Source organism: Sturnira hondurensis, unplaced genomic scaffold, assembly GCF_014824575.4.
Source record: "Sturnira hondurensis isolate 20B ecotype Veracruz unplaced genomic scaffold, ASM1482457v3 Scaffold0003420, whole genome shotgun sequence".
Taxonomy (NCBI): Eukaryota; Metazoa; Chordata; class Mammalia; order Chiroptera; family Phyllostomidae; genus Sturnira; species Sturnira hondurensis.
This window is the reverse complement of record NW_028076051.1, coordinates 1051199-1123287: the sequence shown is the minus strand read 5'-3', so window position 1 is coordinate 1123287 and position 72089 is coordinate 1051199. Positions and strand designations below refer to the sequence as shown.

The 72089-nt window shown below is 37.0% G+C and overlaps 1 protein-coding gene across 6 annotated transcripts; it reads left to right on the top strand.

Annotated features, from left to right (window-relative positions):
* Positions 1-14001: 14001 nt before the first annotated feature.
* Positions 14002-68713, top strand: ACSL4 (acyl-CoA synthetase long chain family member 4). 6 transcript variants are annotated; one of them, XM_037041954.1, is made up of 15 exons: positions 14002-14070; positions 30730-30969; positions 31213-31390; positions 33275-33384; positions 33504-33642; positions 38723-38873; positions 39033-39156; positions 42217-42288; positions 45961-46100; positions 46912-47084; positions 49857-49931; positions 51492-51683; positions 52875-52989; positions 57001-57158; positions 65859-68713. In XM_037041954.1, the coding sequence occupies exons 2-15, from the start codon at positions 30742-30744 to the stop codon at positions 66014-66016; spliced, it is 2013 nt and encodes a 670-aa protein (XP_036897849.1). In that variant the 5' UTR covers positions 14002-14070; positions 30730-30741; the 3' UTR covers positions 66017-68713. The 6 variants fall into 6 exon arrangements, with proteins under 6 accessions (XP_036897849.1, XP_036897850.1, XP_036897845.1 ...); XM_037041955.1 differs by having other exon boundaries at positions 14006-14070; positions 30733-30969; XM_037041950.1 differs by having other exon boundaries at positions 14052-14070; positions 30687-30969.
* The last annotated feature ends 3376 nt before the right edge of the window (positions 68714-72089 follow it).

The following is a 72089-nucleotide window of genomic DNA, read 5'->3' as shown; positions in this document are numbered from 1 at the left end:
TGACATAGGTGACCATAAGGAAACAGCATTTTAGTTACAGTAAGAAAAAAAAACCTTAATTTTATTTAGCTTCATAGATTATAGTAATGTACAAAAAAAGTTTATTTTCCTTAGAGTTTAAAAACAGAGGTGTTCAATCTTTTTCTGTAGCATTTAAAGTCAACTTGTAGCTCCTTTTACAGTGTCACTTTGCCACTTGAGTAGGCCACACAGCCATATTCATTGTCACTTATCAGCATATGCAGACACATACTACAATTAGTTAAAAGACTGGTACTATATTTTCTATTATTTATTAAATGGTAAAAGTAATTTATTCACTAGAGAAGTGTTAGAAAATTTAAGGAAAACATAAGGCTAAAATAAAAAATCAGCTGTAATTCTGTAACCCACAGATAAACAGTTTGTCTTGTAGCCTGTGTATATTTAAAGAAGCTAATACTGTACTTTGTTTCATGTTAAACCAATTTCACTACATGTATTTTTTCATGTCCTTTAATATTCCTTGATAATGTTGCATTTGATGACTTCCATATTTAATCATGTGGATCATCATTACTTTACCAGTCTCCTTTAGGGTATTTGAAATTCTTTCTAGATTTTCTAATTTATGTTACAGTGGAGACTACTGCCTACATTTTTGTGCATGCATCTCTGATTAGTTCCTTAGGATATTCCTAGAAGTAGAAAGTGAAATAAATGACTAGGCTATGAAGTATAACTTAGGGCCTCTTGATGCATACTGCCAAAGTGCTTCCTATAAAGCTTGTACCAATTTACACTTCTCTCAACAGTATATAAAGTGCATTTTTATATATATTTGGCAGCACTGAGTAATTTCTTTATTCTTAGTTGACACAGTTTTTTAAAGTATATTTTATTGATTATGCTATTACATTTGTCTCAATTTTTCCCCTCTGTCTCCCTCTGCCTGGTACACCCCTTCCCTCCAGCAACCTCCCAACCTGCTTAGTTTATGTCCATGGGTTGTGCCTATAAGTTCTTTGGCTTCTCCATTTCCTATACAATTCTTAACTTCCCTGTTTATTTTATGCCTACCAATTATATTTCTTAATCCCTGTACCTTTTCCCCCATTCTCCCTCTTTCCCCTCATAGCTAATAACCCTCCAAATGATCTCCAGATTCATGATTCTGTTCCTGTTCTGGTTGTTTGCTTAGTTTGTTTTTTAGATTTAGTTGTTGATAATTGTGAATTTGTTGCCATTTTAATGTTCATAGTTTTCATCTTCTTTTTCTTATATTGTTCCTTTTAACATTTTGTATAATAATGGCTTGGTGATGATGAACTCCTTTAACTTGACCTTTTCTGGGAAGCACTTTATCTGCCCTTCCATTCTAAATGATAGCTTGGCTGGATAGAGTCATCTTAGGTGTAGGTCCTCGCCTTTCATGACTTTGAATACTTTTTGCCATTCCCTTCTTGCCTGCAAATTTTGAGAAATCAGCTGAGAGTGTTACAGGAACTCCTTTGTAGATAACAACACTCTGCTTTTCTCTTGCTACTTTGAAGATTCTGTTTATCTTTATCCTTTGGAATTTTAGTTATGATGTGTCTTGGTGTGTTCCTCTTTGGGTCCAACTTGTTTGGGACTCTCTGTGCTACCTGGACTTGTATATCTATTTCCTTCACCAAATTAGGGAAGTTGTATTCCATTATTTTTTTCAAATAAGTTTCCAATGACTTGCTCTTCCTCTTCTTCTTCTTCTGGCACCTCCAAGGATTCAGGTGTTTGTATGTTTGGAGATATCCCAGAGGTTTCTTAGCCTATCCTTGTTTTTTTGAATTCTTTTTTTCTTGCTGTTCTGATTAAATGTTTTTTTCTTATGTTCCAAATCATTGATTTGATTCTCGGCTTCATCCCTTCCACTGTTGGTTCCCTGTAGATTTTTCTTTATTTCCCTTAATGCAACCTTCATTTCTGCCTGTGTCTTTTTTTTATATGCTATTGCAAATGAGTTCTTTGAGCATCCTGATAACCAGTGTTTTGAACTCTGCATCTGATAGGTTGCTTATCTTCATTTGTTTAGTTCTTTTTCTGTAGTTTTGTTCTGTTTTTTTTTTTTTTTTTTCATTTGGGCCATATTTGTCTCCTCGTTTTGGCAGCCTTCCTGTTTTTGGTTCTGTGTTTTAGGTTTAGCTACTTTGATTCTCTGTCTCAGGACTGTGGCCTATTGTAGAAAAGTGCACCTGCCAATTGTGTGGGACAGAGCCTTAGGTAATCACCAGGGTGGTGTGACCCGCTTCACTGTTTTGTGGCTGTGTGTGGGGGAGGGCTCAGAGAGGGACAGTGCTGCTGCCTGGCTTCTGGAGGTTTGCCAGGGAGGAAGCTGTCCCTTGGCACTTGCCCTGTTCCTAGTCACTTCACTTTCTCCCCATAAGCCACTGTGCCCTTTCATCTGTTGCCCTGTGGCTGAATCCCAAGTTGGGAAGTGTGCATACGTCCTGAAACCTTTGTGGGCCCTTTAAGAGGAGTCTCCTGAGAATCCTGTGTTTTCTTCTGCCACCCCAGCCCCCACTGATTTTTACAGCCAGAAGTTACTGGGACTTAATCTTCCTGGTACTGGAACCCTGGGCTGGGTAGTCTAATCTGGGGCTGGGATCCTTTACTCCTGAGGTATCTCTCCCAATTTTTATCCACCACATATAAGTGTGGGACTGCCTGTTTTGCCTTCTCTCTGCACCACTCTGTCATCTCTGTGCCTCTCTGCCCTTCCTACCTGTCTGGATGAATGTGGCTTCTTTAAATCCTTGGTTGTCTGACTTCCATACAACTCGATTTTCTGATGAATCTGGGTGGTTTGTTTTGTAGTCTAGTTGTAATTTTTGCTATAGTTGTGTGAGGAGGTGAAATGTGTTTACCTATGCCTCAATCTTGACTGGAAGTTGGTACTTTTATATTTATACACACAATTTTTGTATATAAGTCCAGCCATTGGTAATATAACGAGGATGGTTTGCAGGACATTGATGTAACCTAGCAGGTGAGGAGAGTGGACTGGAATGCATATGCATGAACAACGATAACTTCAGTATAGTAGTCAGTGGGGGCAGAAGCAGTGTAGCAGTCCATGAAGTGGCCTAAGTCTTTGGCATTGGGTGAAAGAAAATGGCAGAAACCAAGCAGGGTGCTCGCAAATTCATGAGTGGAAAAGCTTCCTCCAAACAGCTGGCCACAAAAGCTGTTAGGGAAAGTGCACTGTCTACCGCAGGGTTTAAAAACCTCATCACTACAGACCAGAACCCTTGTGTTTCAAGAAATCCATCATTACAAGAAATCGACCAAGCTTCTGATCTGGAAGTTTCCTTTCCACGGGTTGATGAGGAAGATCACCTAGGATTTCAAAACTGAGGTTTCAGAGTGCTGCCATCAGTGCACTGCAGGGAGGCTAGCAAAGCGTATCTGGTGGGTTTATTTGAAGATACTAGTCTGTGTGCCATCCATACTGAGAGTCACCATCATGTCCAGAGACATCCAGTTGGCTTGCTAGATACAGGGAGAGAGCTTAAGTGAAGGCAGTTTTTATGGTGTCATAAATTCTGTAAAATACTTTGGTTTAATTTATGGCTTTTTATAAGATTATTTATAATATGTTGCATTGTACTTAAGTCATTCCATCTTTCACTCAGGATGAACAGAAAAAGTTATTGTTCACAGACCTTTGGTGATGTGGACATTGTTGACAACTTGCTGATATGCAGAAGGAATGGGTGATACTTCTTCCTTCTCTTGTTTCTGTATGTTAATGATTTGTTGGGTAGCTATTAAGGTACCAGAATTGATAAATGTGTACATGGACCTTTTGTAATAGAACTGGTTATGACTTGATCCAAGTGTTTAACAGTTAGGGCTGTATATCTGACCATACATCACCACGATAGAATGTGGGCTTTTTCAATGGTGAAGATACAAGTCTTAACCACTGTGTAAGTTAACAGTTTCCTTAAAAAATAAAAGTAACATGATAGCTATAGAATATACTATGTGCATTTATAATCACTATTTTATATATAGTACTGTTAGCATTGTTAAATTAAATGTTTTACATTCACTTGTGGGGATTCTTGTCATTAAGGTGTGTGTAATTTAGGGTATAGTTAGTTCTCTCCAAAGTAGACAGCACTTGTTTTCATAGTAGTAATATACTTTGCAAGTTATACCTTGCATTCTGCTCCGCATTCTACTACATTCTTAACCAACTCTCTCGCTGATAATGCAAACAGTTAATGGAGAATTTTATAAGGGCTCTCAAATTCAAGTTATTCACACCAACATCATCTGTTGATGATATTCTGAACTAGTTAGTGCAGCTTTTCTTTGTGTTGTGATTGGTCTCATAACTAGGAAGAGTTTTTCTCTACCAAGAGGAAACAATACCAAAGTTTTTTTTCCTTGTGGGGTTTGTATTATAATAACCCTTAGAGTAAACTTGCTGTGGGAGATGAGCATATAGCTTCTGCTTATTGAACATCTGCTAGTAAAGATGGCGTCCAGTTAGGTTACATCTGGTATATGGTCCTAGGAAGATCACTCTATAGCAGTAATTTTCAACCATTGTGCTGCAAGAATGTTTAAAACATGTAACACCTGACTATTTAGTCAGGGACACTGACCTCTTCTCTTTTCCCTTAGATTGTCAAATAAAAAACTGACAACAGCCAGCACAACAATAGCTGTCCAGTATGATTGAATCAAAATTATATCTATTTTTTGTTAAATCAGCAAAAAGTTTAATGCATTTTTTGGTGTGCCAGAGAATTTTAGTGACTGGTTTGTGTGCCATGAAGTGAAAAAGGTCAAAAATCTCTGCTTTATAGAGATGGTCTTCCAAGAGTTTTTAAAATTTATCCTTCTATTGAAGTTTTTAGGTTAGTTTTGTATGTTGACTAAATTTAACTTGTTTATCCAAAAAATGTAGCTTGAAAATTATTACAAAGAAATGAAGTGAAGGCTAATGTTAAATAGGAAAAAAATGACAAACTAGCCATATTCTCTGACAAGTGTTATTTATCTTACCCATTCCAACAAATATTTGATGCTATTTACAAGTTAAAGTGGAATCTAGTGACAGTAAGACACACTGCTTGCCTCAAATGTGCTTACAGTTTAGGTAACTGATTAAGATAAATTAAAAACAATACAAAGTAATTTAATTTTAGAGCTGTTAGGCAGGAGATTTAAAGAAGTTCAAAAGAAGATTAGACATTTTTGCTCAGTATTGTTGAAGGTATCCCAGAAAAGGTGATAAGCAATTTGTTTCAATTTTTAAGCAAAATTCTAGGCAGAAAGGAGAAATGAATAAAGTTTCTGAAGCAAGAGAACCTCAGAAAATGTGAATGACAGTTTTTGAAGATAAGTGGTTTATTGTGGGTGCAATACAGGTAGTAAGGTAGATACTTTTCCTATTAATTTAGTAGTTATTTCATGGTAAAATATTTAATGCTGATAGGAGCATAAATAGAGATGCAGCCATTGTAGAAAGTATTTTTGTAGTATATATTAAGAGCTTCCTGTCTTAGCCCCACCCTCCTGCATAACCCCCCAAAAACATCTATCTTAGACCTAGTAATCACATTTTTAGGAAATATGAGGGAATACTTTTTATAATATTGAAGTGGAAAAATGATCCAGAAGCTACAAAGGAGACTATTGATAGTATTTTATTACTTATAACTTAGAAATCAATATTTGCTCTCCAGTTATTATGCTAAGTGAAATAAGCCAGGCCATGAAAGAGAAATACCATATGATCTCACCCATAAGTGAAACCTAATCAACAAAACACACAAGCAAACAAAATAGAACCAGGGACATGGAAATAACAAATTGACGGTGACCAGAAGGGCAGGGGAGAGGGATAATGGGGGAAAACAGGGGAGGGGCCATCAAGGAACATGTATGAAGGACACATGGACAAAGCCAAAGAGGGTAGGTTCAAGGGTGGGAGGTGGGAATGGATTGGGTGGGGGGAAGGTTATAAGGGAAAAATGGAGACAACTGTACTTGAACAACAACAATAACAACAAAAAGGCAATCAATCTTTGGTCCAAAGCATCTCCCCCTGAAAAAAGTTCTGTTGGGAAAAGTATTTGTAATACATCAGGTAAAGGCTTCTTTCCTTAATAGACAAAGGGCTTTTATGAATCAATAAGGAAAAATTAATAACCAAGTTGAAAATGGGCAAGGGACTTAAGTCACTTATGTAAGAAATTCAGATATAGTTAAATATTTTTATGTGTTCATTGAAAATTAAAACACTTTTTGGTACTTGTCAAACAAAGTTCAGTCTAGTATTGAAGGGGATGTGAGGAAATAAACATTCCTGGCAGGAACATGAAATGGTATATTCTTTTTTAGATGTCATTAATTTTCTCTTTTGAAAATGAATTTCAGACATTTTTACAAAAGAGTTGCCAAAACAAAACACCATATGCATGGATCTTTCACATAACTCCCCCTAGTGTTAACATTTTGTACTATAACATAATTATGTAAGCTGTTGACGAAACTAACACATCAACATTGGTACAGCACTATTAATTAAACTATAGACTTTATTAAAATTTCATTATTGTTTTACATAACATCTTTTTCTGTCCTGGATCCAATCCAGGATCCCACATTATATTTAGTTGTCATGTCTCCCTAGTCTTCTCTAATCCATGACAGTTCCTTAGCCTTTGCCTTTCATGATCTTGACAACTTTAAAGATTAACTGGTTGGTTACTTTGTAGATTGTCCCTAATTTGGGTATATGTAATGTTTTTTCATGGTTAGATTGAGATTGTGCAATTTGGGTAAGAATACAACAGAAGCAAAGTTGTGTCATTTTTCAGTGTCGTGTACACACTAATAATCTTGATCACCTGGTTAGAGTGATGTCAACTGTGTTTTACTACATTAAAGTTATAATTTTTCTCTTTGCAATTAGTAAATAATAGCAATTATACTATGTTGTATTAATACATATTTGGGGGAGATGCTTTGAGAACATGAATATATCCAGTTCAGCTTCGAAGTTTTAGTCACCACTGTTTGCATCTATTGATGGATTTTGCCTGCAGCGGTTATAACTATGATGTATTAGTAGAGATTTTCTATTTCTTTTATTCCCTCCATCTGTGATGGAGGATGCTTTAATTAGAATTCTCTGTAGAATTGGCCCCTTCTCCCTTAATTATTTATTTATTCAGTGAATCATTTATTTGTATTAGTATTGGCTCATGGATATTTATTTTATTATTTGAGATATAATCTAATACTATCATTTATTTTGCTCAAGTTGTTCCAGCTTTTGACCATTGGAAGCTCCTTTTGGTTGGCCCCCGTGATCTTTTGACATGTCCCTACTTTTTAAAAAAGCATTTTCTTACTTTCTGGCACCAGAAGATACTAGGTTCAACTTGCATTTTTCCTGCCCTGCCTCTGGAATCAACTAGCTCTTCAAAGAACTTTGTTTTGTTTTTTTTTTTATATTGGAGAATGGTAATTGGAAACCTAAGATCTGGGTGCTGGGTATGATCATTGAAACTAGGGTAATTGCCCTGGCTGGTGTGGCTCAGTGTATTGAGCCAGTGGATTGAACCAAAAGGTTACCAGTTTGTTTCTTGGTTAGGGCACATGCCTGCGTTGTGGACCAGGCCCCCTATTGGGGGTGTGCAAGAGACAATCAATCCATGTATCTCTCGCACATTGATGTTTCTGTCGTCTCTTTCTTCCTTCCTTCTCTCTGTAAAAGTAAATAAATGAAAAGACTTTAAAAAAAAAAAAGAAAGAAAAGAAACTTGGGCAGGGGTGTCAAACTCATTTTCACTGGGGGCCACATCAGCCTTATGGTTGCCTTCAAAGGGCTGAATATAATTTTAGGTCTGTATAAATGTAACTATTTCTTAACAGTTAAGTGCGAGCTGGGTGCTGTCACCACCAGGTAGAAACAAAATGGAGGGCCAGATTCAGCCCACAGGCCTTGTGTTTGCCACCTCTGGACATAGGGTATCTCTGCTTCTAGACCTGGAGGGCAATTTTAATAGACTGAAATCTAAAATGGTCATACCCTTCTGACTCAGCCATTCTGTTAGAAATGTATTCTGTAGCAGCACTGGCATAATTATATTACTAAGAATATTCATTGCTGTATTTCTAATGAGAAATTAGAAAAATCCAGTATGTCCATCAATAGGGAAGGTAGGTTATAATTAATTTCAATATGATCATACAGTGGAATACCATAGAACTGTTAAAAATTACTAGGTAGATCTATGTGTTTGGACATGGAAAGATATGTAAGAGAAGCATTTTTTTCAGAGAGAAAGTTGCACATCTGTGTGTATGTAGTAAAATCTGCCTTCAAAAGTCTCTAAGGGTATTCCATCAAACTACTAAAAGCTGTTATTTGTAGATGATTGAATTAAAAGGTACTTTCACTTTGAATTTTATATTTTGTAATGTTTCAATTTGAATTAAAAGGTACTTTCACTTTGAATTTTTTATTTTGTAATGTTTCAATTTTTTAAACAGTTTTGTCGAGATATCATGCATGTTTTAAAAACACTTTTTATTTTAGGTTACCTAACTTTTCCATTCTAGCAACATAGATTAGAAGCAACATTCTAGTCTATGACAATATGGAATTATCTCCATATTCTTTACCCTGTACACAATAGATGTTGGGTTGTTTTACTTAGGTTATAACATTTCTTTAATATATTTTAATGTTTATGAAGCAGGTGTCTCACAATCTTATGACCATTTAAGGCTTCTGGACCACTTACACGCAATAGGTTCTTAAGGGGAAAAGAAAGGATTCTGCTCTATCATAAATTCAGAGCAGCAACCTCCAGTAGGTACTCTGACTGGCCTATGAAATTCCTGTAGGTCTGTTTGAAATGTCATTTTCTTGTTCCTTTGTGACTTTTAAATCAAACTTTAAGTAAACAATATTTATTTGTAGAAAATTTGGAAGATACTAAATCAGCACAAAGAATACAAAATAGAAAAGCATACCTGTAAGTTCTACTACACAAAAATAACTAGCATTAGTATTTGGTGGATATCTTGCTAATTTTTCTATGAATATGTACCTACTCAAGTATATGTATATATAATGGAGTCACACATGCTGTTTTTACCTATTTTATTTCTTGATTGCAACATTTCTAATCCTTGAACTATATTACAGAATGGCAGTTTTCATCTACTACTACTTGCCATCATATGACATATATATTTATGTAAAAGAAGACATATAGGGGTGGGAAACATACACCTACAGTGACAGATGATATGTTATGGAATTGTGCACCTGAAGCCTTTGTAATTTTGTTAATCAGTGTCATCCCAGTAAATTAAGAAGTCCTATAAAAGAACATTGCTTAGGGAAATGTTTTGTAAGGGATTCGCCAGAATTTTCTTTTAGATTTGAACACTAACTGCTTAGGCTTTGTCAATATTTTCTACTCTTTTCTGAAACATTTGTTTTTAAATTTACTAAGATTGACCTTTGACATTAAGTACAGAAGGAGGATGCGTCATGCTTGAAGTATTTCCAACAGATGCAATTAGAAGTTTATTAGTATTTACTTCTAGAAGAATGTTTTCAAGATACTGGTTAACAGACTAACTTATTTGAAGAGAGGGCAAAACCTAAGCACATTAATAATGATTTGTCTTTAACTTTGTCTCAAAATATGACGGTTGTCTGAAGTTGAGCAACACCACCTTGGATTTTTATCACTTTTTCCTTAATCACTCTGTTAGCTGCATGGATGCAGTTCTGTTCCCTGGGACTCATTCAGTGAACAAAGCTTTCTCAGTGAGTGCTGCCTCACTCCCTAATTGAAAGATGATAAACTCTAGATGCTGTGCTGTCTCTTTTTCCATACCACCAGGTGATCGTTAAGCAGAAGCAACCACATTATGTGCTTCAGTCTGTTAAAAATTTGCTATGCTAGAGATTTCAAGCTTTCTTATATTATAAAAACTGATGTATCTGTGAAAGTAAAAAGTTTGACTAAAATCTTCACTATAATTTTAGCAAGATTATGCCTCTTCTCCACAAACTGTAAGTAGAACCTGCATGCTGATAATCTGCTCAGTTCTTATATTAAGTTATTTCTTCAGTTTATTTGAGTACGTTGAGTAAAAGGTGGGTGCTATTTTGTAGGGGGCGGCTAGGAGAGAGGCAAGTGTAGGGTCAGATTTTCTCTTATGTAGAAAAACTTAATTGGGCTAGGGTAGAAAATATGTTTTTTTTCCCTTTTATCCACTTGGCAGCCAATACTTTCTTTCTCTCTTCTCTCTTTTTTTTTTTATGATGAAAGAAATGTCCTGCCCTGGCTGGTGTAGCTCAGTGGATTGAGCGCGGGCCTGCAAACCACATGATCACGGTTCGATTCCCAGTCAGGGCACATGCTTGGGTTGCAGGTCAGTTCCCAGCAGGGGACTCACAAGAGGCAACCATACATTGATATTTCTCTCCTTCTCTCCTTCCCTTCCCCTGTAAAGATAAATAAATACAATCTTAAAAAAATAAATGTCCTTTAAGGTTATAGGCACTGAGAAAAGTTGTGTATTTTTTTGTGTTAAAGAACCTCTGAGTTGCTTCATTCTTCCCAATTAATGAAAGCTATGAGACTGAAAATGAGAAGGTTGAAATGGGAACTCTCATCCAGCTGAGAGAATTCCCTGACACTTGATTATCCTCTTAAATTTCTGCATAGTACCAGTTACCAAGTGTTAACTATCCTTTGCAAATATTCACTAATGAAATTATTTTCCAAATTAAGCAAACTAGTGTATAATTTTGTAGCCCTACCCCCACCCTCTTCTCTACCACCTATACATCTTTAAATGATTTTATAGAAAGTTTGTTTATTGGTGTTTATCAGTTACCTGAATTAATCTGTGAGATGGGGAAAATACATACATTTTTATGTCGAAATATTAAGTTTTCTCCCCAACATTTTCTTTGTGAGTTCCTTAGACTTTATTTTAATATGTACAGTCATGTGCCGCTTAATTGCTCTTAGGCTACAAGCCTGTGCAGTATGTCACTGTAAAAAATAACATGAAATTAAATCAAGCACAAGAGAAAATAATGCAATCAAGTGATGCATAATCATGAGATATCTGAGGCTGCTGCCTACATAACACAGCATACTGTTTTACAGCAAACTTTATTTAAGTAGAAAGAGTACACTCTAAAATAATGATTAAATGTATAGTGTACTAAATACATAAACCAGTGATGTGGTCATTTATTATCAAGTATTACTGTATACAATTGCATGTGCTGTACTTTTATACAACTGGCAGTGCAGTAGGTTTGTTTGTTCACACTAGCATCACCACAAACATGACAGTAATGTGTTGTGCTGTGATGTCACGATGTTATATCACTGGGTAACAGGAATTTTTCAGCTCTACTACAGTCTTATTATTTTTTTTTACAAATCTATAATTTTTTAAAAGATTTTATTTATTTATTTTTAGAGAGAAGGGAAGGGAGGGAGAAAGAGAGGGAGAGAAACATCAATGTATGGCTGCCTCTCAAATATTCTCAGCTGAGAACCTGGCCTGCAACCCAGGCATGTGCCCTGACTAGGAATTGAACCTGTAACACTTTGGTTTGCAGCCCATGCTCAATCCACTGAGCTGCACCAGCCAGGGCAGCTCTACTATAGTCTTATAGGACCACCATTGTATATGTGGTCCATTGTTGACCAAGAATGTAGTTAAATGTAGCACACAACTGTAGATAAAGTTACCTCTTCTTTGTGTTAATAATAAATGTTAGCCCTCTGGGAGAAAAATAAAGTGTTAAATAGCATGCTTTCTGTTTATAAATAGTCTAAACCATTTGTATTCACACATATACTGATACTGTCACCAGCACCCCCTCCCCAAAAGTAGATTGTGGGTAGTAAGCTGGTGTCGGAAAGTAGTTCTTTTAAAGAAAAATAAAAGGCATACTCTGTTAGTAATAGACCTGGGTGTAAATCATCCTTTCCTTCACCTTTCTAATGGTAGGTAGGAAAGGAGAAAATTAACTGTTAATTACTACCAGCTATGACTTCAGTTGGACTGTATAGATTTTTAAAAATTGAAGCATTATTCTCATAATCATACAAGAGTAGTACAGAGTACTACTGAGTGAAAATAATAGCCTAGTTTTTCAGAATCACTTTATCATGCCCAGGACACCCCAGTGGGTTTGAAATATATAAATAACCAATATCAAATTACCAAAGGGCCTTATTTTACTTTTCTGAGTATTCAGGTGGTATTATAGTTTTCTCCTGCGTATTTCAAAACATGGTAATGCCTTAACTGTAAACTGACCCCTAAACCCTAGTATATATATTTTGAAGAACATCACAAATCTGATCTGTATATTCCTTGAGGGGGAATGAAAATGTCTCATCTTTTAAAAGATTTTACTTACTCATTTTTGGAGAGGGGGTAGGAGGGGAGAAAGAAAGGGAGAGAAACATCAGTGAGTGGTTGCCTCTTGTGCACCCCCTACTGGGGGCCCAGCCTGGAAGCCAGGCATGTGCCCTGACTGAGAATTGAACTGGAGACCTTTTGGTTCACAGGCTCAATCTACTGAGCCACACCAGCCAAGGCTCATTTTTCATTTTGTTGGGAAAATAGGTACCTGCAGGCATTTGTGGGTGAGAATATCTGATTAGTTTCCTGTGGTCAGCCTTCATCTCTGTCTCTAAAGTTGGCTCCTGTCCTCATTGTGGAGGACTAAGAGGTACAAATTTGTTAAGAACATGACTACAGCTTCTTGCATTTTCTTTCTGATTTTTATTGAGGTATAATTGACATACAACATTGTGTAAGTTTAATGTATACACTATGTTACTCTGTTACATTTGTATGTTGTAATATGATTACCACCATAACATTAGCTAACACCTTCATCATGTCGCATAACTATCATTTCTTTTTTGTGGTGAGGACATTTAAGATCCGGTCTTGTAGCAGTTTTGAAGAATGGAACATAGTATTGTTGACTATAATCACTATGCTATATATTAGATTGCCATAACTTATTTTCTAGTTGAAAATTTGTACCCTTTAACAAGATGTCCACATTTCCTCGTACATCCCAACCCCTAGTTACTGCTGTTTTACTGTTTCCATGTCTTCAGCTTTTTAAGGTTTCACATATAAGTGATATTGTACAATATTTGTCTTTCTCTGGCTTATCTCACTAAGTATAATGCCCTCAACATCCATCTATGTTGTCACAAATGGCAGAATTTCCTTCTTTCTTATTTTTGAATAATATTCCACTGTATATGTATACCACATCTTTATCTATTCATCTGTTGGCACACACTTAGGTTGTTTTGCTTTCTTAGCTATTTTGAATCATGCTGCAATGAGCACGGGGGTGCAGACATCTTTTTGATAGTCTGTTTTCATTTCTATTGGATATATACCCAGAAGTGGGGTTGCTGAATCATATAGTAGATCTATTTTTAGTATTTTGAGAAACCACCATTCTGTTTTTCCTAGTTGCTGCACCAATTCACATTCCCACGAACAGTACGCAATGGTTCCCATTTCTCCACATCCTAGCCTACCTTTATTATCTCTTGTCTCTTTGTTAACAGTTATTATAACAGGGGTGAGGTACTACCTTGTGGTTTTGATTTGCATTTTCCTGATGATTAGTGGTGTTGAGGATCCTTTTCATCTACCTATTAGCCATCTGTATGTCTTCTTGGGAAAATGTCTATTAGTTCCTATTTTTTAATCTTGCCATTTGTTCATAGAATTGAACTGCTGTTTCTTAGAGTCTGGCTCAGTTACTTTTACTTATTCTGAGATCCTAGTAGCACTAATTCTTATTAACTACTCATCTCTAGTCATTTTTTGTTTTTTCTTTGGTACATGGCTCATCATGAGCTGTTGTTCACAAATAGCACTTGAGGGGTTCTTTTTTTCTTGTCATTGTACCCATAAATGTTGTCTCTTATTGCAGATTGAAATCGTAAAAGATATACGTGTTCTTCTTAAAAGAAAAAGAGGAAATATGTAAGTATTTGTCCTTTAAAAATTCTAAACTTCTATTTTTATCAGCTTTTGGAGAAAATTAACTGCTCATAACAACAGGCATCTTGACTCTTCTTATAGTGGAAAAATCCTACCAGTATTTATGTTTGTGTTTAAAGTATTTAGAAAAGTAACAGGAAAAAATTTTCCTGTGCAACTCCTAAGATTTAAACCATCTGTCACTCATTTATAAAGGGGGATGTGATCAGTAAAATCTAAATAAAATCTTTTTCTTTGCAAAATAAAAAAATGGAGTAACAGATTAGAGTTCTAATCTGTGTGTGTCTTGGCAAGATATTTAGCTTCCCTTTGTCTCAATTTCCTCATCTGTAAAATAGTCTTAATAGTATGTGTTCAGTGAATGGTTCATTATTATTGATGAAGTTAAATCTGTAGTAGTGTACACTTTCCCACAATAAATTCAAGTTTATTGTAGTTACTATTTTTCTTAAAGTGTTTTAAACATATTTCTGATCTTCAAAAATTTAAGTGTTTGTACTGTAGTTGACTGAGGCACCTGTTGTAGACAATAATAAAGAATAAAAGAAACATTTACAACAGCCCTGGCTGGTGTAGCTTAGTGGATTGAACGTGGGCCTGTGACCCAAAGGATCACAGTTCCATTCCCAGTCAGGGCACATGCCTGGGTTGCAGGCCAGTTCCCAGCAGGGGTGCACGACAGGCAACCATACATTGATATTTCTCTCCCTTTCCTTCCCTTCCTCTCTAAAGATAAATAAATAAAATCTTTTTAAAAAGAGAGAGAAATATTTACAGCAGAACACCTAAAATCAGAATCATAGTGTTTGAGCCTCGGACCTTGAAACTAATCAAGTCTAGTATTTCCCAAACATTTATTTTTAGGCTAATGCTGGTCAGTGAAGTGGTTTTTTACTGGTTAATGGTAAAGTGCGGAAAATAAGGACAATGGGCTATGAATGTTTCAAAGCTAAGTTTTTCCCATTTAAAGGATTGCTTCTTCTTATAAGATATATCCTTTTAATTTGGGGGAATTAAACATGTTCTCCATTTTATGAAATGATTGTGATGGTAAGTGGTAGGGCTTTTTAAAAAAGTATTTCTACCTGCCAAAAAGTCAACAGTTATATTATTCCCCTCACCTTCCTTCCTTCTTTATAAAATTTTTACTCGTCTGTGATATCTTAAAATGTGAATCCAACTTTCTCATTTTACAGATGAGGAAACAGACTAGGAGTTATTTAATTTGTTTCATTCAGGTCTTATAGCTCAGTAAGCTGCTGAACCAGGATCAAAACCCTTTATACAATGGTGTCTCGCTAGTATTTCTGGTCTTCAGAGAATTGCTTTCATTATAATAGATTATGAAGTTGAAACAAAATCTAGTAGTTTGTATGTGCTTATAACAAATTTTGAATTCCAGGTATAAAGAAATCTGAAAGACATAATGTTCTTATATTGCTAAGTGCTAAATTCTACTGATTAGCCTTTATTAGAAAAATTTTAAACATGGCCAAAGATTTTTATCAGCAGGCCAGAATTAACTCTTTATGAATTCAGCTCTTTCGGCAGCATGCTACCTCATGATTAACAAAGGAGGTGCGATACCAATAAAGTTAGTGTTCCCTTTGGGAAATAGAAGATGGTGCCTTTATGAAGGCCATAGTATTCAGGCTTCTAAAGTTAACTTATGTATCTACAGAGAATCTTCTTGCTTCCTTGTGTGTTCTCTTGTTCTCTCTCTTGTGCGCGCGCGCGCACACACACACACACACACACACACATCCTATACAGATAGATAAACATCTTTATCAGTTGGCCTAAAGCCCATCCACATGTATAAGAAAAAACTACCAAGGTAGCCCTGGCTGATATAGCTCAGTGGATTGAGTGCGGCCTGCGAACCAAAGGATTGCAGTTCCATTCCCAGTCAGGGCACATGCCTGGGTTGCAGGGGACCCAGCAGGGGACGCATGAGAGGTAACCATATATTGATATTTCTCTCCCTCTCTCCTTCCGTTCCCCTCTATAAATAAATAAAATCTTAAAAAAGAAACCTACCAAGGTAAAGAGTAAGAGTTAGCAGGAACATCTGGCCACTGTTTTCAGTAATTTATAACCACTTTGGAGTGTCTGTGATACTTTAGAGACTCTATTGGTATAGCTTTGCTTTGGCTATCCCAAAATATACTTCAAGACCGAAACAACTAATTCTTTTATCTCCCTTGCCCTTCTTACCTTAGTGAAGCACACCTAGGCCAGTTAAACAAATAAACATGAAAAAAGAGAAGAGAATGGAAAATATCTACCCATCCTTAACGTGGAGACATTACCCCTAGGAGTCCTTTTTCATGGCTACTTACCATATATTTGGCTTCATGTGGCTTCCTTCAGTTAAGAATTCTCTTGCCCCAATAAATTTAATTAAAAATAATTCTTTAATTTCTGAAATATCAAACATACCCATAATGAAGTGTTAAGAATAAAAATACATTTTGAGTTATCTTCAGCCTTTGGAATATCTATGTTCTTCTTTACTAGTGGTAATATTTGGGAATTAAATTAATGGCCATAAGATTTGGATGTTCAATAGTTTTATCAGTCATTGTGTTCTTTTATTAGTCTCATTTATAAGGTGTATTTGACAGTGAAGAACAGAGTGAATTTTTTTTAAACCATGATACAGTTTCACATTCTGGTGGTGAAGTAGCTGACTTTCTCGTTTTAGTGACTTATGATGTCATTTTGTAGGAAATGGTTTAAGAATGTGGTTGTATGATTTTTAACAATATAAAGGACTGGGAAACAACATTAACAAAAAGGTAACCTATTAATCTAGCAAATGTAGAGGATAGGTCATGTGACACAAAGATATAGTTGCATAAATTCTCCCTGTAACACAAAGATATTCCCTGTGGTATTACTCCTAGTGAGAGATTTCTTTTTAATTTGTACTCATGGTTGGCAGCCCACAGTTACATTACTGTATTATAATAAATAGGTAAGATGACAGTAGATAGATATGGTCTGCAGACTAGTCCTACCTCATCCATGGGGGATACATTCCAAGACCCCCACTGTATGTCTGAAACTGCAGATAGTACCAAACCCTATAAATACTATTTTTACTGTATATCTATAGCATTGATAAAGCTTAATGTATCAGTTAGGCACAGTAAGAGATTAACAACAATACCTAATAACCAAATAAGAGTTACTTGAACGCAAGCACTGATATTGCAATAGTAGTTGTGATGACTGAAATGACTACTATGTGATGAATGGGTGGGGAATGTATACAGCTTAATATGCTGGACAAAGGGATGATTGACATCCTGGCTAGGATGGAGCAAGAAGGTGTGAGATTTTGCCACACTATTTAGAATGGTGCACAGTTTAAAACTTATACATTGTTTATTTCTAGAATTCTTCGTTTAATATTTTCAGGCCATTAGTTGACCATGGGTAACTGAAACTGCAGAAGATGAGATCACAGATAAGGGAGGACTACTATATATTCATCACTGGGACAAAACACATTTATTATAACTGAGTTAATTTTAAAGTCAAGTTCTGTAACAGTTCTTTTTATTTGATTTGATTTATTTAGTTTTAGAGAATGGAGGAGGGAGAGAAACATCAATGTGTAGTTGCCTCTCATGTGCCCTCTACTGGGGACCAGGCCTGCAACCCAGGCATGTGCACTGACTGGGAATCCAGTCGTCAATTATTTGGTTTGCAGGCCCGGGCTCAATCCACTGAGCTACACCAGCCAGGGTCTGTAACAATTATTTTTGATTAGCATGTTAAAATTATTAACTGTGTTCCCCTAGAGACAAAGACCTAGTAAATGGAAGACTTTACAAACAAAATTAAAGTCTACACCGTGGCACAATTTAATTTAATTTAATTTAGCAGCAAGATTTAGTCTACAGAGACTTTTAACAGTTACTCCTTAGTAGCAGCTGTTGAACATTGCAGTTGTCATTGTGCTGTCTGCTCCCCTTCTATAGCACTGAATCCTTTATATTTCTCTCCAAACATACAAATCCCAAAACTTAATTTTCTCCCTTTTCATGGTGTCTAATGAAGTTAAATTGTAATATCATGCTTTGTCAGTAGGTACCACTTCTAGCATGATTTCTCCATAAGATTTCTTAAATATAAGCTTTAGATTAAGTTATGTACAATTAACTCCTGACTTCAGATAGTTGCATATTTAAAAATCACGTGCAATTGCTGAAATAAAGAAATAGATACACACAGTGTACATCAAGTGTATAGGCAGCAACATTGACTCCTACATATCCTGATTTCAACACAAACAGATAGGATTACAACTGTACCATTCTGTGACCTAGAAAAAACATTATCTGATGCATGCTGGGGATGGTCTTAAAGGCATTATGGGAGGGAACTTATGCTAAAGCCATCTTCAACATGGCAGCAGAGGTTCTTGCTTTGCTGGGAAAAGCTGGGAAGAGACTGGCAAAATGGAGACTTCAGCAGTTAATACCTCTACAGGTGATGAAGAAAACAGGTTTGGCTAATCTTGTTACTGAGACGCAGCCAAGTATCAGTCATACTCGAGACACTTCTAGTGAAAATAACTAGGCACAGGTGCAATGTGTTGTTATATACCATCTATTATTTACCCTAGCTTTTTGTTTTGTTTTGTTTTCAGTTTTCAAGTGTATTTATGATTATTATAACATAATAAATATACTATTGTTTTCAAATTTATTGTAATTACTGAGTTTATAGATTTATTGTACAAGCTATTTCATATTAATTAGATCAGTCTACCAATTTGAGTCAGATGAGACTTACAAGGGTCAGACTGAAGTGTATTTTACATGATTATTCAGTCTTGTAGACTGAAAGGAAAATATCCTAGCTACCCTCAATGCATTTTTTCCTTAAAATACTAAGTTTCTAAGTTTTAATATTACTATAAAGTTATATTGTAATATAGCTCTTGTAAGTTTGATTTTATTAACCAAATGCAGCCATTTTTAACATAATATTTGAGCTTTTTCCTGTATGTTTTAAAATCATTTGGAACTTTTTAATAATGCATGAAAGAAAACAGGATAAAAAAGCACTCCACCCATTACAAAAGTCTTGGTGGTGCAACATGTATGTAGACATATGGTCTTTTAAAGTGCAACAGGTATGGTTATCTTTTGAAACTTTTATAATTGTTTTCTGAGTTAATATTTAGTAGATACAGCTCATCTTTTTCAAAAGGCAAATTATCTCTTTATCATTTACCCTTAAATGATGTGTGACTTGAAAAATGTATGTCTTCAAGTAGCACTTACATAGTTAATCATTGATTTTTCAAATTAATAAATTTGTTTACATTTTTATAAGGTTTTAGGTCAAGGACAGATTAGTTTAATTTGTCCTTAATGTGTGTTTTAAATTGGCAGATGCATGGAACCTTGCTTGGTTTAGTCTATTTTCTAAAACTTCTGAAGAAATTGTTTTGGCCTTATGTGACTTCGGTTTATTAGTTTCTCTCTTTCGAATTTAAATTGATGATGTGACTATCACAGTCTTCTAGGGATGATGATTGCTTCTTTTAGATTTGTACTTTAATCAGTATATAGTATTTGTTTCCTTTGTATACTAGAGCTTAATGTATCACTAATGCTTTTTATGTTTAGCCTAACTATAGCAGAGGGTTTGAAATAACTGGAATGAAATACTTACCATTAAACGTGGCCTCAAAACAGAAAAATAAAAAAAGTTACATCTGATTTTTCACTGAAACTTTTAGGACTTATTTTCCCCTATAAAAATGCATTTGTATATTGGGCACATGAGTGCTCAAAATTGTCTCCAGTATTTCTTTATATACAAAGGTTTTCACTCTCACTAATTTAGGCTAAACCAGTATGACTAGCATCATAGACAATGCTGCCAAAAGCATGGGCTTTAAAATCAGATAGACCTGGGTCAAAAATTCCTACCTAGTGATGTTATGTTGTACAGATTATTTAATCTCTCTAGGACTATTATATCAGTAGTAAAATGAGAATGCTACCTTAAAGGGGTTTTCTGAAGGATTAAATGAAATAATGTATCTAAAAGATTGAACATAGTGCCTATCCCATAGTAAATGCTCAACAAGTGATTATTAGTATGCTTTTCATATGGAATGGTAAACCTTAACACAAACAGTCATCTTTTCCGTGACTGAAGATGATGTCTTGTCCTTTTCCAGCTGATACAGAAATAAATGTATTACTTCATTTCAAGGAAGCACAACTCAGAGTTCATATACTACCAATGGTGGGACAGTAGTGTCACTGTTCATATGTTGGAAGGACAGCATACCTTTGTGAAAGGCATCTGTAAAACACATATTACAAACTATAGCCCTTGTGCTTCTATTACACTGATCTTTTATCTCTGTGCAACACTTCGTTTAGTTTTATGTTTTCATTAAGCAACTAAAAACATGTTCAAATTTATTTTAAGTACCATGGATTTTAAGAGTACATTTCATGGACAAGTGATTTCTTTTTAAAGATGACTAAGGTTGGTTATCTTTAGGCATACATTGTATCTTGCATACATTTTTACTTTATAGTTTCAGAGCAATTCCATGTATATTCTTATTTCAGTCAACAAATTTATTGAACAGCTAACATGTGGAGGTACTTTGGTAGTTGCTGAAGATTCAGCAGCAGACAATGAACCTCTACCTTAAGGAGCTGGTGTCCTCATGGGGACATTGATAGTGAACTTGAAAAATGAAGCATATGATATATTAGTGGTAAGTGCTAAGGAGAAAAATAAAACAAGAAAATGATTGGAATGCTGGGGTGCAATTTTAGAGCAAGTGGCTAGGAAAGGCCTCACTGAGAACATGCTATGTGACTAACGACAAAAAGGAGGTGAAAAAATATGCTGTACAGATATTTTGGAAGAACATTCCAGTTAGACAGAATAGCATATACAAGAGCCCTGAGGCAGGATGGTATGTTCTAGAAATAGCTAGGAATAAGTGACTGTAGCAGAGTGAACTAGGGGAAAGTACAGTAGGAGTTGAAGTCAGATACTTAAGAGCTAGAGGAATGATTTATAGTGTCATATTTCATGGTAAAGACTTGTTTTTCTTTTGAGTGAGCCATAAGAGGATTCTTTGAAAGGTTTTGAGCAGTTAGAGGAATGACATAATCTAACTTACATATTAACTGGGGCACTCTTTCTGCTGTGTTTAGAATTTATTATAAAGATGGGGGCAGGGAGATTAGATTGCCTATTGTTTCTATCCATGTAAGAGATGGTAGTGATGGTAGTTGCTTGAACCAGGATAGTAGCAATGGAAGTGGTAAGAAGTAGTCAAATTTGATATTTGTTTTGTAAGTAGAGCCAGTAACATTTGCTGATGAATTTGGTGTGGAATTTATGAGAAACACAGAGGAGTGAAAGAGTGAATGTAAGTTTTTTTTTTTCCAAAGCCACTGTAATTTCCAGCAATGGGAAAGACTGGGTGGAAAAGTTTTGTAAAGGATGATCAGTGGCTTAGTTTTGAGCATATTAAGTTGGAGATACTTAACTGATAGCTGAATGGATTTGTTGAGGATACAGTTGGGTATACAGATCAGGTGTTTAAGGCAAACATCTGGATTAGGAAGAGAAAGGAAGTCATCACCATAAACCTGCTATTGAAAGCTGTGAGACTAAATGAGATCACCATGGCAGTGAATGTAGATAAAAAAGAGAAAAGCCACAAGTGCTGAGCATTGTAGCTGTTAGGGGTCAAGGACATGGGAGAGAGGCAACAGAAAAGATTGAAAAGGAATGGCCAGGGAAGTAAGAAGAAAACCTGAAGCATATGGTTTCTCAGAAGCCAAGTGAAGAAGTTTTAAGCAGGAAAACAGGGGTCAACTGTGTTAAAGGATCCTGGTGGGCCAAGGGAAATGAGGACTGAGCTTTAATTGACATTGGATTCTGACAAGATGGGAGTCATTGGTGACTTTGATCTCAGCAATGTTATGGAATGTGGGTGGCAAAAGCCTGAGTGTAGTGGGTTCAAGAGAAAATAGGGGGAGAGACCTGGGAGACAGCACAGACAAATCTTTTAAGGAGTCCTAAAGAGAAGGAAAAGAGGTGCAGCAAGAGAAGGAATGGTGGCACTTTTTGTTTTTGTTTTCATGTATTTTTTTGGAGGGGTGCTCCCAGACTGATCTTTATGAAACAAACTTGATAATGTTACTCCCTTCATTGCAAAATTCAGTGGCTTACTATCTACTCCCTATCAGGGCATATTGGTTTGCTTCTTTTCTTAGTTTGGCCTCTATAGCTTCCATGTCTTTGCATGTTTTTCACTGTTCTTCTTGTGATTGATTTCTAGTTTCACAGCAACGTGGTCACAGAAGGTGCTTGATATTATTCCAGTCTTCTTAAATTTGTTGAGACTTGTTTTGTGTCCTAACATGTGGTCTGTCCTTGAAAACGTTCCATGTGCACTTGAAAAATATGTATATCCTGTCACTTTGAGGTGAAGTGCTCTGAAGATATCAATTAAGTCCATTTGATATAGTGTGAATGTCTCCTTGTCGATTTTCTGCCTGTAAGATCTATCAATTAAAGTAAATGGGATGTTAAAGTCCCCCGCTATGACTGTACTTCTTTCTGTCTCTCCCTTCACATCCATCAGGATTTGCTTTACATAGTTAGGTGCTCCTGTGTTGGGTGCATAAATGTTTACCAGGATTATATCCCTCTTGTTGGGTTGTTCCCTTTATCATTATGTAGTGTCTTTGTCTTCTACTATAGCCTTGGTTTCAGACTTTGTTCTGTCAGATTTAAGTAGTACTGCCACAGCTTTTTTTCTTTCCCATTTGCATGAAATATCTTTTTTCATTCCTTCACTTTTAGTCTGTTTATATCTTTCAATAGGAGATGGGTCTCTTGGAGGCAGCATATACAGCCTGGTACTGGCATAAAAACAGACACATAGTTCAATGGAACAGAATACAGAGCCCAGAAATAAACCTACACCTTAATATTTAATTAATATTCAACAGAGGAAGTCAGAACATACAATGGGCTAAAGATAGTTTATTCATAAAATGATGTTGGAAAAAATTGGACAGATAGGTGTAGAAAAATGAAACTAGACTGCCTTCTTACACCACACACAAGAATAAATTCAAAATGGATCAAACACTTAAATGTTAGACCCCAAAACATAAAAATCCTAGAAGAAAGCATAGGTAGTGAAATCTTGGATGTTGTTGGTAGCATTTTCTTATGAGATATATCTCCCCAGGCAAGGGAAACCAAAGAAAAAATAAACAAATGGGACTACCTCAAACTAAAAAGATTTTGCACAGCAAAGGAAATCGTCAACAAAATAGACAATCCACAGAATGGGAGAACATATTCACGGAAACATCTGATAAGAGGTTAATATCCAAAATTTATAAAGTACTTACAAAACTCAACACCAAAAAAACAAACAACCCAGTTAAAAAGTGGGCAAAGGACCTGAATAGACACTTCTCCAAAGAAGTCACACAGATGGCCAATAGACATATGAAAAGACAATAGACATTGAGTAAGGTTACTAATCATCAGTGAAATGCAATTAAAGCCACAATGGGATCCCATTTTACATTTCTGAGAATGGTATTATCAATAAATCAAAAAAGTGCTGGCAAGGATGTGGAGAAAGGAGAACCCTTTTTCACTGTTGGTGGGAATTCAGATTGGTGCAGCCACTGTGGAAAGCAGTATGGAGATACTTCAAAAAATTAAAAATGGAACTGCCTTTTGACCCAGTGATCTCACTTCTGAGAATATATCCAAAGAAACTTCAAACACTAATTCGAAAGAACATAAGCACCCCTATGTTCATTGCAGTGTTACTTACAATAGCCAAGGTATGGAAGCAGCTCAAGTGTCCATCAGTAGATGAGTGGATTAAACAACTGTGGAACATTTACACAATGGGATATTACTGGGCCTTAAAAAAGAAGAAAATTTTACCCTTTGCGACAGTATGGATGGACCTGGAGAACATAATGCTATGTGAAATAAGCCAGTCAGAGAAAGACTAATACCGTATAATATCCCTCATATGTGTTCATTTCCCTCATAATGAACAAACTGAACTAACAAGGAAAATGGAGACAGACTGATAGATAGAGAGCAGGATGACAGCTAGTAGGGAGGGGGAGGTTGGGGTGGAGGGATTCAGCCAAAAGGTAAAAGGACTCATGGGTGTAGACAACAGTGTGGCGATTGCTGAGTGAAAGGAGGCATAAAGGAACTAGTTGGTAGTGGAAAAAATACAATAAAAAGAATATGCAAAACTAAAAAGGAGAATGTGCAAAACTATATTAATGAAAGGTAAACAAGAAGTAGCCCATTATAATGGTGACTATAATGGAATGATTTAGTAAAGCAAGAAACATTAATGAGGCAGGAGAGTGAAGAAAGAATAAGTAGAGCAGCACCTCTTGGACTTTACTGTCTAGACAAGATGTGAGTGACACTGTGTGAGTGAAGGGGTTGGCCTTACCTGGGAGTATCACTTCATCCGTAGTCACAGGAGTGAAAAAAGTACACATGACCATTTATGTTAGTAAATGGGTAGATGCAGTGGCAGGTGGCGGGATTTTGTGGAATTTCTCTTCAGATTTTTTTTTTGTTTTGTTTTCTCAACAGTATTTTGTAAGTCAGGTTAGCAGTTAAGAATGAGGATGGAAGGAAGATATTGGCGGTCTGAGCAGAGAGAAGACATGAAACCCTTGAAATTGGGCCAGTGCCTGGACTAGTGCCCTGCACTATGGCCCACTTGAGTGTGGAATCACAGATTTAAAGGGGGATAGTCAGGTTTTTCTCTAGCCAAATTTGAGTGTGAATACAAGTGGTGATTTGTTGGGGAACAAAACCAAGTCATGACTTAGCCAAGGGAGTACAACAAAGTGAGAGAGAGACGAGAATGTTGAGAGTATGAGGCCTGTCCAGAAAAAGTCCAGCCATTGTTAATATAATGACAGTGGTTTGTGTGACATCGATATAATCTGCAGCCAAGGAGAGTGGACTGGAATGCACATGTGTGAACAATGACGACTTCACTGTACTAGTCAGTGGAGGTGGTAGACACCATTGAGTGAGCATGTGTACTGTGTGGCTATTTTGTTCAAAATGACTGAGCAACAAGAACAACAAATCTGCATCAAATTTTGCAATAAGCTTGAAGATTCCTTCCTGGAAATTACTCGGATGATTCTGAAGACCACAGCTACGGGAAACTGGTGATTTGGCAACTTCATCATGCCAACACTTCCACTCATGCATCATGTCTTGTGCAGAGTTTTTTGGTAAAACATCAAATCACCCAGGTGACTCAGATGCCCTACAGCCCAGATTTGGCATTTTGTGACTTCTGGATTTTCCCCAAACTAAAATCACATTTGAGAGGAAAGAGATTTCAGACTGTCGATGAGATTCAGGAAAATACGGTGGGGTAGCTGATGGCAATCAGGAGAACTGTGTGAGGTCCCAAGATGCCTGCTTTGAAGAGGACTGAGGTGTCGTCATCCTATGTACAATGTTTCTTGTATCTTCTTCAATAAATGTCTCTTTTTCATAGCACGTGGCTGTATACCTTCTGGACAGATCTCATATGTTCCAGGGACTGATTACTATTTCTCATAGAATTTAACCTGGATAAAATAAAGGATTCTACCAACAATGCCATGTAGTAGCTACTACAAGCAGTATTCCTATTTTACATAAGGTGCCACATATGTACAGAGGTTTTCAGTGAGAGATCATGTAAATCTTTCAAAGTTATATTTTCATTGAGGTTAGAATACTGATCTCCTAACTCAGTTTAGCCCATTTACCACCCAGGATAATATCAGATGTTCTCTCTTTAGAGAACAATTCATTTTCCCTTACTATACTAGTAGGCTGTTTAACCTTGAGTCACCAACTTGTCTTATGCATGCGTGTCTCAGAGTATAGTTGTAATCTAGTAAAGTTGACTCTGAAACAATTCAATTTTCTTCTTGCTTTGGATCATAAAAGTGGAGCAGCACTTTACACAGAGAGCATTAAAGCAGCTACTACACTACTTGCTGCTTTTGAGATACATCCTGCACTGTTCTGCCACATTCATTGCTCATCCATTTGTTCTCGCTAATAGCATTGTCCTCATTTCCTAATCTTTGCCCTCTTCTGTTGAAAAAATGGACATCCTTCACAGCCACTTCAAATGCTGTGTTTTTTTGTGTGAAATCTTTCTAGATGGCTCTGTTTCCTCCCTCATCTCTTTGTTGCCAAAACTGGATGCAGTCACCCCTCTTTTGAATACCTTTAGCATTTTGTTCTGGTTTCTCTTATTGGATTTATCACATTCTGTCTTACATATTTGTGCACTGATGTCCCTGCCCACTCCCATATATATGGACACATGCACATGCATACATGTAAGCAAATAACGCAGGCATGTTTTACTCATCTTTGTATTAAGTGCCCAAAATGCCCATAGTAGGTGTTCAAATTTCACTTTCAAATGAATTGATCAATAAACATGATGATATGTAACACTGGGCAGAGGCTAGTTGTTGGGATTAAAACAGCACCAGACTTGGAGATGGGCCTCAGTTACAATTTGTACTATCCCTTATTTGCTTCTCTGTTATATAAGGGATCAGACAATATCAGTGGTTAAAATACACAGCTGAACTGGAGGTTCCAAGGAGTCACTTCAGGAGCTGTCACAGCCTCCCCCACCAAAGCAGCTCTCCTTTTTGTTTTTATCTATACATGTAATTTTTTAATCTTCATCCAAGGACATGCTTATTGATTTTTACAGAGAGGGGAAGGGAGGGAGAGAAACATTTATGTGAGAGTGAAATATCAATTGGTTGACTCTTGTATGCACTCTGACTGGAGACCAAACCCACATCCTCAGCATGTGCCCTGACTGGGAATAGAACCCACAACCTTTTGGTTTATGGGAAAATGCTGCAACAAGCTGAGTCACACTGGCCAGGGTTATACTTGTATTTTATGTCCACATAAAATCGTATCCAAATGGATGACCCTCACCATCACCAGAGAGAATTTGAAAACCTCTGGAGTAGATGATCTCTCTCATCTCTCTTCACCTGAATGTGTTTTGAGCCTTGCCTACTGTGTGTGTGCCTGTGTGTATACATGTATGTGTCTCTGTACTATGAGGATTAAGTAGAAGACATTTCCCTACCTCCAAGACTTAAGGCAAACATGTATAAAAGATTAAGTGTGTATAACAACATGTATGACTAAAACCATACAGTACAGTTTAAATCCAACTAGATTGTAAAACCCTTCACAAGCAGTCTTCTTTATATGTCTTCTGCCCCAAGTCTGACAGTTTCTCAAATGAGAATGGGGTGTTACTCACCTCTTGAGGGCACTTCATTGATTGAAGACATTTGTTTCCTAGAATTGTCCCTGAGAATTTATATATTGAAATATTATTTTTTTCTTTTTTAAAAATTTATTTAATTATTGTTCAAGTACAGTTTTCTGTCTTACACTCCCATCCCAGCCCACCCCTCCCAGTGCTCCCCACCTCCTTCCCATCACCCCCCTGACCTTAGTTGTTGTCCATGTGTCCTTTATACTTGTTCCTGTGAATCCTTCCCCTTTCCCCCTGAAATTCTCTCCCCTCTCAGCCTGTTCCCTGGTCCCTGGGAACCTGTCAGCCTGTTCTGTATTTCACTGTCTTTGGTCATATTTTGCTTGCTTGTTTGTTTTGTTGTTTAGGTTCCTGTTAAAGGTGAGATCATATGATATTTGTCTTTCACCACCTGGCTTATTTCACTCAGCATAATGATCTCCAGCTCCATCCATGCTGTTGCAAAGGGTAGTAGCTCCTTCTTTCTTTCTGCTGCATTGAATTCCATTGTGTAAATGTACTATAGTTTTGGGATCCATTCATTTACCGATGGGCATCTAGGTTGCTTCCAACTCTTGGCCATTGTAAATAGTGCTGCTATGAACATTGGGGTGCATAGGTTCTTTTGGATTGGTGTTTCAGGGTTCTAAGGATATACTACTAACAGTGGAATTGCTACTATTTACTTTGAATTAATTGCTTGTTGATACTCCTTTATAGTACCAGTAAGTAATTTTTAAATTATGTGGGTAGGTAGGTTATCATCTGTAACTATCATTTAAGGTTTATAAAGGAGTGTTATAAAATATTTGGTATAAGAGAGATGTTTGGTTTGATAGAGTTGAGAACTACTGATCTGTGCTCTATGTTCAGGTGATGCAGGAAATTAGAGAACAGAAAGACTTGTGAATTTGGGTAGTCATGAAATCTTTGATGGAAGAAGTGATTGTTAGAGGGGCTCTTGCATATTGAGAACCAGGCACTGTGATAGACACTTGACATACCTTATCTGAAGAAATGAATGGCCAGACTTGCCAGACTGAGAAAACAATTTTTAGGTAGGGTAAAAAATAAAATTTGAAGTAATAAGGTCCCTGGGAAATCATCTAGACCAGAAATTCTCAATTCGGGTTGGCATCACTCTTTGGGGTTTATGGGTACATTTCAGAGAACTCATGAATCCCCTGAAATTCAGTAATATTTTGCCTATCTTAGGGGAATTGGGTTTATAGTTCTCACTGGATTCTCAAAGGGACCCATTACTTCTAAGTAAGGGCTACTGATCTAGTCTGATTTTAAGCTCAAACACATGGCTTTACTCAAGGTTACACAGTCAGTTAGTGAACAAGGTGGGCATGAAATCCAGGTCCCCACTTGTAGTTTCTTATTCATTTCACCACACTCAGTTGAAGGACATGAGCAAAAGCAGAGGCAGAATTAAGCTATCATTTTATAGTAATTGGTGTAAAAAACAAATGACTATCCTGGGGTTAGTAGTCTGCCTGTCTGTTTCCACAAGAATCATGGAAGGGTGGGCTTGAATTTGTCTCCTCCAAGTGAACTAACATTTTAATTTTTATGGTTAAAATACAGTGCTGCTCACCAAACCAGCTTTCTCGGCTTAAGGCACACTCGCTAAGAGATAGTATCTGGGAGGCTGGCTGTTCCTGCATTTCTTTTCTAATTGGCACTGTACTTCTGGCCTGCAGTTTTCTGCCTGCTTTTCCTAATTTGTCAGATCCTATACTATTGCAGCCTATTCAGCTGATGAGTACTTTATGCCTAAATTAGGCTAGTGCCCTTATTATTTGCGCTATTCCAAAATCCTTTCATTCCTGCCTCTTTATCTACCTGTTGTTCTATCTGGAATGCTGTCCATTCTTTCTCCTTCATTACCAGATCCCCAAACATAAGATCCAGCTTAACTCTAATTTCCACATATCCTCCACTAGTTACTCTTGGCCATTTTGTACTTCCTCTGCATTTATTGAATTTATTGCTTTTCCTGCACACCATAGCACTTGTTTATTTCTGCAGGGCTTTTCATTGGAAATGCTTCAAGTGGTCAGTCACCTTTGGGAGTGGTGTTTAGGAAGTTCAGGGTGGGGCTCTGGATACTCCCAATTTGCTTCAGTCTGAGCAATTCCACTTTAGTTTTATATAAGGGCGGTCTTCAGGGGCTTTTATCTAAAAAAGTGGTTAACTGCCCCCACACACACCAAAAGAATTTGAAAAATGCTGGATCTGTCTGGTCCGCTGATTGCCTTATAACTTTTAACTTGTGATGGGCAAGGTCCAGGACTTACTCTACTTCAGACTAATACTACTACTCCCTGGCAACTGGTGCAATTTTGAGCACAAAGTAGACACTTAGGAAATGATTTTATGATTGTATTGCTCCAATTTTTGGCATACAAGATCATGAGAATAGCATTATCTCAGAACTTTACCTCACTGAAGAATTCAGAATAAGATTTCTGGGTTGACCTTTGAGAAATCAAACTAAAATGGTGGATTGGTTTTCCTTTTTGTATACAAAACCAAGTCTGATTTAAAGTTGTCTGGTTTACATAGATATATTTTTTAAAAAGAGAGAAACTAATTATTGGCACCCCTACTTTTACAGAGTTTCCAAACTTAAATATCATATTCATGCATTCATGTAAGCATTAAAGTAGTGTTACTAAGCTGACTTGCAGAATGATGTGCAGAATACCTAAAAAACCCAGAAGAGATCAAATTCAGAAGTTTATGGCAATAATGATTAAAATGGGAAATGCCAGTCTTTCAGACCAGTTATTTCAGCTTTCTGTAGCAAATCAATTATATAAACTAATAAAGACCCGACTACTTAAATCAGTGGTTCTATCAACTTGTTAATACTCTTTTGTTTTTGTTTTTGTCTTTTTTTTCCTGCTCTCTGCCTGGCTCATTGTCTTCACCTGCAGGTGTACTTTATTGTCGGCTTCCAAAGATTACTAACTTTTATTTGTATCATTAAAATTGAACTTCCTTGGCTATACTGCTACTCTTACTGCTGCTTCCATTATTGCCTTCTTCAGCAAAATAAGGCTTTCCAAAGCCAAAGAATAACAAGAAATAAACAGCATTTTACAAGCCTTGCCACTATGAAACTTAAGCTAAATGTGCCCACCATTATTTTGCTGCCTATCCACTTGTTAATAACAATATACAGTGCCCTTGTATTTATTCCATGGTATTTTCTTACCAATGCCAAGAAGAAAAGCACTATGGCAAAGAGAATAAAAGCTAAGCCCACTTCAGACAAACCTGGAAGCCCGTATCGCTCTGTCACGCACTTCGACTCATTAGCTGTCATAGACATCCCTGGAGCAGACACTCTCGATAAACTATTTGATCATGCCGTATCCAAGTATGGGAAGAAGGACAGCCTTGGGACCAGGGAAATCCTAAGTGAAGAAAATGAAATGCAGCCAAATGGAAAGGTTTTTAAGAAGGTAAAACATGTTTTTGCTTTTTATTTTTTTAAAGGGGGAGGGTACATTTTACTTTATCATAAATCAAAAGCATTTTAAATATCCTCGCATTCCACTATGGTGCTGTGTAACTAATTCTCAGAAGGTATCCAAAGCTTTTGTATATTCACTTAAGGGCAATTTTAGAATTTCTCACTTTAATAGTATTTTTAATTGCTTGTTTGAATAAATGCACTAATATTAAAGAATGCCTCACATTAACAGTTAATTCTTGGGAATTATAAATGGATGAACTACCTTGAAGTGAACCACAGAGTGAAAAACTTTGGTAGTGGACTCACTGCATTGGGATTAAAACCGAAGAGTACTATTGCCATTTTCTGTGAGACCAGGGCCGAATGGATGATAGCAGCACAGACCTGCTTTAAGTACAACTTTCCTCGTAAGTGCCTTGTGTTTTTGGAGAGGGAGAGGGGGCTTTGCTTACATGTGAAATTGTCCTGAGATCTTCCAGTTTTTGAATTAGGTATTCTTTAGACATTTATCTGCATAAATTATGTTTATAAAACAGTATGTAATGTAGTTAAAAGATATCTGATAACTCCTGTTAAAGATAATAACTTCTAAGAGCTAATGTGGCATTTGGCAGATCAATGGATAGAATTTAGAATTTTATTTTTTAATTGCACATGCATTATAATGGAAAGATTGGGGGTTGGGGGCATTTTTTAGGAAGTGACCCATAAAATAATCATTAAAAATCATTGCTTAAGATAATTCTAGTTCATTGCTTCCTATAGATATACATATGTATATGTGTGTGTATCCTCATTTTACTTTATCCATTTTACAGGTGAAATAATCATGTGACAGCTTGAAATGCCATTAGATAAGTTAGCCAGAAAGTAAGATTGGGTATATTTCTTTAGCCATTGTGCAAGAAATGATTTTTAAAAATTAATAGTCCAGAGCAGTCCCCGTTACATACTAATAAACACTTGGTTATTTGTTGAATGAAACAGAACCCTATAGGTGTGGTATAGGAATCAAGGATTTATATTTCTAGCAAACAAAAATAGATAATAAGAAAGTAATCCCCTATGTATGCATCACCCAACTTTAACAATCAACAACTCATGAAAAGTAGCTGTTCTTAACCATGTTGCTGTTTTGGTTACCAGCCTAGGGCTGGGTTTCCAATTCTATCAAAGTTTAGCAGATGTCCTCTGATTCTAACCGATCTTGGTTTCAGTTTATGTTTTCTTTGTCTGTTAAATCCTAAAGAGTAGACCTCCTTGTCCACTCCAGTTTAGTCTTGGAGGTCACCAATCAACATGGACATGAAATCCACTAAAAAAGCTTCTTAAAGGAGTGAGAATATGTTGATGGCTGTCTTCTGACTTGAGATCCTCAAAATGTGAGGATTCTCAAATATATCCTTTCTTTTGTGCTATGCCCAACAGAAGTGTGTGTCACAGGGCAACCCTTGGTGGGATAGCTCTGACCTGCATTGAGAGTTCAGCCAGACCACAAAAAAGAATGAAATCTTACCATTTGTGATAGCATGGATAGAATTGGAGAGTATTATGCTAAGTGAAATAAGCCAGGCAAACAAAGACAAATACCATATGATCTCACCTATAAGTGGAATCTAAAGAACAATACAAACAAACAAAACAGAAACAGACTCAGATACAGAGAACAGGTTGATCATTGATGGTTGCCAGAGGAGGGTGGGGTATGAGGACTGGGCAAAAAAAGTGACAGGATTGAGAAGTACAGATGGTAGTTACAGAAGTGTCAGAGGGATAGAAAGTACAGCATTGGGAATATAGTCAGTAATATTGTAATAGCTGTATGGTGCCAGTTGGTTATGGGACATAGGGGAAATTCTTTGTAAAGTATGTGATTGTCTCACCATGCCACTGCATACCTGAAACTGATACTAAATAATATTGAATATAAACTAATTCAATATTATTTAAAATTTAAAAATAATACAAGTTAAAAAAAAAAAACAACTTCAGCCAGAACCTATTGGCCTTGACGGTCTTAATTGACTGGTTTTTAATCAGTTGTGGCACTTCTATATTTCTGGGTTTCTTCACATTTAGTAAGTTAGAGTCCTGAGAATCTGTGAGGAAAATTTTGGACTACCAGGAAATTTGAGGTAAGGTTGAAGGGTAGTATGGCAGAGACTGTGAAATCAAATTAAATTATAAAATGTCTTTGCATCTGTGAATTACCTATCATTAAAGGCTGATTTAAATAATAAACTGAATGAATGTTTATCATTTAACTCTGTCTTTCTTTTTGTATTATGTAGTTGTGACTTTGTATGCCACACTTGGCAAAGACGCTGTTGTTCATGGATTAAATGAATCTGAAGCTGTCTATCTGATTACTAGTGTTGAACTTCTGGAGAGTAAACTTAAGGTAAGTATGACATTTTTTTTAATTCATGGTAGTGTTATCTGATGGGATGGAAAAATGTTCAATAATTGAGCTTACTGCAGACTCCTATTTGATAACTGGATTTTCTTTCTGCTCAACAGACTGCATTGTTAGATATTAATTGTGTTAAACATATCATTTATGTGGATAATAAAGCTATCAATAAAACAGAATACCCTGAAGGATTTGAGATTCACAGCATGCAATCAGTAGAAGAGTTGGGATCTAAGCCAGAAAACTGTAAGTAAAGCAGTTAAAACAAATAAATTAATCTATTCAAAGTTATTTCAGTAGCTTAGGAAAAGAAGTGATGTGAGTGAAAGTGTAAAGTTCTTTGATTAAAAAAGTTTAAAAATGTTTAAAAACTGTCAAGACCATATATAATTAAAGTTTTCCCTTCCTTTTTCCTTTAAAAGATAACTATGGCTTTGAAATCTACTGAGAAGTAGAGATGTATGCAATGGATAAGACTTTTTGGTGGTTGCTGCCTAAATTTTCTTTTTTCAAATAACTTACCATAACCTTCCAATTTGGACCTCATGTAAGGAAATGGTCTCAGGGCTTTCATTTAGTAAACTTTTTAAAAAAAACTGCTAATTCTAGCCCTGGCTGGTGTGGCTCAGTGGATTGAACACAGGCCTGTAGAAAAAAGGGTCACCGGTTCCATTCCCAGTCAGGGCACATGCCTGGGTTGTGAATCAGGTCCCCAGTGGGGGTCATGCAGGAGGCAACCGCACATTGGTGTTTCTCTCCTTCTCTTTCTCTCTCCCTTTCTTTCTCTTTCCCTTACCCTCTCTCTAAAAATAAGTAAATTAATTTTAAAAAAAACCATTTCATTTAATACTGGTCTGGTGGTGAAGAACTCCTTTAGCTTTTTCTTGTCTGGGAAGTTTTTACCTGTCCTTCAATTCTAAGTGGTAGCTTTTCTGGGTAGAGTAATCTTGGCTGTAGGTCCTTGATTTTTTATCACTTTGAATATTTCTTGCCAATCTCTTTTGGCCTGGAAAGTTTCTGTTGAGAAATCAGTTGACAGTCTTATGAGGACCCTTGTAGGTAACTAACTTTTCTCTGTGCTGCTTTAAAGATTCTCTCTTTGTGTTTAACCTTTTTCATTTTAATTATGATGTATCTTAGTGTGGACCTCTTTGGGCTTCTCTTGTTTAGGACTCTCTGTGCTTCCTGGTCTTCCATGTCTATTATCTCCTCCAAGCTTTCTGTCACTTTTTTCAAATAGATTTCAATTTCTTGCTCTCTCTTCTTCCAACACCCCCATGATACAAATGTTGGTAACTTGAAGTTCTCCTAGAGGCTCCTTACACTATCTTCATTTTTTGGATTCTTTTTTTTGTTTTCGCTCTTCTGATTGGGTGTTTTGTGCTTCCTTACTACTGTTGATTCCCTGTAAATTATTTTTTAAAGATTTTATTTATTTATTTTTAGAGAGTGATAGGGGAAGAAAGGGAGAAAGTGTTTCTCTCTCTCATGAATGTGATTGGTTGTCTCTTGAATGCACCCTGACTGGGAACTGTACCTGCAACACAGGCATGTGCCCTGACTGGAAATTGAACCAGTGACCTTTTGCTTTGCAGGACAATGCCCAACCAATTGAGCCTTAAATGAAATGAATTATTCTTCATTTCATTTAATGTGTCCTTCATTTCTGACTGGTCTTCTTTTATGCTGTTGAGGTTCTCACTAAGTTCCTTGAGTGTCATTATAACCAGTGTTTTGAACTCAGCATCTAATAGATTGCTTGACTCCATTCTGCTTAGTTCTTTTTCTGAAGTGTTATTCTGTTCTTTCATTTGGGACATGTTTCTTTCTTTTCATTTTGGCAGCTACCCTTGTGTTTGTTTCTATGTATTAGGTAGAGCTGATTTGACTCCCTGACTTGGTAGAGTATTCTGTAGTATGTAGTATGTGTTCTGTTGGGGTTCGTGGGGCACAGCCTTCTCTGTCATCTGCACTGGGCACTTGAGGTGCATTCCCTGTGTGGGCTGTGTAAATCCTCTTGTTGCAGATGAGCTGTGATTGCTGTTGATACATCAGTGGAAGAAATTTGCTCCCAGGCTGATCAGCTGCAAGGATTGGCTGCAACCACTGACCTCTAATCACTGTAGAGACTCAGCTGTACAGGGGACCCACCCCACAGAGCAGGACTCAGTTTATTTGGGTTCTGGTGCTTGTTGATTCCACCTCTTGTGTGTATCACTTGTGGAGGTGGTTGGGTGGTGATGCTTTGACATGGTCTGAACCTGTCCACTGAATGCAGTGGCTCTTGGGCCTCCTGGGAGGTGCAGGCCAAGGTCAGCTGCCCCCTGTGTTCTGCCTGGGGCCACCCATCATGAGCTACAAAGTGATATGAAGGTGGCTGCTACTTATGCTGGGCATAGAGGTGCCCAGGCAAGGCCTAGCTGTGAACCAAGGCTGGCTGCTGCTAGTGCCAGGGCTGGAACCACTTAGCAAGATGTATAAGGCACACTGAGGCTAGATTCTTCTTCAAGAGATTTTAGGAAAACCTGAAGCATGAGTCAAGATAGGTCATTCATATAGAAAAGTCACTGGACACTGCTCGGGTGGGCCCAAAAGTTCAGTGAAACGTGGCCTCAGGGAATCACCACAGTGGGGCACACAGTGTGAGCTAGGTTGACGAAGACTGAGATACAGTGCCCATCGGCTGGTTCTGTGGCTCTGAGGGGAGAGCTCAGAAAAGGAAAAATGACCTCTGTCAGCATTTCTGTTTTGGAGAGACCTGCTGCATCAGTTCTTGCCCTGATGCCAGACACTTCAGTTCCTCCATACCTGTCTATGTTGCCTTTTAAGCTTCTGCCCCTGTGCTGGAGCTCAGAGGCAGTGAGTCCATCAGCAAGTAAGTTCATGTGTGGGCCCTTTCAGAGGAACACCTGGGGCTCCAGAAGCTGTACAGCTCAGTCAGCCATAATCCCTGCTGGTTTTTACTGACAGAAGTTATGGGGATTTCTTTTTATGTCCCTTGAAGCCTGAGCTTGGGGGCCTGGTATAGGGCTAGGAACCCTTGCTCTTTGGGGTTGACCTCTGCAGCTGATATATATCTCCCAATTCTTTATCTGCCACATGTTAGTATGGGACTAGCCTGTTCTACATCTCTGCCCCTCCTACCAGTCTCAATGTGGCTTCTTTAATCCCTTAGTTGTAGGACTTCCATTCAGCCAGATTTCAGGCAGTTATGAATGATGGTTGTTTTGTAGTTTAGTTGTAATATTTATGTGGTTGTGGAAGTAGGTGAGTACCATGATTACTTATGTCACCATCTTGCCCAGAAGCTCCATGTTTGGATTTATTCTACCATTGAGGTGGTAGTTGGTATTTCATTTGGAATAAGTGAATCTGCCTTGTAGCAAAATATTAGTTGGTCATCAGAACGGGGTTGAGGGAATTAAACACTCTATTTAAGTAGTTTTTCTGTCATGTTTAATGTAAAGGTCATGATACTCTACTAGATGAGAAAAGGATTCATTTTGGCAGACAAAATGTTGGTTGAATCTCTTTTTAGCTTATGAATATTATGTTTCACCATTAGAAACAGAACACAGGTTTGTAATAACAGGTATCGAGTATAACACTCTACTACTACTTGGGGAGCATGACATAGGGGCTGACATTTTACCAAACTTTGCAAGCAAACAAATGAGCTTGCCACAGCTTCTTGGAGACACAAGAGTTGCATCAGAGATGAGGGATAGTTTTTTGAATCACAGCAAATAGCAGTACCTAGAGTATCAGCATTTATGGTGTTTTCTTGCACCCCAGTTTCCACAGGGCAATGCGAAAAGGGTTAGGTAATACCTGCGCATGTAGTGGGTTATGTTATAGGAGAGACGCCCTAACTTAGGCAACCCAAATTTTACAATGGGCAGTAAACAGTTGCTTGTCCTGTGCCCTGGAGGGAGACATTATCTCTATTGTCCTGGACAGTAAGCAAGCCAGCTCTTTGCTTTGGATGGAGACACTCTCTCTGTCTTCCTAGGCTGTTCACTGTCCAAGCTTTCTTGAAAAGATAGTTCAGAATAAAGTCAGTGCCTCTACTCACAAGCTGTGTGGAAACTCAAGAGACACATGGAGAATTGTTTCTCAACATTACGTTGATTCTGCGAGGTGGGGGACACTTGACTGATTCTTCAAAAGCTGTTGGCAAAAAACTATGGGAGTATTGAGTCCTCGTAACAATAACATGGTAGACCACATATCCCACCTAGTTCCACTCACCTCTACACTAGATAAGACACATGTTTTATAATACTTTATCTGAGTAGATAGTTGTTATGATGACAGGAAGTGAGGTGTCACATTGTGTGCTTAGATTGAGAAGAGCTTAGCATATGGTGTGTGGCAAAATTAGGTGTACAGTTGTGAGCATGTGGAACACACGGTTTATTTTTGTATTATTTATTGATTTTTGGATTTTCTGTACTGACCACTGTAAGCCTACTTTGGCCCCACCCTGTATGCACTGCTGCTACATCCATTAGTCATCAAATGAAAGATCCAATTCCAATTTTTTTGATTTATGAACTCTTAACAATAGATATCTTTAAGGAGCATTAGCATTAGCCAATTTAAGTGTAACTTTATCTTTGGTTATTTCAGTGGTAAAATCACACTGTTTAAATTTTTTATTTTAATTGGTACATGAAACGTAACTCATTTTCTTTAACTGTTAAAAATAGTTTGTTTTGTAGAACAGAGATTCATAGCAGAATTGACAGGAAAGTAGAGGGTGTTCACATATACACCCTACCCTTACATACACACTGCCTCTCCCACTATCAGCTTTTCCCAGAAGAAGATACATTCATTACAATTAATGAGCCTACACTGACACATCAGAATGACCCAAAGTCCATAGTTTACAGTGGGTATCACTCCTAGTGGTGTGTATTCTATGGATTTGGACAAAAGTATGATGACATGTATCTACTATTATAGTATCATACAGAGTATAAACTAATTTTTTAAAATCCAAGAATCTTGTTAAACATTCATTGAATTCTGATAGTATATCTTTGTCTTCTTGGACATTTTGGTATATTCTGGGATGAAAAGGAGGTTACTAGGTTAGCATGATACTATGTTGAAGTTGAGATTCCATGCACTATTTAAAACTTAGCATGTTAGAATTTTAAAGTTGGAGTCACCTTAAAGATCAAGTTAACAACAACAACAACAACCCAAGGAAACTCAGGGAGGTGATGGGTATGTCTATTACCCTGATGGTGGTGATAATATCACAGGTATTTTTGTATGTTCAAATCATTAATTTGGTTCTTTTTCATTCACTTAGCAAGCGTTCCTCCAAATAGACCAGCTCCTTCGGACATGGCTATCGTCATGTACACCAGTGGCTCTACTGGTCGACCTAAGGGAGTGATGATGCATCATAGCAATTTGATAGCTGGAATGGCAGGCCAGTGTGAGAGAATTCCTGGCCTCGGGTAAGTGAATTATTTGACCTTTTTTTTTAAAAAAAAAGAAATCAGAGCTCATGTTGTCATTCTCTACTCAATCTATCTTAAAATGATAAGGTTATCGAGATTTATAATTTATAATGCCTTTTTAAGATTGGCTAAAATGTTTCTCTTATTTTGTTTTAGACCAAAGGACACATATATTGGCTACCTGCCTTTGGCGCATGTCCTAGAATTGACAGCAGAAATATCTTGCTTTACCTATGGCTGTAGGATTGGATATTCTTCTCCACTTACACTCTCTGACCAGGTGACAAAGCTTTTCAGTATATTGGCCTGATCATTATCAAGTGCCATTGTCTGGCTGAGAATATATTACTCAAACATGAGATATTTTAATTCAGCTAAAACTTTTTTCATAACTTTGAAAGAAATCCTCATAAACTGTAGCTATTTTAAATAAAATTGTTTTTATGTTGCTTTTCTACATATTTTTAAATTATTTTGAAACTAATCATTCTTTCTATCTTATCTTTCTCTATTAGGTTTGTGTTTCAGAGAGCTAGGATAGAGAATATAAATACACTGAGCCTTTCTTGACGTATTACCCATGAATATTTAGTGGGATTTCGGGGAGAGGTGGTGGTATGGTTTTGGCCCAGTTTTGCTCTGAGTTTTCTGTAGAGTAGTGCTGTCCAATATAGTAGTCGCTAGCTACATATTGAAATACAGAGTAATTAAAATTAAATTAGAAAAATTCAGTTTTCCAGTTTTTTTTCCAGATTTCTACCGAGTCTGGCTCCTCCCTCCTCCCTCCTCCCTGTTGTCCATAGCAGGAAATCCAATAATGGGTAGGGATGATTCGTGTATTTTAAGCCTATTTGAAAAAGTTTCAACCAGACATTGGTGGAAAACAGAGCATTGAAGGGAGCTGTGGCATTGCAAATGCTGAAAGGTAAACTGAGTATAGGTAGGAATGACTTGATTCTCTGTGTGGCTTCTGCCACTCTCATCACTGGAGGCCCGGCTGTCATATTTCAGAACCCTAGGCAGTGCTGCCTTTTATTTGGCAGTCTTAATGGAGCATGCATTGATGAGAAGATGTGCCCTTGTAGTTCACAGTTAGAAGTTGTAATACTTTCAACTTTATTTTTTTTTGTTACAAATACCATTTTAGTTAGGTAGAGGTTAGGTAGGTTGTATAATATTAAGACAAAAAGTTAAATCAGTGTTTTTGATATTTGAGATTGCAACCATCTTTTTCTGTTTGGGGGGCTTGATTTTGGATATAAACTTAAGGTGCTAAAAGGGTACTAATAGATTACATTTAATATGCACATACATATATAGGCTTCTTTGATGATCACCATCCAGATCCTGGGAGGAAGAAAGAACATTTCTAGATCCCAGAATGTCCTTTGTGTCCCTTCATGGTCATTACTACTACCCTGCCCCTAAGGATAATCCAACCATCTTTTCAGTGGCTTTACCATGAGAAAATGTTATATGTTCCAAATAATTGCCTACTTTGTACTTTAAGAACCACAACTTCTTTGTAAGATGGAAAACTTGCTGTATTTCACTAAACCACTAAGCTAAAAATTCACACTTACAGTCTACTAGAATAGTAATGAATGAAATAAGTAAATTAAACTATGAAGTAAACTAATAAACAGGACTTGATTGAGTGAAGTCATAATAGATCTATTAATGAGACTGGGGCTTACATTTTTAAAAAAATGTAACAATCTGTGATGATTACATTGGATGCATTGTGAGTCTTTCTTACATCTGGGGATGTTTTCAAAATGTAAAAATCATTTCTTTAAGCTTTGAGTATGATTTCCCCCTGAGCAGGGGAGTGCAGAAAGCCCTTGCTTTCGCTGCCTTTCTGAAAAGAATAGCCTCAGTGTGGGGAAGGGGGCCAGTGGGGGTCTGTTGCTGGTCTCACTTCATTCTTGCTATCTCTCAGGCCAAGTAGTACATTAAAAGCCTATTAGAGAACTGTCAAGAGCATTCACACCTACCTTTTCGCTAAACTTTGTTCTAAAGAGTCTTGATCTGACCAGGAATATAAAACCCAAGAGCCTCCCTTACATAGGAAATCAGAAAAAGGTCAGAGACCAGAGGGACCACCTCAGAACCCTGCAGATGATAGTGATGTCAAAACTAGGGTTACTGGGATCATAATAAAGACAAGAACTAAAATATTACTAAGAATAATAAAGCCAGGAATGACTGCTTGTGGCTACTACTATCCTGGAACGGTTCTCTATAGCAGAAACTCTCTCTATCAGCGACAAATGGAGATCAGCTGGGACTTGAAGGACACAAGAGCCCATCTCTCTTTCTATGGAGTAGCTCTCTGTGTGTGGTGTGCATATGCAGGTGTAGGTTTCCACTCAGGAATGTGCACACATCTGCACACTTCTTGTGAGACACAACAAGTTATTTTATTTCTTCTATTTATCTCATAAAGAAAAGTAGTATAAAAACTATTGAGTTCTATCAGCAGAACCTTCTGTGTGGCAGAGCTGGTCATAACCAGAGGATCCCATTGCATCTTAAGAGCTGGTTTTCTTCTTGCCTGTGTTGGCCATGACTAATATGTGATACAGCTAAACTTCCAGACTCACTGCATTATAGAAGATTCTTATTTTTATCTACCTCTTTCAGTGGGTGACTGTCAGCTTTTCTATCTACTGCTCTGACATCTGAAATCCCAGATCGTATTTATGTGTATAAGAAAGAAAAAAGAATTGAAAAGAAAAACATACACGCATTTACAAATGTATGTGCATATCACTACATGGTCACTGGCAGTGTCTTCAGTATTCTCTCAACCAAAATGTTATCAAATTAGTTTTATATGTTACTTGATGATCATAGTCGTGAGTTTGAGTTGCTGGTTTTGCCTTTTAGCTAGTTAAAGAAAGTTAAAATTATCTTCAACCTTTGTTTTAGTGTTTGATCTACCTTAGTTGAGGGGTTTTGTTTTGTTGAAAATGGATAGTGCTATGTTTGATGGTAATGTTATTAGTAAGAATGCTTGACTTACCAAAATGTCCCTTTATCTTTTCTTCTGCATCTTAGTTTATCCTCTAAGGAAGGCTGAAATGTGCTAGAAGAAATAAAGCACTAAGGCACTTATACTTCAGACTTGTAGTTTATAAGGGTGTCAGGGTGGCCGAGTGGTCTAAGGCGATAGACTTAGAGATTATGATAGTTCTAACCAACAATTCACTGAGCAGTAGAAGATCAAATTCCATGTGTAAATTTCTGCCTTTGTTATTGTTAACACTTGAGTTATAACATTTTTTTTTTGCTAAGGTTAGTTACCCTAATCCTATTTGCTTTGTCTTTAATGTAGTCCAGCAAAATTAAAAAAGGAAGTAAAGGAGACTGTACTGTGCTGAAGCCTACCCTCATGGCAGCTGTTCCAGTAAGTGCAGAGTATAAGTGGCATTTATTGCTTGCACTTGGGCTTTTTAAAAAGTAATATTAGGCACGTGTGTGTGTGTGTGTGTGTGTAAAAACTTTCTTGTGCATATTATGGCAAATGTCTTACTTAAAATCTCAGGTAAGTATTGGGAAAGATGCAGTGGCAAACTTCTGTAATGTGTAGCTGCTAGTGTTTGCTGGTACTTGAAAATTAGGTGATGAAAATGGCTAAGTACAAATTACCCAGAGTGAAGATTGATCATAATACTTTAAAGGTAGAATATACTGTAAATACCATTTTGTATAGTCACTTAATTTAAAATATGGGGAAACCTAGGCCATGGTGGAGAACTGAGGTAGCATATCCAAGGCTACAGAGCTGGTTAGTGACAAAAGTAAGTCTAGAACCCAATCCTCTGGACCCTTACGGTGACTAAGAAAGCTATCATTTGAGACCTCACAAAGAAAAAAGTTTATTCATCTTACTCAAAATCTTTTTGTGAAATACCACCTTTTATAAAAATAAGATGTTACATTTTATAGCCTTATAATGATGGATTATAAAATATTTAATGCAGTGTTTCAGACTCGTGTACTCAAACAAACTCTCCTGCTTTTTTTTAGGCTTTGGAAACTGCAGTGGGGCTGGGTATCAGTATTGTTGTATTAAGATCAGACTTTAAATCTTATCCCAATATCTTTCACAGAATTGTTTTTGCACATGAAAAGTCTGAGATTAGATAATGAAGTGTTCGATGTAAGTTTTTCTGAGAATTAGAGATGAAAGATACTTTGGTTCTTTTTTTTACCTTCTAAGTACAAAATTACTAAATAATGAAAGAATTAAAATAAGTCAGAGTGGCATTTCCCTTTTTGTTTAGAGGTGCTATAGAATTCAGCAAGCTTACAAATTAAAATGTTGCTGATAATAGGAAGGGTAGTACTTCTGTGTTTTGTGCTAAGTGCTTTATTTAGGTAGCTCATCTCACTTTCCCCCAAGACTTTGCTAGGTGGTCTTGTTACCCAAATTTTATAAAGAAAAATACTTTCTTGATACAGACAGTAGGTTGTAGAGTTAAAGTCTGAACTCCACCAGTCTGATTCCAGAGTCTTCTTAACCACTAAGACTGTCCTTTTAGGATTGTTTTTGTTTTTTTGTTTTGAGAAATGCTATGTGAGCTTCATTATCCAAAGAACAGGAGTCCCTAGTAAACTGTATCACACAGCATAGTTAGGGAGTAGGAACAGCTGAGAAATTTAGGAAGTAATGTCTGAATTGAGGCTTGAAGGAGAAACAAGAGTTAGCTGATATTCTGTGTATTTTCCAGTTGCCCATTGTCCATTCTTCTTTACTTTGTGTCTCGGGAGGCTAACTTTTGTGAATGAATTATCAGGGCTTGCCTGCCTTCTGCTTTCTGGTTGAGTTCAGCCCATTGTTGGCACTCATGGGTGATCAGAGGAGAGGAGGAGTGAGAGAGAGATCTGCATACTTACTGTCTTTGTTTTTTCTCTGCTCAGCTGCAATTTTGGCCAATTGTAAGGCATACATTGGTTGCAGCCTCTTTCCCATTGGCTATAACCAGGTCTTTCCCATGGCTACAATGCTCCTTCACGTTTCAGGAATACTTCTGTCCTTGTACTTCTTGAAGCCTAGGGATAGCAAATGACCTCCCATGTTGCTAGTCCATTGATGCTTCAGCAAACATGTTGTTTCTCCTAGCTCTGTACACTTCTTCATAAATAGTCTTTTACAGTATTTTTATTAGTAGGTTTTGTTTTCTGGGTTTGTTCTTTTCCTGAGTCATAATGAATGATCTTTTAAGTATTGTAATATTCACATTCTGAGAATTCAGAATAAATACAACTTCTTATAAGCGGTAACTCAATTGAGAATTATGTAATTGGGTTAAGGTAAATTGGTGACTTACTGTGCTAACAATAAATCCCACCAATTTGTTGCAGCTACATGTGTTCCTTACTCATGGTGTCTTTCTGTGCCTGTGGTTGGTGTTGAAAGGAGCCATGGAAGCTGTTTTCACACATCTCTCTCCTCCCACGTGTTTTTTTTTTTGACCTCTACATCCCATATACTTTTTTTTTTAAATTAAGGAATCATTTGTTCCTTATTATTATTATTTTAAAGATTTTATTTATATATTTATCTTTAGAGGGGAAGGAGGGAGGGAAAGAAACATCAGTGTATGGTTGCCTTTCGTGCGTCCCCTGCTGGGAGTTGGCCTGCAGGGAACTGGCTTGCAACCCAGGCATGTGCCCTGACTGGGAATTGAACCGCGATCCTCTGGTTCGCAGGCCTGTGCTCAATCCACTGAGCTACGCCAGCCAGGGTCCTCCCATATACTTTTTTAAGAGGAATAATTATAGGATGTTAAAACCATTTTAGGGAACTTCTGGGATTTCTCAGCCACAGATCTACACAAATATTTAAATTATATAATAGTTATTCCTTTTGTGGAAGAGGAGAAAACAACGTTGTACCATGCTTGAATGCCACGGTAGCCTCTAGCTTCATTAAGATATAATCATCATATAACATTGTGTGATTTTAATAGGCACAACATGATGATTTGATATATGTATATAGTGAAGTAAATACCACAATAAGATTAGTTAACAGGTTGATCACCTCACATAGTTAACCATTTGTGTGTGTGTGTGTGTATTTTGTATGTATGGTGAAAACATTTTAAGATTTATTGTCAGCAACTGTCAAGTATATAATACAGTCTTCTTAACTATAGTCAGCATGCTGTACATTACCCCCCCAGAAGTTATTCATCTTCTAACTGGAGGTTTGTGCCCTTTGACCAGCATCTTCCCAGTTTCCCCAACCCCCAGCTCCTGGCAATTACCAATATATTCTCTGCTGCTATAACTTTGGCCTTTTTAGATCCCACATATAAGTGAGATCGTGCAGTATTTGTCTATCTCCTTTGACTTATTTCACTTAGCATAATGCCAAGGGATGGTTCTGCTGTCTGCATTTGTGAACAGCAGTTTTTTGTCCCTCCTTCTATTAAGAGCCATTCATAAAGTTATTCATTGTAGCACAACTGAATTTACACTAATTGCTACTTTCAGTATTTAAAACTAGGTATTCACAAATAGGTATGCTTTATATGATAGTTCTGTTAATCTGCACAAAGTAATTTCAAGAAAACATTTGGTGATAGTGTGGGTTGTTTTTTTTTTTATTTTGTATGTCGTAGCATGGTAGTCAATATGTGACAAACCTAGTCCTACTTCTAATTTTCCAAGGAGCTGTGACCAAGAGACCTGTTTCTTTTTTGTTACCAGAACTTCTTTTAAAGTGGAATAGAAATGCCTAAATTATAGGGACATAAGAATTTTAAGAAACAGTAAGCTCCCTGCCATGCTGTAAGCGTTGCTAGCTAGTAGTAATAAAGAGAAAAACATCAAGATTAGAGTCATTCTTAAAAATTTCAGGTAAATTTAGTGTATAGAATTGAAGATACCCTTAGTCTTTTTGAAGTAGTAGACAGTCCGGGAAATTAATTATATAATGAAGTAAATATATTTGTTATACTAAAGGCATTTACATAAGATTTGGTAAATAAGGTATCTTCAACTAAAGACTGTCTCAGTATTGGTGTAGTTTTTGTTCTGATTATTGGATATTTTGCTTCCCTTATAGGAAATTATGGATCGAATTTATAAGAATGTTATGAGCAAAGTCCAAGAAATGAATTATATTCAGAAAACTCTGTTCAAGATAGGGTATGATTACAAATTGGAACAGATCAAAAAGGGATATGATGCACCGCTTTGCAATCTGTAAGTATATTTTATAGACTATATTTTGAGTCTTTAGATCTTTTTGTGTTTTTACATCTGGAATATAAGGAAGCAAATGGCAACTTAATTTGAGCATTACCACCATGATCTTAAGGTTGACATTTTCTTTTATTTAATTTTAAGTCTCAGTGCTGATACAGCAAGCAGAGGACCCCGAAATCTGATCTTGGCAATTTAGTAAACTTTAATAATTGAGTATAAATATTTAAAATTTAATTATAAAATTTGGTCTCATGAAGAAAAACTAGAATAGAATTTTAAATCAAAACATTTGAAGTTAAGTGTGACGTTTTAGAGTGTAACTTTAAGTGTAACGCTAAGTGTAACTTTTAGAGTGATTTTCAAGATTTATTCTGCATGTAGGTGTTTCTGATTTGTTGTTTTCATAAAATAGCGTAGTGAGTATATGAATATAAGTTATTTTAAATGTAGTGCTGTGGCTTGGAGATGGGGAGGTGTTTTTCACTGGAAGGGGGATAAGATAGATGACTGAATGTACCAAAGATAACTTGAAAATAGTTTTTCTTTGACATCATTATTTTCTTTTATTTACTGCATATCAAAGCAATTTCCTGCCAGTGCACTTTTTGTTGTACTTTTAAGAGTATGTGGCATTTTTTTCAAAGTGTTAACTACTTCTTGTTCTGTTAACCTCTCATTGTAACCATGATTTTGAAATTTAGATGTCTCAACCAAAGTTGAGAAATGTTTCCCAAAGCTTATAAGTTAGTGTGTTTTCAGGAATAATACAGTGCATGTGCTGTAATAATTTATCCCTCCTTTTGTTAAGGATACTATTTAAAAAAGTGAAGGCTTTGCTAGGAGGGAATGTTCGCATGATGCTTTCTGGTGGAGCACCATTATCACCTCAGACACATCGATTCATGAATGTCTGCTTCTGTTGTCCAGTTGGTCAGGGTTATGGATTGACAGAATCGTGTGGTGCTGGGACAGTTACTGAAGGTAAGCACATCAGTTACTACTCATAAAGCCTATTTGCTTTATGATTCCTTAGAGAACCATGGTCATATTATACGTCTGTTTTTTTTTTAAGATTTTATTTATTTATTTTATTTTTAGAGAGAGGAGAAGGGAGAAAGAGATAGAAACATCAATGTGTGGTTGCCTCTGGCGTACCCCCTACTGGCCCACAACCTAGGCATGTGGCATGACTGGGAATGGAACTGGTGACCCTTTTGTTTGCAGGCTAGAGCCTAATCTATTGAGTCACACCAGCCAGGGCCACATTATACCTCTTAAGTAACATCAGGATTCAATGCAAACTTACATAGTTTTAGTTTTAGAAACTCTTAGTTCAGTATCATATGAACCTTTATTTTTAAGCTTTGTAAATACAGAGGTGGGCAAAGTAGGTTTATGCCGCGGCCCGCCGCAGCAAGGGTGGTCGCGAGGTGAGGCGAGGGACTGAAAGAATGGAGAGGACCAAATGCTCTGCTGGCAAATGGCAACTTTATTCAAGGAACAGCTGTCTTAAATACAAACTGCTAACACCTGAAGCAAGACTGCAAGGAACTAGAAACAATGTTGTTTCTCAGAGTTCGTGCACTCCCTTAAGCTATCAAAAGGGCAAGAAGTTCTCATAACCGTCTTGGAACATGACACATATGCCATAATCTTGTTATATCCTTCAAGGCTGGGAACGGGAAGGTTAGGAAAATGCCAAGGTACCCGCCGGCTCCAGGGACCAGAAACCAAGTTCATCCACCATTTTCACAGTGGAGAACTCTGTCCTTGATCCCCTGCGGCCTGGCGGGCCCCCACAGGTTTACAGTTATGAGTACATGAAACAGTATATTCTTGTATTGTTATTTATTAATTATTGTATTATTTTTCATATGAGCAACTGTAAACCTACTTTTCTCTGCTCCCATATGTATACCCCATTGTCAGTCCTCAAAATTCTGTCACCCACTCCTATAACCTTTTATCTCTAAATGATCTCTTATTTGGAGAACTGCACTCTTGAAATAAAGTATCGCTTTTTTTGCTCCTACTCAAATCTATGCTCCTGCCCTGACTTGTTTGTTTTCTCTTCCCTTATTTCAACAGCCTATAGCAGGTTTCTCAATTTATGCACTATTGAAATTTTGAATCAGATAATTCTTTCTTGCTGGGGGTTTCCTGTGAATTGCAGGATATTTAGTGGATAGATAATAGTAGTAACCTACTGCCCCAGGTTGGGTCAGTGAAGTACGTCCAAACATTGCCAAATATGTTCTAAGGGGCAAAATCACTCCAGGTTGTGAAACAATGGGTGTAGTACCTTTTGTGGATGATTCCACTTTCACTTTAAATGTATTGTGTCCAAAATTGGACACAGTATCCAAATGCCAGTATCCTAAACCATCTCTACATTACCAAATTGTTTGTGACAGCGATTTTACCATCCTTCAAGCCTTTCAGGGTATTAGCTTTGAAGTCCTCTGATTATTTTTAGTATCTGTAAATTTTATCAGCTCTTTCCATTTTGCTATTGGATCGTGCCCTTCCCTACATGCCACCTTTGGCATCCAACCTGTTATTACTTCATAGTGTTCTGAGGTAACAGCCTTTCAATAGCTGCCTTTCAACATCCGTATCTGCCTCTAATATATAAATTCTGGTATTCCTGCATACTTCCTGGATGTGTCAGACACATCCACCTCAAGCACTGCTTCACACCTGGTGAGCCTAGCTTTCAATATATCTTTAGTCTGACACCATTGTACCTAGCCATTATTGTTTTCCATTTTTTCCCATGTGCATACATGCTTGGCTTTTTCTCCAAAGAAGATAGTCTTCTCACCATTTCTCCTATAGGCATTCTTGTTCCCACCTCTCTGTATTTTCTGCTTTCTTTTCTTGGAATGCCCTTTTTCTTAACCAGTCACAGCCATCTTCTAATGTGCAACTCTTCAATTAAGTCTTTCCCAACTATTTTATTTTTCATAGATCTTTCTAGTCTCTAAGATACTATTGTAATCACTATTAGCACCATGCACTTTAGTATTTAAATGTGCTCTAAATTGTTTCATATGTATTTCTTCTCAGGTAATTTGTTTGTAAGCTCATTGAGGGTAGGATCTTCTCATCCTTACATTGTCCTCACAATATTAATATAATGCTACATATTTAATATGCTGTCAATAAATACTTGATACTGCTAGTAATAATCACAAGTTACAAAAGGATCATATCAACATCTTTGATGACAGCAGCTAACATTTATTGAACTAGTTATTTTTGCCAAGAAGTGTTAAGCACTGCCCACATATCATCTCATTTAATTTTCGCAGCATATTTATATATGAAATAGGCTCTGTTACTATCCCAACTTAATAGATGAGGAAATGGCGCTTAGGGAGGTCAAATGACTTGCCCTAAGTTACGAAGCCCGTCAGCGAGTGGTAGACAGGGTATTCTAATAAGATCTGTCTTATCAGAATCCATATAGATAGTGGTGGAGCCAGCTGTCCTTCTTTAACAGCTTTTTGTACTTATTTATCTGAAATATAGCCATGAGACAGGAAAATAATGTAACAACATTGGAGTCGATTGCACTGTTGAAATGAAGTTGACATATGGAAAGATGATCACACTTGGTACTCCTGTCAATATGTTTTCTCCTTTTGTCATCTTTCAGAATCTGGTTCTAGCTCCAATATTCCTGTTATCACTTTCTCACAAGTCTGGAATGTGGTATCCTAATGTCATTGTTTCTTTTTCCCCTCATAGTTACTGACTATACTACTGGCAGAGTTGGAGCCCCTCTCATTTGCTGTGAAATTAAGCTAAAAGACTGGCAGGAAGGTAAGAATTTTATGACAAGTGCTAGTGATTATAGTTATGCTGAAAACCACTGTAAGCCTCATGACTTCTATTTCTTTCAAGTGTTAGGTTGTCTGTTATTGCTTGTTCCCTGTTGTAGTCTCTTTCCGCAGTAGCATCTATAGGTTGCCAAGAGGAAAAGAAAATCTCTCAAAGCTAGGCATAATGATTCTGATTTTGGGAATACTTGATGGCAAAGGGGAAATATTATTAGTGTGACAGTCCTGGGTTAGGGGGAAGGATTAGGGGGAAGGATGTGTTATCATTTTCAGGGGGTTGTGTGACTAATCACACACACACACACTCACACTCACACACAGCTTTGTAGATCTTGGCCCCAGCAAGCATTATCATACTTGAGACTCAACTGTCCAGCTGTGTGTATAGTTGAAATTTTTAAAATATTTTATTCATTTATTTTTAGAGAGAGGGGAAGGGGGGGGAGAAAAAGAGGGAGAGAAACATTGATGTGTGGTTGCCTCTTGCTTTCCCACAGATGGGGACATGGCCCACAACCCACGCATGCGTCCTGACTGAGAATCAAACTTGCAAGCCTTTGGTTTGCAAGCTGGCCCTCACTTAGTCACACCAGTCAGGGCAGTTTTCAATTTAAAGAGCATCTCACAGCTGAAGGGAATACTGCTTATAATCCTTTTTATGATGTAAAATCTGATTAGTGTGTAGGTTTATAAATTCAGAGTTTTATATATCTTTCTTAAAGTAAGCTTTATTCAGTAATGAACACATAATGAATAGTGATTAAATATTTTAAGTTGCCCCGGCTGGTATGGCTCAGTGGATTGAGCACTGGCCTGTGAAACAAAAGGTCACTGGTTTGATTCCTGGTCAGGGCACGTGCCTGGGTTGTGAGCCAGGTCCTCTGTTGGGGGGCATGTGAGAGGTAGCCAATCGATGTTTCTCTCCCTCTCTTTCTTCCTCCCTTCCCTTCTCCCTAAAAATAAATAAATAAAATCTTTATAAAATAAATGTTTCAATAGTTATTATTTGTTAATTTGATGTTTTAATTTTAAAGTCATGACTGGGTATAGGCAAAATGAAGAAAATAAAATTTTCTTCCTGTTTTTCATAGCCTCCCTTTCTTATTTAATGGTGTTGCCTTTGGTAGGCACTTATTCCGTGTTCCCTTTGATTAAAACCTACTTAGAAAAAATCTGAAACACATTGCTATCAACCTATTATTAATTTACTTATAATAGCTTCCATTGTTACCCTTCTTGGGAACTATTTATCTTAACTGAGCTCTATGAACCTGAACCTTTAATGATACTCTAAGTGTGAAATTGTATGGTCAAGGGAAGGTTTAGGGTATGTAGTGTTTGGTGATTATCATTGAGCCTGGTACTCTTCAAATCACAGTCACCCATTATCATTACGTAAATCTGAGTAAATACAAACTAATGTTCTCCTATAAAGTGATGTTCAATTTGGCCAGCAGGAAAGTATTTGCAGAGGAGCTTTAAGCATCAGTGTGACTACCATTTCATTTAATCTGTTTAACTAATTTGCTTTAATGACTTCCAGGCGGTTATACAATTCACGATAAGCCAAACCCCAGAGGTGAAATTGTAATCGGTGGACAGAATATCTCTATGGGGTATTTTAAAAATGAAGAGAAAACAGCAGAGGATTATTCTGTGGATGAAAATGGCCAAAGGTGGTTTTGCACTGGTGACATTGGAGAATTCCATCCTGATGGATGTTTACAGATTATCGGTCAGTACATTTTCTTTTTTGAGGTTTTCTTTACTTTTTGCAAGTTCAACATATATGAAAGGTAATATTGGTTAAGTCATTACTAGTGTTGTTGGTTCCATTAGTTTAAACTTTGGGCAAGTTATTTAATTTATGTCTGTGCTTCTTCATCTGTAAAATAAGCACACGGACACTGACCTGGTATGACTTTTGTTACCATTAAATGAGTTGATACATGGAAAATGTTTAGAGCAGGACACTGCTCGCATCTAGGTAAGTGGTAGCAGCATCAGCATTAAGCATGGGGAGGATGAGCAGAGAAATAGCAGATGGGTAATAAGAAAACAAAAATGGCTCAGAGGACGGTTTGTTTGGGTTTTTTTTGGTCAACTGCATATGATTCTGTATAACCATTTACTATAACATTCCCTATTATAGTCCTTCCTCACCCTCTACCTCCCCACCTAAGAGGTAGTGTGGACATATTTTCCCTAGTGGCCATTTATATGGCTCTAACTAGCTCTGAAACCTTAGAAAATTAAAATATCAATCTTCAACATTACTCTCTTCTTTTGAGAATATCATTTGATTTGGCACTGTCCTTTTTGAGCCTACTGAAATAGACTTGTAATTTCAAAAAGGTACTCTAAATGGCTCTTATGCTATTCACTTTAATCAGGCAAAAGTTAAAATAAAAAGGTGACCAGCTGATAAGAACCACTGTGTAGGGTCTTTGTGAGGTCCTTTAAAGCCATAAAATTTCCTCAGTCATATTTCTAGTGATCCATTTAAGTCTGTCTCTGAAACCATACCTGACCTGAATATAGTTAAAGATTTCTGGGGAAAGTTCCAGAAAACATGGTTTAATGTAGAACCAACAACTCCACCCTCTTTGTTGACCCTTAATTGCATTGGAATTGAAAATTTTTCTGTTGGCATGTAGAGTGGGTTCCCAGGCTACGGATAGGCAAGCCAACATTCACACAAAGGTCATAAAGCAAGCAACCTCATGATATTTATGCCATGCCATCCTGTGCCTTCGCATTTTTAGAGCACTGTTATTTTAATAAGATAATGTCACATATGGAAAGTGGGGAGTTACCACTCATTGACCATGTTCTCTATGTCAGACATTGTACTACATGTTTGTATAAGGTAGGCATCATTACCTCTGATACAATTGATAACAGCATCATTCTTCATGACTTACAGATCGTAAGAAAGATCTGGTGAAGTTACAAGCAGGGGAATATGTGTCTCTTGGGAAAGTAGAAGCTGCATTGAAGAACTGTCCACTTATTGACAACATCTGTGCTTTTGCCAAAAGGTACTTTTAAAAGTTACATATGTTTTTCATATACTTGAAGTAAAAGGATAATTGGGAAAAATTTTGATTATGTATAATCATAAGGGAAACATCAAATTTTCATCAGAGTTGTGAAATGCTATACATTTCGGAAAGTTTTTGGATTCAACAGCTTGAAGATTATTTGAGATAATCCAGACATTTTGTTATTAGACCTCCTACTATGTCTTGTTAAAAACATAGCTATGCCACAAAACTTATTTTCTTTAATTTTCATAACAACTGAGACTTAGCATGTAATTTTTCCAAGAATGTACACAGCTAGTACAAAGTTTCTAAATTTAAAAAAACCTGACAGATTAAACCACTTTCTTTATAGTTTAGTAGTATAGTTTATTTTTATGGGCTTGATTACTTCCTTTAAAATTTAATTCTAGGCCCTTGTTTAGAACGTTGTCCCTTTATGCCAAAGTTGTGGATTCAATCCCTAGTCAGAGCACATAAAAGAATCAACCAATGAATGCATAACCAAGTGGAACAACAAAATCAGTGTCTTTCTCTCTCTCCCCTACCTTTCCTTTTCTCTCTCTCTCTCTAAAAATAAGTGAAAATAAAAATTAATAAACGTACCATTGATGTGTATTTTTAAAAATTAATTCTAAAACACACAAGGCAAAATTTAGCATCTTAACCATTACTAAGTGTACAGTTCAGTGTACAGTGTAATGTTAAGTATATTTACACTATTCTGCACCTTATCTACAGAACTTTTCATCTTCAAAAACTAAAACTCTGTATCTATTAAACAATCTTCATTTTCCTTTCCACACAGCTCCTGGCCATTCTTTCTGTTTCTGTGAATTGGACTCTTCTAGATACCACATATAAATAGAATCATACAGTATTTGTCTTTTTGTGACTGGCCTATTTCACTTAGTGTAATGTCTTCAGATTCATCTATATTGTAGCATGTGTCAAAATTTCATCTCCTTTTAAGGCTTAATTATATTGCATTGTATATATGGGGATGAAATTTTGTTTGGCCATCACCCATCAATGGACAACTTGGGTTGCTTCCACCTCTTGACTGTTGTGAATATACTGCTGTGAACATGGATATGCACATATCTCTTCAAGATCCTACTCAGTTGTTTCAGATATACATGGTCTGTCCAGAAAAAAGTCCAGCCATTGTTAATATAATGACAGTGGTTTGCAGGACATTATGTAACCTGGCAGCCAAGGAGAGTGGACTGGAATGCACATGTGTGAACAATGATGACTTCACTGTACTAGTCAGTGGGGGTAGTAGACGCCATTGAGTAAGAATGTGTACTGTGTGGCCACCACATTCAAAATGACTGAGTGACTAGAGCAATGAATCTGCATCAAATTTTGTATTAAGCTTGCACATTCCTCCATCACACTATTCAGATGATTCAGAAGTCCACAGCTGTGGGCAACTGGTGATTGGCTCCTGCATCATGACAATGCACCTGCTCATGCATCATGTTTTGTGCAGTTTTACCACCCAGGTGACTTACCCCCCTATACCCCAGATTGGGCACCCAGGTACTTATGACTTTTCCCAAAATTAAAGTCACCTTTGAAAGGGAAGAGTTTTCAGACCATCGATGAGATTCAGGAAAATATGGTGGGGCAGCTGGTAGCAATTGGGAGAACTGTGTGAGGTCCCAGTGTGCCTACTTTGAAGGGGACTGAGGTGAGGCATCACAGTCCTATGTACAATGTTTCTTGTATCTTGTATCTTCTTCAATAAATGTTTCTGTTTTTCATATTCTATGGGTGGATACTCTCTGTACAGACCTCATATACCCAGATGTGGGATTGCTGAATCATATGGTAGTTTCACTTCCATATTTTGAGGTACTCTCATAGTGTTTTTTTCATAATAGCAGCACCATTTTTACCTTTCCAGCAGCAGTATACAAGGATTCTCATTTCTCCATATCCTCAACAACAGTTGTATCTATTTTTTACAGTACTCATCATAATGGATGTGAGAGGATATCTCTCCCTTAATGATTAGTTGAGCACTGTTTTCTGTACTTGTTGGCAATTTGTATATCACCTCTGGAGACGTGTCTAATCAAGTCCTTTGTCCATTAATTTTTTCCTTATTTTCAATTATATAATATGATGTTACCAACTATAGTCCTCATGTTTTACATTAGATCCTCAAACCTATTCATCTTATAGTTGAAAGATTGTATCCTTTTACCAACTTCTCCCTATTTTCTCTACACCCAGTCCCTGGCAACATATTTTGTACTATTTTTTTCTGATTTTGACTGTTTTTTTAAAAAAGATTCCACATTTCAATGTTACCATTGCAACGTTTGTCTTTGCCTGGTTTGTGTCACTTAGCATATGCCCTCATGGTATATCCATGTTGTTGCAAATGGCACCATTTTCTTCTTTCTCATGGCTGAATAAATACTCCAGTATGTGTTTATCACATCTTTATCTATTCTTCTGTTGTTGGATACCCAGGTTATTTCTACATTTTGGCTGTTGTGATTAATGCTGCAATGAACATGAGGGTACAGATATCTCTTCGATACCCTGTTTTCATTTCCTTTGGATATATACTGAGGAATCAGATTTCTGGATAATATGGTAGCCCTGTTTACATTTTTTGAGGAACCACCATACTATTTCCCATACTGGTTAAACCAGTCTATGTTCTCACCAGTAGGTTACAGGGGTTCCTTTTTCTCCACACCCTAGTCAGCATTTATTATCTCTTGGTTTTTTTTTTCAATTTATCTCTTCTCTTTTTGATAATAGCTATTCTAACAGGTGTGAGGTCGTAATATCTTATTGTGGTTTTGATTTGCATTTCTTTCCCTGATGATTAGCCATGTTAAGCAATTTTTCATGTGCCTATGGGTCATTTGTATATCTTCTTGGGAAGAAGGTTTACATATATTTAAATATATAATCTTTATTATATTTTTCCATTACCATTTTAGTCCCCTTATAACCCCCTCCACCACCCTAGCAACCACCCATTTTAAAATCAGATCATATTCTGTTTTGTTTCTGCTATTGAGCTTTATGCATTCTTCATATATTTTGGGTATGAACCCCTATTCAGATAGATACGTGACTTTAAAATATTTTTGCCCATTCTATAGGTAGCTTTTTCATTTTGTTGAAGGTTTCCTTTGCTAAGAGGTTTTTAGTTAGTTGTAGACCCACTTGTTTATTTTTGCGTTTTTGCCTTTGCTTTTTACATCAAATCTAAAAATTTTTTTCCAGCACCCATATCAAGTACCTTATCCTCTATGTTTTATTCTAGGAGTTTTATTTCAGGTCTTTGTCCACTTTATAATTGGGTTATTTTGCTGTTGTTATTGAGTTATAGGCATTTTTACATATTCTAGATATTAACCCCTTCTCAGATACATGATTCACAAATATTTTCTTCAATGCCGTAAATGGACTTTTCACTCTCTGTTGACTGTGTTGACACACAAAGTTTTTAAAAAAATTGTTGTATTCTCATTTATCTATTCTCATTTTGTTGTTACTGCATATGCTTTGGTGTTGTAGGCAAGAAAGCATTATCAAATCCAATGTCATGAATCTATCCCCCTATGTTTTCTTCTGAGCGTTTTTTAATTTTTAGCTCTTACATGTTTAGGTCTTTGATTAATTTTCATATGTGGTATAAGGTAAAGGTCCAACTTTATTCCTTTTCATGTGGATATCTAGTCCTCTCAACACCATTTGTTGAAGAGACTGTCCTTTCCCCACTGAGTGGTTGTTGCACCCTTGATGAAGGTCATTTGATGATATATACAAGGGATTTTCTCTGGGCTCTCTATTCGGTTTCACTAGTCTATATTATTTGTCTTTATGTCAGTACTATGGACTGTTTTACTTAATGAAACTGTAACATATATATTTGGAATTACTTTGTAATGTACTATTTCATTGGAAATTTTTGGAATACTTGTTCTCAGTGTTTTAATTTTGTTTTGTTTCATTTTCTAATTTTTTTAGTGACCAGTCCTATGTGATTAGTTTTGTGGTTCCTAATCAGAAAAGGTTGACACTTTTGGCACAACAGAAAGGGGTGGAAGGAACTTGGGTTGATATCTGCAATAACCCTGCCATGGAAGCTGAAATACTGAAAGAAATTAGAGAAGCTGCTAATGCTAGTAAGTAAGAAATTGCTTGACTTTTAGTACCTTAAAATCATTTAATGGTGTTTGGTGCACTGGGTTTTTCAAGATGTCTATTTATTTGTTTTGCTTTATTTTATTTTTTAAAGATTTTGTTTATTTATCTTTAGAGGGGAAGGGAAGGAGAAAGGGAGAGAAATATCAATGTATGGTTGCCTCTCGTGCATCCCCTGCTGGGAACTGGCCTGCAACCCAGGCATGTGCCCTGACTGGGAATCGAAGCACGGTTGTTTGGTTCGCAGGTTCGCACTCATCCACTGAACTACTCCAGCCAGGCCTGTTTTGTTTTAATAATAAAAATACATGGTTGGAAAACCTGTTTCTTAAATATGTATAATGAATTTCCATATTGGAGGGATTCTTACATACTATATAGTAGAATAACCTATCTAGTTATTTATTGAATGTAATAACATCCCTGTTAAGTGGTCATCTAGCCTGTATTTGGAATGATCCATCTTGGTTCTGATAGTTCATAATAATGTGTCCTGTGTGGATCTGTTATTGTTTATATTTATCATGCTGTATAAACATCCCATATCACATCACTTGGTGTGGAGCCCTTCAATATAGCAGTCGCTGCCCTTCAGTTCAGGAAATATTTGTGTGTCCTTTTTTGTTTGTTTACTCTTCTTTTAGTTTTCCTCTCCAAATTCTGTCTTTGTGTTTTTTGGGGTTTTTTTGCATTTTAGATTTTATTTTTTTTTTCCAATTTTTTTATTTAATTATTTTTCAAGTACAGTTTTCTGTCTATTACTCCCATCCCATCCCACCCCCCATCCTCCCCCCTCCCTCCCATTTCCACCCTTCTCAGTTGTTGTCCATGTATCCTTTATATAGGTTCCTCTAAATCCCTCCCTTATTTCCCCTGAAATTCCCTCCCCTCTCCCCTCTGGTCACTGTCAGCCTGTTCTCTATTTCAGTGTCTTTGGTTATATTTTGCTTGCTTGTTTGCTTTGTTGTTTAGCTTCCTGTTAGAGGTGAGATCATATGGTATTTGTCCTTCAACACCTGGCTTATTTCACTCAGCATAATGCTTTCCAGTTCCATCCATGTTGTTGCAAAAGGTAGGAGCTCCTTCTTTCTTTCTGCAGCATAAAATTCCATTGTGTATATGTACCATAGTTTTTTGATCCATTCATTTACTGACGGGCACCTAGGTTGCTTCCAACTCTTGGCTATTGTAAATTGTGCTGCTGTGAACATTGGGGTGCATAGGTTCTTTGGGATTGGTGTTTTAGGGTTCTTAGGATACAATCCCAGCATCTGTCTTTGTGTTTTTATGTGGGACTATTTTTATCTGGATGTAGGACCTCTAGCTTTAGTGCTCTAATTTTATGCTTTTTTCTTTTGTTTTCTATATCATTCTTTTTGTTTGTATTCTGGCAGTGCCCTCATCTTTATCATCTTCTGTCTTTTGAATTTCCAATGCCAGAATTTTATTTTCCAGGGCTCTTTCCTGTTTTCTCAGTGCCCTTTCAATAACATTCTGTTATTCTTTCCTGGATGCAGTTGATATGTCATCTGTTATTCCTCTGAGGATTTTAAAGGGATTCCTCCTATGATATTTTCTTTTGTTATTGACTGTTTCCTCCAAGTTCCACTGTCTGCTTGGCTTGGTCATGGCCTCTCATGTATGCTGATCCTTCCTTACATGTCCATTCACATTTGACAATGAGGTATTGAAAACTTGTTTGTAAATTTTACTGGGCTTTACTGAAAAGTTACTCAAATGTTAGGTCATTCCATTTCTCCAAGGATGACTTCTCCAGTCTCTTGACTGGATTATTAGCCTGACTGCCAATATTCTGGTAGCCAAACAGATGAAATTGGAAAAGGCTGTGGGTGGAGTAAGTGAATCTTAACCTCACTGAATCCTTCTGTTGCTAGCTTTAGCCCCTCCCTCTACTGTACCTATGTCCTTGGGTCCAGAGTCTCTAGTTCAATTTTACCAAAAAGCAAAGGAGTCTCCAGCTTGGTTGGGGAAGAGCAGGAAGGGTAAAGGGCAACTGTCCTCAGTGTGCTGCTCATCTCTGCCTGTCTTCAGAGATACAATCTCAGGAGTTAGGTTTGCTTTTTGTTGGCAGTTAGCTGTTAGTTCCCTTGGCTCCCAATCAGTGACTGCTAGTCCGTTTGCTTTTGGTCTTCTAAAGTTTTGTTGAACTCTCTTACCCAGTGTCCTATTTCTTTTTGTTTCAGTTTATTTTCCTTGTGGTTAATGCCTTTTTAATTTTTAAAATTATTTTAAAGCTTTTAAGTTATTTTCCAGGGGAGCAGAGATGAACTGTCACCTTAATGTGTAATTGGAAGCTGTTGGCCTAGTTTTAACATGTTGCTTTCCCTCCTAAAAAACAATAGTATCTTTGATCAAGATGGAGGTGTAGGTAAACATGGCTCACCTACTCACACAACCACGTCAAAATTACAACTACACTACAGAACAACCATCACTCAGAACTGTCAGAAATCGAGTTGAATGGAACTCCCAACTACAGAATTTAAGAAACCACATCCATCCAGACTTGTAGGAGGAGTGGAGATGCAGAAAGGGTCCCACATCTAGGTGTGGTAGATAAAAATTAGGGAGGGATATCACTGGAGCAAGGAGACCCAAGCCCATACGAGACCCCTCAGCTGAGGCATCCAGTGCCAAGAAGATAAGCCCCCATAACTTCTGGCTATAAAAATCAGTGGTGCTTGAGTGGGTGAAAAGAACTACTGGATTCCCAAGAAGTGCCTATAAGGGCTTGCACTCTGACTTATTCAAACTCACCCCCTTTGAGCTCCAGCAGCAGAGTAGCAGCTTGAAAGGCACTAGCAGCATGCAGGGAGAAACTGAAGTGTCTAACATCAAGGCGAGAGCTGGGGGTCAGAAATGTTGGCAGAGGCCATTGTTCCTTTTCTGAGCCCTTGCCCCACAGAGCACCAGGCACCATATCTGAGTCTCCATCAACCTGGCTGACAGTTTTCTCTGCTCTAGGGAATCCCTGAGGCTCCAAACCACCCAATTTACAGCTCACCCAAGCTGTTAACAATGGCTTTTCCACATGAATAGCTGGTCTGTGTTCAGGCTTCACATTCTCCTAAATCCTTTCAAACAAGCAACAACCAGCCTCCTCAAGCCCCTAAGCCCCTAAGCCCCATGCAGTTGTCTAAGCAGCCCCAGGCCTAGCACTAGCAGCAGCCAGTTTTGGAACACAGTTTGGCTCCAGCACAAGTAACAACCATCTGCAGATTGCTTAGTAGCTCATGCTGGGTGGCTCTGGGATAAGCTCAGGTTGGGGCTGACCTTGGCCTGCACCACGCAGGAAACTTCAGAGCCCGCACACCTAGTGGACAGCTACAGACCACATCAGAGCACCATCACACCACCCTTGCACAGGTGATCCTCCATGGAGGGCAGAGATTGGTTGTCTGTGGTTGCAGCCAGTTCTTGGAGCTGACTGTCCTGGATAAATCCTTCCAGTTGACCTTCCAACATCAATCAGGGTTAAACCAGAAGAGGAGGGTGCACTCAGCCCACACAGAGGATGTACATTGAGTTACCCAGCTTGGGTGATAGGGGAGGCTGTACCACTGGACCCTACAAGACGCCTACTACATTAGGCTATGATACCAAGACAGGGAGTCATAGCAGCTCTACCTAATACATATAAATAAAGAGAGGCTGCCAAAACAAGGAGATAAAGAAACATGGCCCAAATGAAAGAACAGATCAAAACTCCAGAAAAAGGACGAAACAAAATGGAGATAAGCAATCAATCTATCAGATGCAGAGTTCAAAACACTGGTTATAAGGATGCTCAGGGAATTTAGTGAGAACCTCAACAGCATAAAAAAAAAGACCCGGTCATAAATGAAGGATACACCGATGGAAATAAAGAACAATTTACAGGTAATCAACAGCAGAGTAGATGAAACCGAGAATCAAATCAATGATATGGAACATAATGAAACAAAAAAACAATCAGAACAACAACAAGAAAAAAGAATATAAAAAAAGGGCACAGTGTAAACAAATTCTGGTACAAGTTCAAACATTCTAACTTTCGCATCATAGGGGTGCCAGAAGGAGAGAAAGAACAAGAAATTAGAAATCTATTTGAACAAATGGAAGAAAACTTCTCTAATTTGGTGAAGGAAATAGACATGTAAGTCCAAGAAGCACAGAGAGTCCCAAACAAGATGGATGCAAAGAGGCCCACTCCAAGACACATTATAATTAAAATGCCAGATGTTAAAGGTGAAGAGAGAATCTTCAAAGCAGCAAGAAAAAAGCAGTTAGTTAACTTCAGGGGAGTTCCCATAAGACTGTTAGCTGATTGTTCAAAAGAAACTTTGCAGTCAAGAAGGGATTGGCAAGATATATTCAAAATGAAGAAAAACATGGACCTACAACCAAGACTGCTCTACTCAGCAAAGCTATGATTTAGAATCAAAGGACAGATAAAGTGCTTCCCAGACAAAGTAAAGCTGAAGGAGTCATCATCACCAAACCATTATTACGTGAATTGTTGAAGGGACTAATTTAAGAAAAAGATCGAAAGTATGAATAATAAAATGGCAGTAAACACGTACCTGTCAACAAATGAATCTGAAACTAAGTAGACAAGAAGAACAGAGGCAGAATCATGGATACAGAGAGCATTTTGATAGTTGCTATATGGGAAAGGGGTGTGGGAAGAATGGGTGAAGAGGTAAGAGGATTAAGAAGTACAAATTGGACCTCGGTTGGTTCTGGCCAAGGTGGAGGCATAGGTGGAAATGCTTCACTTTTTTGCATAACCAAAAGAAGGATAACAACCAATTTAAAAACAATAAAACAACCAGAACTGCTAGGATATCACACTGCATGGAAGTCCAACAACCAAGGAATTAAAAATAGTATAAGAAATGGAGAAGCCAAAGACCTTATATGTATACCCCATGGACATGAACTAAGTGGGGGAGACTACAGGAAAGTGGGGGGGAGAAAAAAAGAAAAACAAAGCAAAGCAAAGAAGTACAAATCCATGGGGATGTAAAGTCCAGTACAGGAAATGGAGTAGCCAAAGAACTTATATGCATGACCCATGGACATGAACATTGGTGTGGGGACTGCCTGAGGGGAGGAGTGGGGGTGTTGGGTGGAGCAGACAAAGGGAAAAATTGGGACAACTATAATGGTATAATCAGTAAAATATAATGTAAAAGAAAAAATATAACAAGTATAGTATAATAAATACATAAAAAATAAGTGTCATTTTTCTGATTGTTATCGATATTTATAAATATTGGGCAATACAGAAAATTATAAAGGGGGAATTAAATCACTTGGTAGTCATTATGTTTGGGTGGTGGCATTACTTTCTGGTGTATATACTTTACCTATCAGCCTCACTGATATCTGTCTAAGCCAGTAGATATAGATTTGCATTATAAGTTTTAGTAACTAAATAGTATTCCAGTATAAGCATATCCACTTAAGTTCCTGTTTTTGGTCTCTCAGGATGAATTTAACTTTTCCCTTACTGTAAACAAGTAATGACACATATCTTATGTCATTATATCCCTAGGGTATTTTCTTATGTAATTAGAAATTATAATTTTAGTATTATAATCTTAGTTATAATCCCTAGATATTTTCCTATGTAATTATTTTCTTAGTATGAACCTCTAAAAGTGGAATTTCTGAGACAAAGAAAATGTATATTTTCAAGGCTTTTCCTATGTTGCCAAATAAATCCTGTTTCCCCAGAAAAACTGGACTAGTTTATACTCCTATCATAAATGCACAAGCACACCTGTTTTCATAACCAGACTATGATTATTAATTTTTTTAATTAACTGCTTAGGTTCCATTTTATTTTCAAAATAGAAGTAGTAATATTACTTAAAAATTGATTTTGAAAAACAATTTTTACTCAAGAACATTCTTATAGTCAAATCTGAGTACTGTAAAGTTATTTAAATAAGTTGCCTTTATAGTTTTTTTAAAACTGTAATATCAGGCTACCAGAATTTTATTGATACAAATCCTGATTTTTCCCCTTTAAATGTAGTATTTCAAAAATATTTCATCCAATAGGCTGCTGATCTTAGTAATTCTCAATGTATTAATGAAGTAGAATTTTATTATTCAAAAATTTTTTTAAACTTATTTATTTTTAGAGAAATGGGAAGGGAAGGAGAAAGAGGGGGAGAGAAACATCAGTGTGTGGTTGCCTCTCGTGTGGCTCCCACTGGGGACCTGGCCCACAACCCAGGCATGTGCCCTGACTGGGAATCGAAGCATCAACCATTTGGTTCACACAACCCGTGCTCAATCCACTGAACTACACCAACCAGGGCTATTTTTTTTTTAAGATTTTATTTCTTAGATAGAGGGAGAAAGAGGGAGACAAACATTGATGTGAGAGAGAAACATGGATCAGTTGCCTCTTGCCCTCCCCCAAGTGAGCACCTGGCCCACAACCCAAGTGTGTGTGCCCTGACTGGTATTCTAACTGGTGACCTTTTGGTTCTCAGGATGGCACTCAACCCACCAAGCCACACAAGCCAGGGCTGGAGTAGAATTTGATTTCAATAGTTTATCATTGCATATGTAACTAAAGGCAATACTGTGTAGAGTCAAGTTGTATCACAATCAGGTGGAAAATGGAATCAAGTTCTAGGCCCACTTAGCTCTCATAACTTTGCCAAAATGAGGGATGAAATTGAACAACTCATGAGTTAATTAATGAAGTAAATGTAATAATCATAAGCTTTTCTGTCACAAAGATTTCTCTTGCCAGCCTTTTGCTTGAAATTATAATTTCAGGACTTATGCCAAAAAGTATAAAATAGTCTTGATTGTATTCAACTATAGCTGTCTGAGCTTACACGTATTTCATAGCAGTCTTTTTCATGTTTTAAGTATAAGTGTGAGGTACAAGAATGCAAAGTATGTCATTGTTTGAGGGGCTAGAAAAATTGCCCTTTGCTTCCCCCTGCTGGTCACATTTCATAGTGTTCTAGGTAATTCATATAAAAATGCCCCGTGTAAGATCATTTTTGGTTTTTCTTTCCAGTAGTCTTTCCTACTTGTTGACAATTCATTCTGTTTATAGGAACTGTGTGATTGCTCTTTGCTCTCTATAGGCTGTGGTGCTAGATAATATTTAGGAAACCTGTAATACAGCCCTTTTTTTTCTTTTGGCTTGAACAGAAATTTAGTTAATAAAGATTAAATATAGGTACTTTTATAAATGTGCTGAATTTGCTTGTGTGCAACTACATAATGTGCCTGCTGTGTCCCAGTTTTGTCAGTGCTTGTGGGATAGAACCTGTGTAAGTAGAGACAGTAATATGAAATAAAAGGTTTTGAACCAAATCTATAGTTGAGAATTGTACTCTTCTTGAGATTCAGATGTGACCTTGGGAGCACCCTCAGTTATTTCAGGTACCCTTCATAACTGAGCTGTAATATGTCAACAAAGTAGACATGGTTAATTTGAGCAAGTTTTTGTTCTCTTACTACCTCTTTAGGCATTCATTACCTTTAGGAAGTTGGTTCTAAGTAATTTGAAAGATTATTTTTCACACACAACTTTACATTCTCTCATTTTAATGAGAAACTCACTAATTCAACCAAGCTTTCATAAAATTCAGACTAGTATTTGAACAAAAACTCCCATGAATTTGAGTTCTTTTGTACTTGTCACTGAAATGAAGTTGTTTCTCAGTCACCTAGGCTATTAGCAGTAGTTTTTAAACATGCAGATGCTTGCTTCTTCAAAATTGCTGTTTTAAATAATTGGATATAAGATAAAGCTCATCTGTAGATTCTTATTACTGTTTGTTAATGGGACTTCAGAATTTTAAGTATGAGCTTGTATGAATAATAAGTAATTTAAATGTCATTTGTTGAATTAAAAATTATTGAATATTGTATTGATTGCTTTTATGTCCTTATTATATTTCAATATGTTGAGTAGTCTATCTCAAATAATATGTGCTGCATCATATACCATTTAAAAATATGGAATTCACACCCCCTTTTTGATTCTGATTTCAACGTATAATAAAGGTAATGAACAAGTTTTCTAGAGGTTTAATTTTATGTAGAATGGATTAGTAAACGTGTATGTGTTTATTGAGGGCTCTCGGTGTAGCTTTATGGATGGCAGTAAACAAAGCAAAAACCATGCTTTCATAGAGCTTACATTCTAACATGCAAAACAAATATATGATACATTGGCTAGTAAGTTTTTATTTTTGAAGAAAATATAGTGTAAGAGGATATAGAGAGACAAAGGTATTTGGGTTTTGCTATGAGTGACCAGGGAAGTCCGCTCTGAGGAGGCAGCATTTGGGTGGACTCCTAGATGAAGTAAGGAAGTGAGGCGTGCATCTACAATGGAGAAGACCATTCCGTGCAGAGGGAATGGCAAGAAGAAAGACTTTGAAGAGAAAGGGTGTCTACGCACATACTAGAATAAAATCTGCATAGACCAAAACTATTCAACTGAAGCAATTTGTATATGCTTAGAGAAATATAAAATGAAATTGTAAGATAGTGGTATCAGTAATTAACATACAGTTAAATAAGTTTGCCTCATCACCTGCACCATCTGGTTAAATCCTACAGAATTAATGTTTTGTTGTTTCTCTCCCACCCTCCCCACTCCTCCCCCACCTTCCTCCTTCTCATTTCAGTGAAGCTGGAGCGGTTTGAAATTCCAATCAAGGTTCGCTTAAGCCCGGAGCCGTGGACTCCTGAAACTGGTTTGGTCACTGATGCTTTCAAACTGAAAAGGAAGGAACTGAAGAACCATTACCTCAAAGACATTGAGCGAATGTATGGGGGCAAATAAAATGCTGCCTGCTCTCTTTACAGTTGTGCAGAAGGGGGCCTCATGGTTTTTCAGTTCTAGAATTTTAAGCCTTGTTGAGCTATCTGTTACAATGTAAAGTATATATTTCTAAAAATATGGAAATAAAAATCCAAAAGTAATTAAAATAATTGTTGAGTCAAATTTAACTTTGTTTTGCATAGTTCTAGTGAAGCTGAAATTGAAAAGTTATTTCCCTTTAGCTGTGTTGTTCTTAATTTTAGAGTAAAAATTCTGTTTTTAAAAATTAGCCTAAGATACTTGTTTTTATGAGAAAATTATTTAATGTGGAACAAAATAAATTGGAGTTAGAATAGAATGTAGTTTGAGGAAATTTGCAGCTTCGGATGTCTGTTGTCTTCCTAGTTCAGAAGTTTAAAAATAATAAGCATGACAAAAATATGTATTAACACTACTCAATGCAGAAGTGCTAGAGGCCTTTAAAGTTCTCTTCCAACCATTTATCCTGAAGGGAAAATTCAATCATAATACGACATAGAGAATCAACACCTTGGAAACCATTTTAGGATCCATAATTGTTACATAGGTTAGACATAGAATTATTGTTTATTGTGAATAATTACAGTGCCTGAGGTAAGAATAAAATGACATAGACACACCAAAAATATCTAGTAATATATTTGAAAAGAAATTGAACTGCTTATTTTGAAACTTGGAAGTCTAAAATCAGTAACTGTAATTATTTGAGTGACTTAAGAGTACTTAAGTACATTTGAAAAAAAATGTTGAAAATGGTCTTTCTCTGTTCAAAATGTAAGGCTGAGACCAAGAGTAAAATATAGAAAGCGAATCAAATTTTAACAGGAAGCATTTTCTCTGTTAGAAAAGGTGAGGCGATTGTGTTTAGAGTTATGACCCTAGGACAGTACTGAACCTGGAAAAGATTTGGACTCTTAATTTGTCTTTTATAATAGGGACTGATTTTAAAATGTGCTTAGATTAAATCATACTTGTAAGTTAAGATCTGTTTGCAGTTGCTGGTTGGATTCTTAAGCAATAGCCTGGATTTCAGAAAGCCTTTAATTTTGCTTTAATTTTAGCAAGATGGGTTATGATGAATGACTTCCCCAATATCTTGTTTGAACCTATGAATGATTAAATAACATGAATGAATTTGGGGAAGTTAAAGGGAAAAACACACTTTTACACTTTTTTCCTGTTTGTGGAAAGACTTTAGAAACTGGACAGTGAGAAAGGAAATTACTCAGTAAGGGACTCATACTTGTGCAGTAACTCAGTGTATGGGCTTCTTTTTGAATCTTTAATTAAAATCAGGGATTATATATCCCTGATAATATTCACACTTGAACCATAGTTACTGTAAACAGCAAACATTCTTAATACTGTTACTCTTTGCACTTTTTTCTTAATCATTTTATATATATATACATACATACAGATGTGTGTGTATGATATATGTATGTTGCTTATATTGCTTTGTATAGATGTGGGCCACGGCTACAACAAAATACATTCTTTTTTCTCTAGGATATTTATAAGGAAAATATTTAAATGTTATGTATATGGTGGTAAAAAAGGAAAATTCATCTGGTCTTATTATAAGCAAGAATGAAGGGTTTCTTAGAGATTTCTGTTCAGTGTTCTGCAGTGTAAAATTTGAGGCAGGTTCTCCATGCACTTATGTACATGTGAGTATTCTCATTCTCCCCAACTTGCCTTTGAGGAGTGACATACTGTTAGTATCGAGTAGACTACTATTCAGCTTCTACTGTTCTTGGCCCACTGTTGATCCTTTAAGGATGATTTCTTTAGACGTTCTCAATATGTGACATATTCCCACATTTGGAATGGTGATTTTAAATATGCAAGTGCACGCATATTCAGATATTTGCACCCCACCCACTTCCATCTCCCGAAAGCTAGAACACTGCCAACTAATCTGTTGTATAGGTCCTTTAGAAACACGTTATTAACACTTCAGGTTGGGTGCTGCTAATTCTTTGCAAAAATCCAAATATTGTCAAGGGACCAGGGAGATGCTACTGCCCCGGATTTTTCATTAAGAAATACACATATTTCTGTGGACAGATCTTTCCATATTCATAGTGACTTTTTGAGTAATTGAGCCTAAAGATTTTGATCTTACATTTTTATACATGTTTAAATCATTCACTGTTGTAACTAAATGTCAGCCATTTAAATGAAGTGTGCTTTAAAAATTTACTAGTTGTGTACATTTTCAAGTCAACTACTTGTGACCTTTGCTTTAATTACATCAAAGTATCTTGACTCTTTGATATTTGTATTGATTTTTTTCTAGAGTGGAGGTATAATTGTATGGCTTTTCAGAACTGAAATACAGCTGAATGACTGAAAAAGTCAAAAGTTAAGGGAAGTCATACTTTTTTGTTCACAGTGATGAATAATCCTCACCTATATTTTCTTTGGTAGTGTAGGACAGATGTTGCTGAGGTAAAATGAAAACAGGTTAAAGACCATGGTATTTGGGATTTGGAAATAAGTATTTTAATTTTTAAATGTAGTTACAAATTAGAATGTATTCATATTTATACTTTATGTTTAAATGCATGATTGCAGGATTGTTACTTCGATTTCTATGTTTATTCTTGATGAAAAGCTTTGTTCTTGTTTTTAAGTTTACACTTGTATCTTAAATAAATTCACCCATGTTATCAAGCTAATTTGTGCTTAATTATGCATTGAGATAAAATCTGCAAGTTTGAAGAATATTAGCCAAACTTTTAAATACATATGTTTTAAAGTACTCATATTTAAGTTTATGGAATTGCATTAAGCTGTTAACTTAGACTTTTAAGATCCATCCACATTCCAATTTGTAGTATTTGAACCCAAAGCTGTTACTTTGATGCAGTTAATAGGGTAGAGAACCCCTTTAACACTGATAATATGGGACAAAACATAGTCATGTTGTATGGATTATCAGTAGCTAATAATAAATAATGACTTTTGCATTTCATCTAATTAATTTTTGTAGATTGTATTTATTTATTTTTAGAGGGAAAGGGAGTGAGAAAGAGGGAGACAAACATCAACCATGGCATGTATCCATGGTAAATATGAGAATCAAATCACGGGTGACTTTTTCAGGGCTTGTCTAATTAAAATTTATGGAAAAATTCATTTATCTGAGTTAAATGAGGGTATATATAAAATAATGTTAGAGCTCTGGAACAAGACTGCCTCAATCTATTTCCTGGCTTTGCCATTTAGTAGCTTTGTAACTTCGGGCAAGTGACTTAACATCCCTCACCTGTATTCCTCCATCTGGAAAAGTGGGGTTGACTGATAATAGGACCTAGCTCATAGGATGGTTATGAGGTAACATGAGTCAATCCACAGAAAGTGTTTAAAACAGCACACTCATGTTAGCTATCATCATCATTGTATCCAGACAGCATTCATCACTCAGCTTGTTCAATGTATCCGCTAGCACACTCAGGGCCTTAAGGGATTGACTGGCTGTCCCTGAAGACTAGTAAGAGTTCTGGTTTTAGACAAGCAAACTGAGGCCCGTTCTGCCACTAGTTTTGTAACCACAGACAAATCTCATAACACTGTCTCACCCTCTTAAGTTTAGTTTCTTCCCTTTTATTAAAAAAACCCTGGACTTTAAGAAAAGATGTCCTTTGCAAAAAGGGGAAGATGAATGGCAGAAGACATAAGCTCCATCACCACTAGGTCTCATGTTGTAATTTTGCTGTCCCAAGGTGTTTTGTTTTAAATGCTTTATGTTCCAAGTTTTCTGGGGAGGGGTTTGTTTCTGTATTCATCATGCGTGAAGCAGTTTTTCTGCTTCAGTTTTTTGGTGGGATGAGAGGTGGGTGGTGTATCTGTGTGTGTGTGTGTTTTAAACTGCTGCCTCTGTCTTTGCCCTGCTATAACAGAATACCATAGATGGTGTGGTTTAAACGGCATTTATTCTTCACAGTTCTGGAGGCACTAAGTCTGAAATCAGGGTGCCAATATTGTCAGGTTGTTGGTGAGCCCCATTCCTGGTTTACAGACAGCCAATCTCTTGCTGTATCTCACATGACAGAGCAAATTCTTGTGTCTCTTAATTACATAATTAGCTTGCAAAGGTCCCATCTCCTAATCACGTTGTGGATTTAAATTTCATGAATTTCAGGGTGATATAGTCCATAAGAAGAGCTCTCAGTCCTCTTGGCTTTGGCCCCTCTACCTCCACCTGTAGAAGTACCTGGTTCTTCTGTTTACAGAGTCGTTGGACATTGTACATAATGTAAATAAATTGGTTCCGTTTTTCCTCACTGCCCATTTAGTATTCTGTTAAGATTTGACTTTACATCAGCCTTCTCACTTCCTGAAAAAAACAGTTTTCATTTCTATTTCCTCATATCCTTGCGGAATTAATTACACCTTTAAAATTTTTATTTACTGTAGTTTTAGTGAATTTTCTTTCTGTTGGACCTCCTTTATACTTTCTGTTGGAACTCCCAGAAATTGCCCCAAGGTTATTTAATTAAATATGATGAGTTCTGATTTTAAATTATTAAGATGTGCTTAGCTACTCACCAGAATACCTAACCTTTAAAAAAAAAACTGCCAGTACTAAGTAAGTGATGTTGAGAACATGGAATAAAGCATGTCAACTCTCAAGCATTGTTGAAGGGAGTGGAAATTGGTGCAACCATTTTTGGAAAGTTGTTTCACTATTCATAAAGCTAAGTATACATTCAACCAGTGACCTAGCCATCCCCAGGCCAGGTATATATAGCCAGGAGAAATGAGTACATTAAGTTCTCAATGTTATCTATAGGTTCTGCAACTTCAAGTGAAATGGTAAACAATAAAACAAATTTTACCATAGATTAATTGATATAAACAAAAGTTAGGTTCCTATGGCATCTCATCAACATGGCAACGAAACATGGAATGAAATTATGCTGAGGACCTGCTATACTTCTGTCTACATACAAGAATGATTATAGCAGCACTAGCCCTAGTGACCCCAAATTGAAAACAATTACAATGACCATCAACAGGAGAATGGATGAAGTTGTGTTAAATTCACACAAAGAAATACAACCTAGCTCTAAATACGACTTCCGGCCAAGATGGAGGCATAGGTAGACACACTGCCTCCTCGCACAACCGAAAGGACAACCACAATTTAAAAACTAAAAACAACCTGAACTGACAGAAAATTGAACTGCATGGTGTCTGACATCCAAGGAGTTAAAGAAGACCTTCATCCAGGCCAGTAGGAGGGGCAGAGAGGACTCAAAGCAAGGTGGCAGCTGGCAGACTGGTGCAGGCAAGGCGGTGGCTGGCTGACAAGGCAGCAGCTGGTGGACCCCGTGAGGTGGTGGTTGGTGGAGCGGGTGGTCCCATATTCACGTGCAGATAAACCAAGAGGAACAGCTGGGGAGCAAAACAGACCATGCAACTCAAAGCTTCAGAGTGAGGAAATAAAGCCTCAGACCTCTGATTGAAAACACCTGTGGGGGTTGAGGTGGCAGCAGAAGAAACTCCCAGCCTCAGAGGAGAGTTCTTTGAAGAGACCCACAGGGTCCTAGAACATACACAAACCCACACACCTGGGAATCAGCACCAGAAGGGCCCAATTTGCTTGTGGGTAGCGGGGGAAGTGACTGAAAGCCGGCAGAGAGCAGAGCAAGCCCCCTTGTTCCCTATCAAACCCCTTCCTCACATACAGTGTCACAACAGCAACGTGGGTTACCTTGCCCTGGTGAAAACCTAGGGTTTTACCTAGGAAAAAGAAGATAAAAATATGAACAGTAAAATGACAGCAAACTCACAGTTATTAACAACCACACCCAAACGAAGAGAAAAGCAAGCTAAGCCAACAACTAGAACAGGAACAGAAGCACAGAAATGGAGATCACATGGACGGTTATCAATAGGGGAGTGGGAGGAGGAGAGAGGGGGAAAAGGTACAGAGAATTAGTAGCATAAATAATAGGTAGAAAATAGACAGGGGGAGGTTAAGAATAGTATAGGACATGTAGAAGCCAAAGAACTTACAAATATGACCCATGGACATGAACTA

What these genes read in the sequence shown, in the direction of transcription:
- ACSL4 (XM_037041951.1), top strand. Translation starts at nt 30,619, where the DNA reads ATGAAACTTAAGCTAAATGTGCCCACCATTATTTTGCTGCCTATCCAC. An exon ending in CACTTACACTCTCTGACCAG is followed by an intron (nt 39,157 to 42,216) that starts GTGACAAAGCTT and finishes TCTTTAATGTAG; the next exon opens with TCCAGCAAAATTAAAAAAGG. An exon ending in GCTAAAAGACTGGCAGGAAG is followed by an intron (nt 49,932 to 51,491) that starts GTAAGAATTTTA and finishes AATGACTTCCAG; the next exon opens with GCGGTTATACAATTCACGAT.